Genomic DNA, 69,488 nt, shown 5'->3' on the forward strand with positions numbered 1-69,488 from the left:
TTGATAAGAAATGTATGCAAAGTAAGTACCTGAAACCCTTCAAGAGGGGTGTCATAGTGATGTGGATGATTTACTCTCTCCTTAATGATGTCTCGAAGATGTTTTGCATAAACACTCATGAAATCGACTCGTGTAGGAGTCGTCTTGAGTAATGTAGACACCTTTGTTAGCCGGTTTGCATATTTCAACGCAGCTTTGTTGCAAATTTCTTCAACCTCTGACGACGTTAGTCCTCCTTTCTTTGTAAAGAATTTTAGACCATTCCGTGTGTATGGCAAGTGAGACGCTGTCATCTAATTCCAATTAATGTAAGTTAAATATTTTTTTTTTCTTTTTAAATGGGAAAGAATAAATATGGTAGAACTCTTTCTTATTTTTGTATTGACATAAAAGTTAATATGACCCTCAAAATTATTGGTAGTTTATATGCAAAGATAAAAACAAAATTTAAATATTCAGGAATTACAATTTAATTTATTTTATAATAGAAATTTTTGCAGGAGGTGAAGATATTGTCATATGGCATTATTTGAAATTGTTTATTAATTTTGTGTATTACATGAGTTGATAAATATGATGTTATATAATTAGTAATTAGTAATAAAAAAGTTAGGTTTTAAAAAAATATATGCATTGCATGACTGAATATAAATGTGTATTATACAAAGAGAATAATATATGTATTTTAAAAACAATAAATATCCTACACGTATCAAAATTTATCATACACATACACTACACATATCGAAATTTATCATACATTTTATCTTACACACATCGAAAATTGTCATTCACCATAAATTAGGTTGTCTTGAAAAAGTATATTTTAAAAATGAATTACAAATTTAATTAATTAGCTAATTAAAGAGAATACAAAAATTATTAAAATTGTAAATTTGCATGTATCTCATTACTATGCATAACATTAAATACATATATTAATAGATTATTTCTATTGATTTAAAACTTATATTTTTTATTCTTACAAAAAAATTATTCTCATAACTCTCCACAGTTTATATTTTTAAATTTGTAGATAAATATAAATATAATTAAGAATAAACTGAAATTTATTTGGATTTTAGAGTCAAAGTTAAAATGATATTACTATATATTATTACTATATATTATTATTACTATTACTATATATTATTATATATATTATATATTATATATTTGTATTTATATATTTGTATATTTATATATTTATATATTTATAAACGAAACGAAATGAATAGTAATTTTAATGTTATAATAATATATTATTTTTTTAATACTTTTATTATTTTATTTTAATATTATAATTATAAGATTATAAACGAAATGAAATGAATAGTAATTTTAATGTTATAATAATATATAGTTTTTTTAATACTTTTATTATTTTAATATTATAAGAATAGTTGTTTTCTTTACATTTTAATTTTAATCTTTTTTTTATATCAGGGGTTGGGATAAGCTTGGTGTCAACCAGTATCGAACAAGTACTGGTATCGAAAATACCGGGACGGTCCTGTTCGGTATCAGTTCATGAAGGTAAAAGCGGCACTAATACAAAAAACGCCAAAAGTTGGTGCCGAATTGATATTGAAAATCTTTTGGTTCGGGAAATTCAGTGCTACTACCTGATACCATTTGTTCATCCCTTATCACGGTTACCGTACGAACAACGGTGTCGTACAACTTTTTTTTGTTGGTTTTCTTCAACTTTTAATTTTTTCTTTTTTTAGTTTCAGGGGTAGGGATGAGCTCGGTGCCAACCGATACAGAATCGGTACAGATACCGAAAATACCGGTTACGGTACCGGTATATGAAGGTAAAAAATGGTAATGAACCGGTACCAGGAACGCCAAAAGTCGGTTTCGAATTGGTACTTAAGATCTTTCGATTTGGCAAATTTGGAACCGGTACCCAGAACAATTTGCTCATCTCTGACCATGTATTTCATACGAACAACATCGTTACCATACAACTTTTTTGGTTGATTTTCTTTCGATTATCTTTTGGTGTTTTTTTCTAAATGTTCTTTTTATTCTTGTCAGCAGTTCCGTTCGCAACACGCTCGTAGGGATTTAAAAACACATGTAAACACAGACTGAATGACAAAAGAAATTCGCCGCAACGCGGCAAACTTCTAAACCTAGTTTATTTAAATTTTAGAACACATGTAAATAATATTCTAAATTTTGTACTGAATGTATATTAAATTTAAAAAATTATAACAAGGGAATATTGAAATTCTACTCAATAGTTTACATAGAAACAAAAATTACGTTTTACAATAACATATATGATATTGAAAGCAATGAACAACGTCCGACCTTTTAAAAAAGGTACTATTTATTCATAACGACTATATTTCACTTATTTTCGTAAACGAATTTATTTACAAAAAGTATGAAATTCAATATCTTCTAATATAGTATTCCATTAATTATTTTTACATGCAAAACTCTTATTAAAAAAAAAAAAAAACAATTCTTTCTCACGGATATTAAAGGGAACACACGTACCATTATGGAAGCATCGTATGAAAATAGTGGCAACACTGTGCTCATGAAACATGCTGGTGTAGTCGCTAGTCCCATATCATAAGTTATACAGCCAGCCCGACCCAAACCCGAAAATATTGCCACACTCAACGACCCACCCGATATCCTCGGGTCCCGCCCAAGTGAAACGCGGACATCTTCGGATGGTCTTCCTTTCTCCTTAACCAATCCATCTCTCACCCACTCTCCAAAACTCTCGGCTATAGCTTCCACCGCAGGTGGCGTAAGGTTCACCTTCCGTCCGGGTTCCCCTTCCACAGCCACGCCTCGAACATCTGACCCGTTTTGAAGCCTTTTGATTTGGCCCATTTCCTCATCCAACCCGAGTTCATTGTAGTTTGTAGTGGTGGAAGATTTGGGTGAAATGAGAGTTAGTTTTGATGGGATAGAGAATGGAAAGTTGAGTGTTTTGAGGAGGGTTCTAGGTTTAGGTGATGATGGAAAGTTGTGATTAATGGGAGTATTGTTATTTAGGGAAGTTGAGGGGGATAAAGTGGAAGACATTGTATTTTGTTTATATGAAGAAAGTGGTAGTTAGGGTTGCTAGCTTTCAAGATTTTTGGAAGAGATGAAGCTTAGACCAGTCAAGAAATAAGGGAAGATAAGATATTTTAAACTCAATATACACCATAACCTTGTTTCATAATATCCTTGCAACAACAAAAATATCTCTAAACAAAATTCCAAATTCATCTAAAGGGTTTTGTCCTAATTTGATTTCGCATGGTGTATGTAGGAGAAAAAAATCGTTCAAAGCTTTAGGAACTCAAAGGGCTTGTAGCTGAGTGGTATTAAGTTATGTGGAAAAGGTGCCCCTCCTTTAGATTGACGGTTTGAGTCCTACGATTGACACATTTGTAAATTATAAGTAAAATTAGTGGTGTGTGAATTAGTCGTTAAAAAACCTGCCTATAAGAGCCATTCAGGTTCTCTCAAAACTCAACATTGCTAGTCTTCGACATTTTGGTTATACCCTTGATATTTCTAATAAAAAGAACCTTTGAAATGAATTACAAAATGTACGATTTTGTTTGATTTGTTATTTTCTATTTCTATTAATTATGATATCTCATCTGAAAAATCAAATTCGGAAATCCAAGTAAATCTTTTTATCTCACTAATATAAAGTATTATTTTATGAAAAAATGAAATAACCAACGAGCTAGCATCGATGACGATAAAAGAAGAGGAAAGAAAGCCATATAGATATTGTGTTGGTTAATTTGTGTGGCTAGAATAGAGGATGGAAATAAGACATGGATCAGGGTGGCAGGGTGGGATCAACCCTACGCCACAAGGTGATGAAGCCCTCAAATTGCAAAACCAAATACGTACAAATGTAAAACACGAGTAAAGTTTAGATTTTCTTGTTTTTTTTTCTTTTATTTTCAGGTTTCCACATTGTTGCTATATGGATCCGCCGAGAGGCCCGAGATGGAGATCTATTCCTAGATCGAATATAACTACTATAAAGACAAAAACTTTGTTTCTCTTGAAGGTTCTGGGTTTGAATCCAGGTAAGGGGGAATTTTAATACTAACTTGGTGATATTAACATACTAACTACTAACCCGATTAGCGACATCCTAACCATACGCCTAGCTGTTAAAAAAAACAAAGTATTTTAATTATAGCGGTGATTAACGTATAAAACGGTTAGGGAACCGGTATAAAAGACATCATTGTTTAAAATACCAATCTTTTTAAACCAGTTCCATGACTGTTTTTAGGGATGACAATGGGTCAGGTTTGGAACGGGTTTAGGTAATCCTAAACCTAAACCCGGTTAGATAAGCTTTGTTGGAAAAATGGGTGAAAATGTGAGTATTTTCATCTAGTGTAAATATGTATTTTCCCAAACATTGAACAAATATAGAATTAGACTATACCTTGGTTAATATAAGTACTATTTTGTGGGTTTGTTATCTATGTTGTAAGAGCTTTACAACGAGCCAAATCGCATCCAAATCGGAGTTAGGATGAATGAGATATCGATGCTCAAAGTTGGCATGACGCGTATTGATGTATGTCGTTGAGGACATGCAAAAACCAACTAAACCACGTAGGTAGGGTAAGTTGGATATCGAACCAGATGAGGATTGTGGAAAGTGTTATGATGCTAAGTTCTAATTAACTAATACTAAAAAATAAAATTCAATTGATGGTTTGATTGTTTAGGAGAATTGTCTAAATTAACAAATAAAAATTAAGATTTAAATCAATAGGAAGGAAGATGGTTCCTCCAGATTTCAGGTTTTGCAGTTAACTTCAACTATGTGTTTAATCGTGACCTACATAGACATAGGTGTTAAACTTGATTAATTAATTGTGATAACCAACGACTAAGTACTCCGGTCAATACATAACGGGAGGTTATCGAATGATTATCAATTACAATTTACAAACCCTAACCCCACGTCAAATATATCCCAATTACTAGAACTCTCGGGAACTGACTGCTTAGAAAGTAAGGTTTAAATAAACGTAAATGTTTACAACCAATAAATCAAATCCATGGTGAAAAGCATCGAATGCTTAGATCACCAGGTTAAACGATTGTATCAAACACATAATATTCATTAACTTATAAAACCCTCCATCCGGAGGAAACCACAAAAAGTTTAGCCGCTCATCTTGGTTGGTTGACTGGGGAAAGCTTCAATAATGATTAACATCATCTCTTTGTAATAATAATATAACAATTGATGATAACATTAATCAAACTCCAATCTCAATCTCCAAGCCACGTGAATTAGTAATTGATTCAATTGTGTGATGTTGGATGATGTGTGCGGCTCCACTAAAGTCAATGTTGATGATGATTCGTTGAAAGGTGATGATGATGGATTTGATGTTGTGATTGATGGTTCCCAAGTCCAACTCCCTCCAAACCTAAAGCTGCCGTCAAAAGAAGATATGTGTGTATTCCTCAAACTCGTCGGCCCCCAAGAGATCCCCAAAGAAATTCTCGGTCCAATAAACTCTTCACGTGAGTTTGGCTTTTGTCTTGTGCCTCCCCAACTCCAACTTGTTGTTGATAATTTCCAAATGTCAAAACCCCAAAAGAACTTTAGTCTGCGTGATGTATGATGATTATGTAATTGACTTTTTAAAACCTTGTAATCGGCCCAATCCTAAAAAACGAAGACTAAAAGTCTCCTTCAAAGTCTGCCCCACTCTCAAGTCTTGCATGTTAAAGGATAATGATAAAATTGATGTGATGTTATTTGTGTTCCGGTTTTCAAGTTTTACCCGACCCGACCACCACTGCATGATGTTGACGTCGTTCCGTGGCTCACGGTTCCACACCGTGGGTCAAGGTCTACCTTTGTTGCGCTAACAGAGGTTCTGAACTGAGGACCACGGTTCCCAACTGTAGGTCACGGTGTAATGTTGCTGTGCACCACAGGGACCTTGAATTGGGGGTCACGGTGTATGCTGGGGGTCACAGTGTAGTGTTGCTGATGAACAGATGTCCTGAACTGTGGGTCACGGTGTACACTGTGGCCTATGGTATAGTGTTTCTGTGCATATTAAGGCACAAAGCAACTTCCAATTAAGTACCGAATGGTCCCTGAACTTTGTTCTTGCATACTCCTTCCACTCGTGAGCCTTCATATCACCCGAACAAACTTCAATATTCATCCTCAAGCTACAATATCCCATCCTATGCTCACAACTTCATCTTTAACCATCGTAAATACACCGATTTACGTGTTTTACCTGCAAAACACCAAATTCTCGTAGTCACTTCATTCCAAGCAAATAAACACATCAAATACACATAAATCATTATATTTAGACACTCTAAAGCTCGGGTTTCACCCTCTCCATCACATTCCCACACTTGCCTTTGCTTGTCCCCAAGCAAACCAACTAGAACTAGTCACCATAGCAACACCACCTTTAAACCTCTTAACGGATTCAACATGTTCAGTCCCAAGTCATACCTATCCCATAGACTGACACAATCGAGATTGACAGTCTGACAAGCAAATGATGCAATTTTAAAAACTTAAGACTTGTCTATCTAAAACTAACATGTTTACAATTAACACATGCTACACACCCCTCACAATGTACTCTCCTCTCTGGTTAATATCTGGACTAGCGTGTAATGTGCTAGCATATAAACACTCAATAAGCAAACATGAAATCCTGCAATCATATGCTTGTATGACAATCACACCTCCACTGTATCATCTAACATGGCACACATCAAAAGGACTTTTCGGGTTTTGGGTTAAAGGTAAAGGTAGGGATATATTTTTGGACTTTTATATTTATTTGGCGAACACAAAAGAATACCAAACCATAACAACTTTATTCACAATAACTACTAACACTTTGGGTTATTCTCGACCCAATTATTGAACACAGACATAACAACGATTTTTTTTTTCTTTTTTTATTTTTTTTTCTTTTTTCATTTTTTTCATAACAATATCATCACGGTCAGTTTTTCACAATAAACAGTGGGCGAACAAACGAAAGGTAGTTAGGCTCAACAGGGCTACTAAGGGAAATTGGTGAATAACACGGAAGAAACACAAACACAAAAGGGTGTAACAGGAAAATTCTAATGCCTTTATCATATACATGCACATGTCAAATCCACAATCTCAGCATGCATCGAATCACACAAGTTCTAACACAGAATAACATGTAGCCTACACTCAACAAATGAATTCATCATATAATGTATCCTATCCGTCTACAGGCTCAAGATCTCACCAAGAAAAGGTAAAAAGGTTGACGACATGTAGCATATGCAATTAAAACATGTTACCCCTAGATAGACATCTCTTTTCAACTCGTTTCCTATAAAACACTTGTCAAACCTACTCTCATGAAACTTAAAGGGACAACCATGACAAGGGACTAATCTAGTCTACTGCCGGTAAGAAGCCTATTAGTGATTGAAACTTCAGGTTTTCGTATCCAATTAGCTTGTTTAAGGCAATGAAAAATTTTTAAAATTTTCAATTTTTTTCATTTTCATCGATTTCAACCACTTCTCAATCTCTTCAAAGCTTTATCCACAAATCCCTTCTCGGGCTCCCACATCCCCACACTTGGGATACATTGTCCCCAATGTATGGTGCTTTTAAAATATAGCCCGGGAAAACAAACCAACAATCCTAAATGAGCGGCTGACTTATCATAAAACAAACCAAATGCATCCCCTAAACAAAACAAAGGTTCACACCACCAAAAACAACAAAACACACCAAAAACAAAGTAAGATAGATAAACACATGCACCTGATCATGTGTCTGTAGTGATGTGGCTGTTGTGCTTTAACCGGAATAGATGCATTCCATATATTCTTTGATATCTCACCGGGGATGTTGCAAAACATCCCCACACTTGAATTGTTGCATCCGTGATGATTGAATCAAGAACCTGTCAAAACACAACCACACCAAAACGAAACAAACCAAAGTACAATACTCTACATCCTCGAGCTGCCTCCCGAGAGCGCTAAGTTTTAGGTCTTCAGCCAGACCGTACCTGACATTCAGGGTGGTTCAGCTGCACGTTGCCCCTCCCATGTCTCTTCGTACATATCCATCCAGGCTTTCGGGAGAATCATAGCCTCACTTTGGTTGGGGTTTCGCTCAACTTGGTCACCCCATCTAAACCCACCATCAGGTGGTTCCCTCTTCTCAGCTTTCTTTCTCACACTTGTCTTATCCACCTGATTTCTACCATTTGTTAACTTCGACTTGCAAAAATTACCTCCACTCGAACCAATCTCATTAGTAGCACACGTGGGACTCACATCATTCAGAAGATCATAAGCAATAGATTTTAAAAAAAAACATTGAAATACAGTTTACAATTATTGTAACTTAAAATTACCATCCCATTCCTACAGTCGAATAAAACAAACCAAATGCATCCCCTAAACAAAACAAAGGTTCACACCACCAAAAACAACAAAACACACCAAAAACAAAGTAAGATAGATAAACACATGCACCTGATCATGTGTCTGTAGTGATGTGGCTGTTGTGCTTTAACCGGAATAGATGCATTCCATAGATTCTTTGATATCTCACCGGGGATGTTGCAAAACATCCCCACACTTGAATTGTTGCATCCGTGATGATTGAATCAAGAACCTGTCAAAACACAACCACACCAAAACGAAACAAACCAAAGTACAATACTCTACATCCTCGAGCTGCCTCCCGAGAGCGCTAAGTTTTAGGTCTTCAGCCAGACCGTACCTGACATTCAGGGTGGTTCAGCTGCACGTTTCCCCTCCCATGTCTCTTCGTACATATCCATCCAGGCTTTCGGGAGAATCATAGCCTCACTTTGGTTGGGGTTTCGCTCAACTTGGTCACCCCATCTAAACCCACCATCAGGTGGTTCCCTCTTCTCAGCTTTCTTTCTCACACTTGTCTTATCCACCTGATTTCTACCATTTGTTAACTTCGACCTGCAAAAATTACCTCCACTCGAACCAATCTCATTAGTAGCACACGTGGGACTCACATCATTCAGAAGATCATAAGCAATAGATTTAAAAAAAACATTGAAATACAGTTTACGATTCTTGTAACTTAAAATTACCATCCCATTCCTGCAGTCGATTTGTGCATTTGCTGTATACAGAAACGGGCGACCCAAAATTACCTTCGGTTGTGCGTAGGTCGGTGCGAGTGCATAATCAACCACCATAAAATCGACCGAGTAGTAGAACTCGCCGAGCTGAATTACCACATCCTTTACAACCCCTCGAGGTTGCTTAAAACTCGCATCCGCAAACATGGCCATACTATCACAAGCTTGTAGGGGACCAAAATCGTACTGGTCGTACAAGCTACCGGGAAGAACACTCATCCCAGCTCCATAATCCAACAACGTCTTGTGGATTTTTAGCTTTCCAACTCGAATCGGGACGACCGGCTCTCCTGTATCACACCCATCTCCATCCTCATTTGCTCCACTTAACCCTGCAATCACATGGGAAACAGAAGAAGTTAAAAATTTATCATTCAAATTGTTTTTAGGAACGAAACTTACCCCGCTGACTTGTATATTCTTCCCGTGCTTGGGGTTCGTTTGAGTGTCACTGGGAAGCTTCCCGTTTTGTTGTTTCAACTCCTTCACATCGGTTGCAAGTTGGGCCATTTGTGTGGTTAATGATTGAACGGCCTTATCTCGCATCTCATCCTTTTGAGCACGGTTTTGCAGCTCAAGCCTTTGATTTTGTAATTCAAGCTGAATTGATTTCAACATCTCCATCATATCGTTACCCCCCGAAGTGTTAGAAGACCCGGCTTGTCCTCTTTGATCGTTTTGGTAGCCACCCTGAAAGTTACCTTGAAATTGGTTCTTGATGTGCGTTAGGTGTAATATAATTTAGATGTATATTTATGCCCTTTTTACACTTTTAGCCAAGTTTTAAATTTATAAAACACGATATTTACTAACACTAAACACACATATGGGCAAGTGCACCCATCGTGGACGTAGTATAGTGTTGGTAAGATACCGAGGTCGTCCAAGGACACAAGAGCTTTTAGTACCGGTTTATCCTCAACGTCTAATCAAATCAAAAAGTTAGAAAAGGTTTTAAACTAAGAAAATAAAAACTAACTAAATGCTGAAAAATAAAATAAAAATAAAAACAGATAGACAAGATGAATCACTTGGATCCGACTCGTGTATTAGTATAACCTTTGATTATTTTCGCACTTTTGCACTTGTTTAAGAGATTATCTTAGTTATTGTAGTAGGCCTCTCTTTTGAAGGCGACGTTACCCTCAACCCAGTAGTTTGAGTCAGCAAGGATACAATCCCAAAGGGTTGGATTATTGGAAGATAATGAATTAAGTTATTAATGCAAATTATGGTAGGCCCCGCTTTTGGCGGTGACGTTACCCTCGGCTAAGTAGTCTGAGTCAGCTGGGATACAGTCCTAAATAGCCGGGTTATAGTATTAATAGTAGTTAACTTATGAGGGGGTCAAAGTGTCACACCCTGGCTTTGCGGAAGCGTGGTTAATTTGGTGTGACTTCTTAATACCATAGCTTAATTATAACAAAGCTATATGAAATAAAATCATGCAAGATCATCCATTCGATTACGTTTTAAAAACCAAATACAACAACATTGTTTTAACGGAACATACCCTAACAACATAAACATTGTTCAACAAACATCAACATAACACTAACACAGTTTAAGGACTGTGACTTGTCCAGGAAAGAGTCACATTCCCTAAACCCGGATGACCTCGTACTAGTGCAGCGGGAAAACGTGCCATACCGTGCCAGATCTTTTAATTCCCTGAAATACATGTAAGTTGAAAAATCAACAATAATATTGAGCGAGTTCATGTGTAAGTGAGCAAATAAACCTTTGTTTGTATAAAAATCCTGGTATGTAGCAAATAAGGAAAAAGAGATCACCAATGGTTTGCAAGGCCATTGACATGTGTGAAATGCAAGTAGGAAGGCTCAAACATAGCAGACTTATGCGTTGGGTACAAAGTCACCCCGAGGTCCGTTATGCTGGGCCTGGGGTTGGGCTCGCTACACCCAAGTAGATCTACCGCTCCTGCCCCTCGGTCCTATCTTGAGGATTAATGACCTCAAGTTTCCGCCTACCCATTCACATGATCTAAATAGTAACCCTCCTTACGCTAACCATACCATGTAATAAGTATTCGTAATCAAAGTAACATGTATTTCACCCCCGCAGTTTAGAAAAACTGAAAACAGTTAAGAGAAAAGGGGGACATGAACTCACAGCGGTGCGTCTCTACCAAGTAATACTCCAAGTCAAGCAGCTGTGCAACGACCTACATGTACTAACTCTATTAGACGGACGGCCGTGCCTTAGCTTTATGGTTTAAGTTTTGGGAAATAGTTAGACAACTATTTCGTGTTTACATTCTGTGCATACTTGGTAATTATTCTCCTTCCCAAGGATGGGGGATTTAATACATGTGTGTTCGTAATATATTATTAAGTCTCACTTAATATATATTTATTTCTAACTCCAAAATATAAATATTTTTCTCAAAAACATTATATTTTTACTTCACAAAATTCTCCCAAAATAATACTTTGTCAAATATATGCGTTTGATGTGCGTGTAGTGTAATATATTTTTAATGTATATTTAAGCCCTTTTTACACTTTTAGCCAAGTTTTAAATTTATAAAACACGATATTCACTAACACTAAACACACATATGGGCAAGTGCACCCATCGTGGACGTAGTATAGTGTTGGTAAGATACCGAGGTCGTCCAAGGACACAAGAGCTTTTAGTACCAGTTTATCCTCAACGTCTAATCAAATCAAAAAGGTTAGAAAAGGTTTTTAAACTAGAAAAATAAAAACTAACTAAATGCTGAAAAATAAAAATAAAAACAGATAGACAAGATGAATCACTTGGATCCGAATCGTGTATTAGTATAACCTTTGATTATTTTTGCACTTTTGCACTTGTTTAAGAGATTATCTTAGTTATTGTAGTAGGCCCCTCTTTTGAAGGCGACGTTACCCTCAACCCAGTAGTTTGAGTCAGCAAGGATACAATCCTAAAGGGTTGGATTATTGGAAGATAATGAATTAAGTTATTAATGCAAATTGTGGTAGGCCCCGCTTTTGGCGGTGACGTTACCCTCGGCTAAGTAGTCTGAGTCAGCAGGGATACAGTCCTAAATAGCCGGGTTATAGTATTAATAGTAGTTAACTTATGAGGGGGTCAAAGAGTTTGGATCCCCGCCATCCAATACCTATGGGCATTGAAGGAGATCCTACTAAATTTGACCCAGGTCCCTTGCAGGACCTCTAAACGCTGAACAAGGGCAAGACCCTTACCAAACCGTTCCCTTAACCCCCGACCAGGTAGCCAACATACCTCCATATAGACCGTGGAGATATGAATGGTGAAAATCTTTTATTTTATATAGACAGTAAAATAATGCCAAGACACCACGGACAAACGATCTGGAAAGATTACCTTCAACATAAGTAACTAGTTATTAAAGTCATTAATACAAAACCAAATAAAAAGTGCAAAAGACTAAAAATAAAAAGTATTATACTAAACACTTGTCTTCACCAAGTGATGTAAGAGACTTAGGCAAACATGGCCTTGATTGTCAAGAACTCTTACTATTAATCTTGGATCCCGAGACGACTCACACACTCTACGATGGACAATGGATGATGGTGGTGGATGATGGTGTTATGGTGGTGGTGGGTGGTGGATGAAGTGTGAGAGAGGTGGTGTGCCAAGGGATGAGTTGAAATGGCTCCAAGCACTCCTATTTATAGGTTGAACAGAACCCTGGGCACGGCCCCGTGTCCGCTGGACACGCCCCCGTGCCCGTCTGACACTCTCTCTCTTCATTAGTTGTAATTCGCAGTTACAATTAATGCGACTGCTGTACTTTCGCCACGCCCCCCTGCTCACTGGACACGGCCCTGTGGTGGGCAATAGAAGCTTCTACAGGTTTGTCTTTTCTGCTGCTTCTTGGGCACGGCCCCGTGCTGGCTGAGCACGGGGCGTGTTCAGTCTTCTGTTTTCTCTTCTTTGCTTGGGAGGATGCCGTTGAGGGTTCGGGCAATCTACTTTTGTTCCTTTTCTTGTATTTATGCTAGAATTAGCTGTCTTTTTGCTTCTTTTGTGTATTTGAGCTCATTTCATCCTGAAAATACAAAAGGAAGACAAAAACACTCTTTTTCCAACATTAGTACTTAAAAAGGGTTAGTTTTATGCCTCATTTGATGTAATTTATATGTTGCATTTTACACACATCAGCGTTCATAAGTATTTCTTTAAATTGCGTAAGTTACGTTTTAACGATCGAGTGGTAATAGTAATTACCGGTGTAACTTATATGACTATCGTGAAAGCGTTCGTATTATTTTGGATTCGTTAACGTCTGATAATATTATTTTTACCCAAAAAAAATAATATTTATACACTTCACAAAATAATTGACAAGTGACATTGTGAAAAATATATTTACTAAATATATATTTATCACGTTTAATTTTGTGAAAATCCCACCTCCGATATTTGTAAATAAAGTCGTGGTGAAACTTATATTTTGAAAACATGTCGAAAAGTATTTCTAACACTTATAGTGAAAATAATCCTAAGTGTTAGGTTTTTGGAAAAATTTCGCCAGAGTTTCCTCTGTAACTGCAGGTGGCCACGCTTTCAAGCGTATCATTTTCTTTTACAAATTAGTTCAACAATTTTCTTATTCAGTCAAAACAACATCCAACACAACAAACTAGTTAATATATATGTAAATCGCATAAATCACATGAACTTGTAGTTCTCTAAAATTATGATGTAAATCCCATTACTTTTAGCGGATCTTTATATAAATTAGTCCGGTTTCGTAAAAACCTTGCTTTTAAAGAAATCCTGTCTTTACATCTTCTTGTCATCTTTTACAAAAATTGTTATTTTGTCGAAACTTTGTGCTACACAAGTGTTTACACACTTATGTGTTCTAAAAATCATTCTAGTTAACGTAAGATCCTTCTTTAGAAAACATAATTTCCTTGACACTCGGTCCTTTGAAAATACCACTTGTAGATATGTAGATCTGCTAGTTTTAAACACTATTTCACAAGTAAAAATGCTTTTACACAAGTTCATGATTCGTGTGTGGTAGAGTTTCACCCTTTAACCCTTGTTACATTCAAAACATTCTTATGTCATGATCCATGACCATGACCAACCCGGGTTAAATGATGATCCGAGCTACCACAACATAGATCGGGTCCAAATAACCACACAAAATAAATACTACAAGTTTTACACAACTTATAAGCTTTTAACCATCTTTTTAAGTGTTTTTAGTAAACTTTAATGCATCATCATGTAAGTTTACAAGTTTCAACCGTTACAAATCCTTTTAACCACTTTAAATTAGTTCGAGAAGGTGTTTTAAGTAACTTACCACTAGCTCGAGGCTAGGGAAGAATCTAAGTGCAAATAGGGTGGATAAAAGCAAGAGAGTGAGGTCCTTCGCCTTCCGTTTGCACCGAGCCTTCTTATACGGGATCCTTATCACTTGTGTGGACTTGGAATGCGAAGATCAAACTCCAAAAATATGATGGATGGATAGGAGATGTTCGGCCGAAAGCCTTGAGGGAGAGAGGAGAGTGTTGTGAGTTAAGTTGTGAAGTGTAAATGTTCTTATGTGTAAGGCTTGATACTTATAGACAATCTTTAGGGCTATGGACCAAGGGATCTTGTGTCTTGTAGATATTAAACATCAAGGAATTAAATAATCAAAATTGTACAATGGTGTCCCCAAGGGGGACCGAATTCGGCTCAAGGGGGGCTGGTTAGCTAGTTCATTTTCAACTATTAGTTGGTTACTAGTTAGGTTAGTTAAGTTAGTTAAGTTAGTTAAGTGCTTAACCTAGTTAGTAGTGTGTTGTGTTTTATGGCGGGTGTTAGGGTATTCAGGGACCCTAACTGGCTCAGAAAAAAAAAACAAATAGTGTTAATGGCAATATTCTCATGTTCCGGGTATAGTCCGGTTGTTCGGTTGGATAGTAATCCGTTAAAACGCTTAACAAAGCTTTAGAGTGTCGTTAATACCATTTTTAGTGACACAACTTATTCCCGACACTTTGGAAAGTGTCTAGTAATATTTTTCTCATGTTTTGGCACTTTATTAGTTAACCAAAAGCTGAATTTTTGTTCAATGTGCTGAATTTTGTGCTTAGTGTACGTTTTAGGCACATCCAGTCATTGTAACTTATTCCAAGAGACGCAGTTCTACAACCCTTGTATCCCTACACTCACTATGGGTGTAGTGAAATATTTCTGGCTCATACAGGCCTTAGAGGCAATATCTGCCTGATGCTGACTTTATCAGCATGTTCAATAGGTTATCCGCTCATAGTGCTACTGTGCTTTTGTGCATCATGTTTGTCACTAAGGTTCAGCGTGTAAATAATGTAGTGATGGTAATTAAAGTATGATGCAGGTATGTACAAGTATCGGAAATCAAGTAGCAGTTCATCAGTAATTTCAAGCAAGCACAGTAATTAAGCAGTAATTAATTATTAATTAAACCGTACGGATACCTGATTTAGTGAGGGTTGTCACATTCTCCCCCCGTTAGAAAAATTTCGTCCCGAAATTTTAAGTTCTGCTTCTAGTCGCAGGGTTCTTGGGAAATAAGTGGGGGTATTTCTCTTTCATCCGGTCCTCACGTTCCCAGGTGTATTCAGGACCATGTCTGGCATTCCAACGAACCTTGACGAGCTTGACACTGCTCCGGCGGGTCTTGTTCACTTTCCAATCCGTAACCTCAACAGGTTCTTCAACGAAGTGGAGCGTGTCGTCAACATGAATTTCGTCGGTAGGAATGACAACGGTATCTTGCGTTGGACTCTTCTTCAGATTGGATACATGAAATGTATCGTGAACTCCATTCAGTTCAGCAGGTAAGTCCAGCTTGTATGCTACGAGTCCAATTCTTTACAAGATTCTGAACGGACCAATATACCGCGGATTTAGCTTTCCACGCTTCCCGAAGTGTGCCACACCCTTCCAGGGTGATACTTTCAACAAAACCATATCTCCTACCTCAAATTCCAGAGGCTTCCTTTTTCGATCCGCGTAGGCTTTCTGACGGTCACGAGCCGCACTGATGCGATCTCGGATCTGTGCAATCTTATTTGTGGTTTCCTGGACCACATCAGGACCAACCAACTGTCTATCACCTGCGTCAGACCAACAGAGCGGTGATCTGCACTTGCGGCCATATAGAGCTTCGAATGGCGCGGCACCAATACTGGTGTGGTAGCTGTTGTTGTATGAAAATTCGACCAAGGGCAAATGCTTATCCCAGCTACCGCCCAAATCCATAACACACGCTCTCAGCATGTCTTCCAAAGTCTGAATAGTCCGTTCGCTTTGCCTGTCGGTCTGTGGGTGAAACGCGGTGCTCATATTCAGTTGCGAGCAAAAAGCTTCTTGGAAGGATTGCCAAATCCTTGATACGAATCTTCCGTCTCTATCAGAGATGATTGAGAGAGGTACTCCATGGCGTGTAACAATTTCTCTCATGTAAATTTCGGCCAACTGGCTCGTATTATCCTTCTCTCTGATAGGTAAGAAGTGTGCTGACTTCGTTAAGCGATCCACTATTACCCAAATAGTGTCATGGCCTTTTGGCGTTCTTGGCAACTTCGTAATAAAATCCATGGAGATTTGTTCCCACTTCCACTTGGGAATTTCCGGTTGTTGCAGAAGTCCCGAAGGCTTCTAGTATTCCGCTTTAACCTTAGCGCATGTTAGACACTTGCTCACATAAACAGCAACATCGCCTTTCATCCTAGGCCACCAATAATAATCCTTAATGTCCTGGTACATCTTATCCGCTCCAGGGTGGATAGAGTACCGAGATTTGTGAGCTTCATCGAAAATAACCTTCCTTAAACCTCCAAACAAAGGAACCCAAATCCTTTTCTCAAAACATAACGTTCCTTCCTCGTTTGGTACCAATAGCTTCTCCATCCCACGGAGATATTCTTCTTCAAGGTTCTCTTCCTTGAGAGCTTCTTTCTGCGCGGCACGAATGCGCAAGGAAAGATCGGTCTGAATAATCATTTCTAAAGCCCTAACCCTTATGGGCTTGATCCTCTCCTTTCGACTTAGGGCATCGGCGACCACATTTGCCTTCCCTGGATGATACTTTATCTCGCAGTCGTAGTCGTTCAACAACTCGACCCATCGTCTCTGCCTCATATTCAACTCCTTCTGGTTGAATATATGTTGTAGACTCTTGTGATCTGTGAAAATTGTACACTTCGTACCATAAAGGTAGTGTCTCCAGATCTTTAAAGCAAAAATTACTGCGCCAAGCTCCAAGTCATGTGTGGTATAGTTCTTTTCATGTACCTTCAGCTGACGTGACGCGTAAGCGATAACCTTTTGGCGTTGCATCAACACGCAACCCAATCCTTGACGTGAGGCGTCACAGTATACCACAAAATCATCTGTACCTTCCGGTAGTGCTAAGATTGGCGCGTTGCAGAGCTTTTCCTTCAATATCTGGAACGCTTCTTCCTGTTTGATTCCCCAATCAAACTTCTTATCTTTCTGCGTGAGAAGCGTCAATGGTTGAGCGATCTTTGAAAAATTCTCAATGAATCTTCGGTAATAGCCAGCCAAACCCAAGAATTGCCGAATCTCGGTTGGCATCTTTGGCGTTTCCCAATTTTTGATCGCTTCGATCTTTGTGGGATCAACATGAATTCCATCTCCATTCACCACGTGTCCAAGGAACTGGACTTCTCGTAGCCAAAACTCGCACTTAGAGAACTTGGCATACAGCTGTTCCTTCTTCAGCAGCTCCAAAATAGCTCTTAGGTGTTGTTCGTGCTCGGCCTTCGTCCTTGAATAAATCAAGATATCATCGATGAACACTATCACGAACTTATCCAAATACGGCTTGCAAACTCTATTCATCAAATCCATGAACAATGCAGGTGCGTTTGTCAACCCAAACGGCATGACTAGAAACTCGTAGTGTCCATATCGAGTTCTGAAGGCTGTCTTCGGGATACTCTCCTCTTGTATCCTTAACTGATGGTATCCAGATCGAAGATCGATCTTTGAATAAAAGCTTGAACCTTGCAGTTGATCAAACATATCATCAATCCTTGGCAGAGGGTATCTATTCTTGATCGTCAACTTGGTCGGATAAATCCCTTGTCTAACAACTCCTGAAGTTGTGTCGACAGTTCTTGCATCTCAGAAGGAGCAAGTCTGTAAGGTGCCTTAGCCACAGGCGCGACGCCTAGAACTAAGTCAATGCGAAACTCTACTTGCCTCTGAGGCGGCAGTCCAGGCAAGTATTCTGGGAAGACTTCTGGATATTCCCTCACGACAGGGATGTCTTCGATCTTCGGTTCTTCAACTTTCTTATCTACAATGTGTGCCAGAAAGGCAGCACATCCCTTCTGTAAACATTTTCGCGCTTTGAGGCAGCTGATAATTCTTAACGGCGTATCACGCTTCTCTCCGTGAACCACGATGGTCTCACCATCCTCAGTTGGGATACGAACTACCTTTTCATGACAAACTATCTCAGCCTTGTTGCCTGATAACCAATCCATTCCTACCACCACGTCGAAGCTTCCCAACTGGACTGGTAGTAGATCCAGAGCAAACTCACGCTCTCCCAATTCGATCACACAACCTCTGATAACTTCGTTGACTTCTACCAACTTTCCATTCGCCAATTCGATCGAGTACGGAATATCTAATTTACTAGCGGCTAAACCAAGCATATTCTTAAACTCTAACGACACGAAGCTATAATCGGCGCCAGTATCAAATAAAACGGATGCATAGCGTTGGTTTACAGGGAACGTACCAGTAACGACATTGGGATCCTGGCGCGCTTCCCTTGCTTCAATATTAAACACTCTTCCACGGGCTTGGTTCAACTCTGGGCAGTTCCTCTTGTAGTGCCCAAGATCACCACAGTTGAAGCATCCGGATCTTTGCCCATTTCCACCAGCTTGATTATTCCTCTGATTACGATTCACAGCGCCCGCTTGATTAGCATTGTTAACTCGATTTCCATCACCTCCATTGTTCACTTGTGGGCGATTTCCATTTCCGCCCCGGTTGGTGTTTCTGTTTCCGAATCCTCCCTGGCCTCTCGGGCCAGCTATGGCCCAACAAGAATCCTTCAAGTGGCCAGTCTTTCCACAAGCTTCACAAACTTTCAAACCACAACGGCCAGAATGGTGGCGCTGGCAGGTATTACACTTGGGCTGGGTGCCCATGTATCCTTTTCCTTTCTTCCCACTACCAGCTGTAACCTGAGCTGGCGTGCTTGATTCCCCTTTCTTAACCACACCGCTAATGCCTTGCTTGAAGTTCGAAAACTTCCGCTTGTTACCTCCTGATGACTCCACATGAGTCTCTTTCTTCTTTGGCTCAGCTTCATCAAACTTGTTCAGGCGAATAGCCTCCTCTGTGAGAGCCATGCTCAAATCAATCGCCTCAGTAATAGTCGCAGGCTTGGAGGAGATCACCATGCTTATGATTTGAGGAGCTAATCCCCAAATAAAACGTTCAATCCTTTTGAACTCTGGAGTGACCATGTAGGGTACCACATGCGATAAGTCATGAAACCTCTGAACGTATTCTGCGATCTTTCGACCTTCCATCTTTAAATGACAGAGCTCTGTTTCCAATCTTTGGATTTCAGCGTGGGAACAGTACTTTTTGCGCATAAGTTCCTTCTGTTTGGTCCAGGTTAGCGCGTAGGCAGTAGGTTCACCAAGTGTCTGTACTTGCAAATTCCACCAAGATAGGGCTCCATCCAAGAATAGCCCAGAGATATAGGTGACTTGCTGATCTAGTGCGCATTTGCTCATGCGAAGAACAGATTCAGTTTTCTCAGCCCAACGAACAAAGGCGACAGCACCTCCTGTGCCATCAAAGTTGACTGGCTAGCAGTCCAGAAACTGCTTATAGGTGCACCCTGCACGTATAGTGTAACATGTGAACGGCATTAGCATCTTTGCTAAAGATATCCAATTAGGTCATGGTATGTCTAAATGACTTAGTATTACCATGAGGTGGGTTGTTGTTGTTGCCAGTGTTGCCTGAGTTGCTTCCACTAGTCCCTCCTTGAGAGGCGGCGTATTGCGCGATGGCAGCAGCGATGATTTGCTGGAGTTCTGCCTGATTGGTAGGCATTTGCGGTTGTTGACGTCTCGGCGGCATCTTCTAAAGATGTGTTTACGTCGGTCAGGCCATAGTAAAGCGCACGTATATAATAATAGTAATAGTACATAACATCTCATGTTATCAATACATCATTCACATATCATCACTTGTCACAAATATCATTCACACAACATCCCATGTCATAAAAACATAAATAATCAATCAAGCATCAAATATGATGAGAATACTGCGATTGCCATATATCGAGACCACATAGTAAGTGTATCAGTTCATCACGGTGTCATACAACATCAATCGACTAGGGGCTACATCACCCCTGTCCAAAAACTATATCAAATCAGTGTCACTACATCCCATGTACAAAATCAACAAAATTCATAATCAGAAAGTAGTCTCCAAAAATGTTGTGCAGTCAAAAGCAATCGCCGTCTTCTCACCAACGTCTACCCAAACGGCACTGATGAGCTCTATACGGATGGCGGTAGAGGAGGGGGAAAGTGAGTGTAAAACAAACGACGCAACTGGAGCCAGTCCTCCTCCATGGCTCTCTGAGTACGAAGGAAAGAAGCAACCTGCTGCTCTAGTGCAAAGAGGTGTGCAGCATAATCTGGGGGTACAGGTCGAGAAGGCTGCAAAGGAGAGTGGGTCTGACCCTGGCACTGACACGGCGGCGGCTGAGCTCTCTCCAGCTCCTGAATGCGCTGTGTGTGTGCCTCGTGCTGAAAAATAAAAGACATCAAAACGTCCTCAATAGTGTGCCCCATGTGGAAGGGATGGTAGGGGTCGGTCGGTGGCATGACAGGTGGTGACGACCAAAGGAAGGGCTCACTGGTGGGATCAAAAGGTGCCACATGAAATGGAGAAACAGGGGGTAAAACAGGTGGAAACTGTGACATGAAGGGAACAGACGTCGGCACATGCCCAAAGGGATGGGCCGAAGAACCCTCTCCAGGTCGCGTTGGAGGTGTAAACTGAGGGAATGAAAACGAGGTATCAACATGACGAGTATCAGTGATCTGAGGGGGAATAGGTGGAACCTCATCATCAGCAGGAATCCACCCGTGCTGTGCGTGCTCATCTCGTGGGTCCATGTGGGTCGCGAACAGTGCATGCTCGGGCTCTAGTGGAATGGGATCAGGTGGGGGAGCAACAAGAGGGTGAACGGGTGCATCAGCAATAAGTGGGTGATCAACATGATCAGCAGCAATGACATGACTGCCCTCCAACAACGGAGCATCCACAGGGTGATCATCAGCAGGTGGGTCAGCAATCACAGGCTCAATAGGCATGCCAACATGAACGGGGTCATGCTCAAGCACAGGGTCTAGAGCGGCTGCCTGCTCAGGGGCGATGGCAGGCTCGGGATCATCAAAAGCCATCTCAAAGTCAAACTCAGGGTCGATGGGATCCACTGGGTCAGCTGGGTCGACTGGATCCTCCATAGGCTGATCCATAGGTATAAACTCTATATCCTGATCCGGGTCGAATCCTGGGGGAAAGATAGGATCGGAATCCTCCACATCCTCGTGGTCGAAAGCAAAGCTAGGTATAGGGGCAACAGAGGATGCCTGGTCAGGATCTGAACCATGTGAAAAGTGATGTGCGCTCAGAGTGTGGGAAGGTGCGGAGGCCACAGACTCGAAGGAGTCTGGAGCAGGTGAGTGTGCAGGTGACTCCGCAGCTGGAGCATCTGCCAGTAGTAAAAGTCCTCCGTCGGCTATGAGGGCCTCGCCCTCCTCATCGTCCTCTAGGAGATCATCGTCAAACAGATCAATATCGCCATCAGCCCCGGCGTCAAGAAGTAAATCGTAGGCAGGGTAAACAGCTAAGGGTATGGGAGCAGGGATCTCCACTAACGGTAGGTACTCAACAAGAGGGCCATCGGCGAGCTCATCAGCCTCGTCAGGTAGCGCGAAGGGCTGGAAGTCGTCCTCGTCCGTGCTAGAAACGTCCGACGTGTGCACCTCGTGCTCTGAAGATGCTAGGTCATCAGATACTATAGGTCTAGGTCCTGTGGTGTCTGAGTCGCCAGTACCGGGCGAGTCCATGTGTCTGTAACATAAACACAAATATGCACAAATAATCAGTCATACAATCAGGTAAACACATTAGTCACCAAGTAAGAAATCACATAATTCTCCTAGTCCCACTAGCCTCCCAGTCTCCTAGACTGACACTCCTAGTCCCACTAGCCAAATTCCTCCCAGTCTCTAAGACTGCTCTATCATCTACCTCGACCTCCTAGATCGAGCCTCGGCCTCCAAGACCGAGCCTCAGCCTCCAAGACTGGGCCTATTCTTCCTAGTCTTACTAGCCATCTACCTCGATCTCTTAGATCGAGCCTCGGTCTCCAAGACCGAGCCTCAGCCTCCAAGACTGAGCCTACTCTTCCTAGTCTCACTAGCCATCTGCCTCGATCTCCTAGATCGAGCCTCGGCCTCCAAGACCGAGCCTCAGCCTCCAAGACTGAGCCTAAAAATAAATAAATAAAATGTGCTCAACATTTGTTTGTAAAAACGTTTTGGATCTGGACTTAAGTGGTATGCAGTAAAAATATTTTCGTGAGAGCCCTAGTGATCATAGTCTAGACTCGAGAAGGAATCCTAATTCGCTATGATCAGAGCTCTGATACCAAGCTGTCACACCCTGGCTTTGCGGAAGCGTGGTTAATTTGGTGTGACTTCTTAACACCATAGCTTAATCATAACAAAGCTATATGAAATAAAATCATGCAAGATCATCCATTCGATTACGTTTTAAAAACCAAATACAACAACATTGTTTTAACGGAACATACCCTAACAACATAAACATTGTTCAACAAACATCAACATAACACAAACACAGTTTAAGGACTGTGACTTGTCCAGGAAAGAGTCACATTCCCTAAACCCGGATGACCTCGTACTAGTGCAGCGGGAAAACGTGCCATACCGTGCCAGATCTTTTAATTCCCTGAAATACATGTAAGTTGAAAAATCAACAATAATGTTGAGCGAGTTCATGTGTAAGTGAGCAAATAAACCTTTGTTTGTATAAAAATCCTCGTATGTAGCAAATAAGGAAAAAGAGATCACCAATGGTTTGCAAGGCCATTGACATGTGTGAAATGCAAGTAGGAAGGCTCAAACCTAGCAGACTTATGCGTTGGGTACAAAGTCACCCCGAGGTCCGTTATGCTGGGCCTGGGGTTGGGCTCGCTACACCCAAGTAGATCTACCGCTCCTGCCCCTCGGTCCTATCTTGAGGATTAATGACCTCAAGTTTCCGCCTACCCATTCACATGATCTAAGTAGTAACCCTCCTTACGCTAACAATACCATGTAATAAGTATTCGTAATCAAAGTAACATGTATTTCACCCCCGCAGTTTAGAAAAACTGAAAACAGTTAAGAGAAAAGGGAGACATGAACTCACAGCGGTGCGTCTCTACCAAGTAATACTCCAAGTCAAGCAGCTGTGCAACGACCTACATGTACTAACTCTATTAGACGGACGGTCGTGCCTTAGCTTTATGGTTTAAGTTTTGGGAAATAGTTAGACAACTATTTCGTGTTTACATTCTGTGCATACTTGGTAATTATTCTCCTTCCCAAGGATGGGGGATTTAATACATGTGTGTTCGTAATATATTATTAAGTCTCACTTAATATATATGTATTTCTAACTCCAAAATATAAATATTTTTCTCAAAAACATTATATTTTTACTTCACAAAATTCTCCCAAAATAATACTTTGTCAAATATACGCGTTCATAATTATTTCTTTAAATTGCGTAAGTTACGTTTTAACGATCGAGTGGTAATAGTAATTACCGGTGTAACTTATATGACTATCGTGAAAGCGTTCGTATTATTTTGGATTCGTTAACGTCTGATAATATTATTTTTACCCAAAAAAATAATATTTATACACTTCACAAAATAATTGACAAGTGACGTTGTGAAAAATATATTTACTAAATATATATTTATCACGTTTAATTTTGTGAAAATCCCACCTCTGATATTTGTAAATAAAGTCGTGGCGAAACTTATATTTTGAAAACATGTCGAAAAGTATTTCTAACACTTATAGTGAAAATAATTCTAAGTGTTAGGTTTTTGGAAAAATTTCGCCAGAGTTTCCTCTGTAACTGGAGGTGGCCACGCTTTCAAGCGTACCATTTTCTTTTACAAATTAATTCAACAATTTTCTTATTCAGTCAAAACAACGTCCAACACAAGAAAGTAGTTAATATATATGTAAATCCCATAAATCACATGAACTTGTAGTTCTCTAAAATTATGATGTAAATCCCATTACTTTTAGCGGATCTTTATATAAATTAGTCCGGTTTCGTAAAAACCTTGCTTTTAAAGAAATCCTGTCTTTACATTTTCTTGTCATCTTTTACAAAAATTGTTATTTTGTCGAAACTTTGTGCTACACAAGTGTTTACACACTTGTGTGTTCTAAAAATCATTCTAGTTAACGTAAGATCCGTCTTTAGAAAACATAATTTCCTTGACACTCGGTCCTTTGAAAATACCACTTGTAGATATGTAGATCTGCTAGTTTTAAACACTATTTCACAAGTAAAAATGCTTTTACACAAGTTCATGATTCGTGTGTGGTAGAGTTTCACCCTTTAACCCTTGTTACATTCAAAACATTGTTATGTCATGATCCATGACCATGACCAACCCGGGTTAAATGATGATCCGAGCTACCACAACATAGATCGGGTCCAAATAACCACACAAAATAAATACTACAAGTTTTACACAACTTATAAGCTTTTAACCATCTTTTTAAGTGTTTTTAGTAAACTTTAATGCATCATCATGTAAGTTTACAAGTTTCAACCGTTAAAAATCCTTTTAACCACTTTAAATTAGTTCGAGAAGGTGTTTTAAGTAACTTACCACTAGCTCGAGGCTAGGGAAGAATCTAAGCGCAAATAGGGTGGATAAAAGCAAGAGAGTGAGGTCCTTCGCCTTCCGTTTGCACGGAGCCTTCTTATACGTGATCCTTAACACTTGTGTGGACTTGGAATACGAAGATCAAACTCGAAAAATATGATGGATGGATAGGGGATGTTCGGCCGAAAGCCTTGAGGGAGAGAGGAGAGTGTTGTGAGTTGAGTTGTGAAGTGTAAATGTTCTTATGTGTAAGGCTTGATACTTATAGACAATCTTTAGGGCTATGGACCAAGGGATCTTGTGTCTTGTAGATATTAAACATCAAGGAATTAAATAATCAAAATTGTACAATGGTGTCCCCAAGGGGGACCGAATTCGGCTCAAGGGGGGCTGGTTAGCTAGTTCATTTTCAACTATTAGTTGGTTACTAGTTAGGTTAGTTAAGTTAGTTAAGTTAGTTAAGTGCTTAACCCAGTTAGTATTGTGTTGTGTTTTATGGCGGGTGTTAGGGTATTCAGGGACCCTAACTGGCTCAGAAAAAAAAACAAATAGTGTTAATGGCAATATTCTCATGTTCCGGGTATAGTCCGGTTGTTCGTTTGGATAGTAATCCGTTAAAACGCTTAACAAAGCTTTAGAGTGTCGTTAATACCATTTTTAGTGACACAACTTATTCCCGACACTTTGAAAAGTGTCTAGTAATATTTTTCTCATGTTTTGGCACTTTATTAGTTAACCAAAAGCTGAATTTTTGTTTAATGTGCTGAATTTTGTGCTTAGTGTACGTTTTAGGCACATCCAGTCATTGTAACTTATTCCAAGAGACGCAGTTCTACAACCCTTGTATCCCTACACTCACTGTGGGTGTAGTGAAATATTTCTGGCTCATACAGGCCTTAGAGGGAATATCTGCCTGATGCTGACTTTATCAGCATGTTCAATAGGTTATCCGCTCATAGTGCTACTGTGCTTTTGTGCATCATGTTTGTCACTAAGGTTCAGCGTGTAAATAATGTAGTGACGGTAATTAAAGTATGATGCAGGTATGTACAAGTATCGGAAATCAAGTAGCAGTTCATCAGTAATTTCAAGCAAGCACAGTAATTAAGCAGTAATTAATTATTAATTAAATCGTACGGATACCTGATTTAGTGAGGGTTGTCACACAAAGAGTTTGGATCCCCGCCATCCAATACCTATGGGCATTGAAGGAGATCCTACTAAATTTGACCCAGGTCCCTTGCAGGACCTCTAAACGCTGAACAAGGGCAAGACCTTTACCAAACCGTTCCCTTAACCCCCGACCAGGTAGCCAACATACCTCCATATAGACCGTGGAGGTATGAATGGTGAAAATCTTTTATTTTATATAGACAGTAAAATAATGCCAAGACACCACGGACAAACGATAAGGAAAGATCACCTTCAACATAAGCAACTAGTTATTAAAGTCATTAATACAAAACCAAATAAAAAGTGCAAAAGATTAAAAATAAAAGGTATTATACTAAACACTTGTCTTCACCAAGTGATGTAAGAGACTTAGGGAAACATGGCCTTGATTGTCAAGAACTCTTACGATCAATCTTGGATCCCGAGACGACTCACACACTCTATGATGGACAATGGATGATGGTGGTGGATGATGGTGTTGTGATGGTGGTGGGTGGTGGATGAAGTGTGAGAGAGGTAGTGTGCCAAGGGATGAGTTGAAATGAAACCAAGCAATCCTATTTATAGGCTGAACAGAAGGCTGGGCACGGCCCCGTGTCCGCTGGACACGCCCCCGTGTCTGTCTGACACTCTCTCTCTTCATTAATTGTAATTCACAATTACAATTAATGCGCCTGCTATACTTTCGCCACGCCCCCGTGTTCACTGGACACGGCCCCGTGGTAGGCAATAGAAGCTTCTATAGGTTTGTCTTTTCTGCTGCTTCTTGGGCACGGCCCCGTGCTGGCTGAGCACGGGGCGTGTTCAGTCTTCTGCCTTCTCTATTTTGCTTGGGAGGATGCCATTGAGGGGTCGGGCAGTCCACTTATGTTCCATTTCTTGTATTTATGTTAGATTTAGCTGTCTTTTTGCTTCTTTTGTGAATTTGAGCTCATTTCATCCTGAAAATACAAAAGGAAGACAAAAAACACTCTTTTTCCAACATTAGTACTTAAAAAGGGTTAGTTTTATGCTTCATTTGATGTGATTTATATGTTGCATTTTACACACATCAAATACCCCCACACTTGAACTTTTGCTTGTCCTCAAGCAAAACTCTTTAATATGTGGCTTACACTCCCAAACGGAATGGGTAGAAGAGAAGGTTTTGGCTTGTCATAGAGTGTTGGGAATCCAAGATCTTTTTGGGTTTTATTTTTATTTATTTACAATCCTATTCGTCATGATTTGTTTGGAACGTTTCATAGGAGAAATTACTTATTTGGGCATAACATGCCTTTTTAAAATTCTATTTATATACAAGTCCACATACCTCACGGGAGAAATCACTCACACTCGGCCGAAGGTGTATTTTTAGTGAATCACTCGAGAGCGGCATGGAACTTATTCCTACCATAAGCTTGCCAAGCAATCAATCCTCCTCCTTTTTAACTTGTTACCTTTGTAAATATCAAGAGGACTTTTTTGGGTAAAGGCTTGGGCAAAGGTGGGTGAATGGGTTAGTAGAAAAGGGCGAAAAGCGTAAAAAGCGTCGGTTTTCGTAAGTGACTTTTTATTTCGAAGTATTTCTTCAAACAAGCTTTTGTTTTAAGAGCTTTGTTTGTTTATTTCTAACTTCATCATCAAAAATTTTTTTTTTTAGTAACACGAAAAACCGAGCTTGTTACTAAAATAAAAGGTAAAAATAAAAAGGGTTTTTGGTGGGTAAAAGGGTTTTAGGGTAAAGAAATGAAAGGTTTAGGCTCAAAGGGGTTAACTAGGGGGATTTTGGGTAGGTGGTAAAAAAAATTGATAAATAATGGTGTAGAAAGAAAAATGGTTAGTCCTAATGCCTCCATCATTTACTTACTTGGGTTTAAGTTGGTAAGGACCGGGAATGAATCGTCGTGGCAAGTTCTAGAGTCGTAAGAACCAAGCGGCTATTCACACAAGAAACGAAAAATGAGCATTTAGTCTAAAGATGTAAATTTGTATGCTCAATAAAGGCTCAAAACTCACTTTTTATGGGAATGGGTTCTTCTATGTGATCAAGTATATATAATCAAATTTTAACTAAGCTTGTCATGCCTTTTCATAATTTTCTTATGTTGGTTCTTGTTATCACGACGCTCTTGGTTGTAAATTTGTAAAAATATAACCTTATTAATCTTAGATTCCTAACTTAACTTTAGACAAGTAAAAAAATGAAAATTTTTGAAAAATTAAAAAATTGGGGTGTTTCGCGGTTCCAATAGAGTTTTGTGTAAGGCTTGTTATTAGGATTTGCAAAATTTCAAGGTTTTAGCTTCCCCCCACCCCCCCACACTTAAATTACACATTGTCCTCAATGTGCCCCAAAAATAAATTTTTAGGTTGATTAGATGTGTAATATGGTGTTAAAAGCAAAAATTTATGTTACTGGCAGTCTGGACACGGCCCCGTGGGGACCGGACACGGCCCCGTGTTCAGGTGCCAGTAACGAAAATTAAAGAAAAGAAACAGAAGCCTGGACACGGGGGCGTGTCTGGTGAACACGGCCCGTGTCCAGTTACCTGAACTGGGTATTTTTCTGCAGGGAGTTCAGCACGGGGCCGTGTTGGTTGGACACGGCCCGTGTTGAACCTTTTGTATTGGAGAAATTGATGTCGGGCTGCCTTATTCTTGTGCATGGGGTAGTTTTTCTCATTCCCCTTTTTCATCCTTTACCACCACGAGTGTGTTTTATTTCTGCAAATTAAAACTAAAAGATTAAACTAAACTAAGGATAGTTCCGCGGAATGCCTCCGTGGTGCGCCACGTTTATAAGGGTCCTTGGCTAGACCCAATGTGAGGTTATATATTTTCCGAGTGGGATGTTTGGCATCCCATGTTGCACCGTCGGAGAGCAGCATCCAAACTCGAATCAATAACCTTCATGTAGTTGACCGGGTCGTCGTCCTCTATTCTCTTCCCAACCCCGAATTTTACTTCATCATCCCCGTACCTTAGGGTGAGTGTTCCGTCATTCATGTCTACCACTGCTTGTGCGGTGGCGAGAAATGGTCTCCCTAGTGTGAGGGGGACCTCGGTGTCTTCTTCCATATCGAGTATGACAAAATCGGCCGGATAGACGAATTTGTTTACCTTTACTAGGACATTTTCGATGACACCTTGCGGGAATTTGACGGATCGATCAGCAAGTTGTGTGCTCATTTTTGTAGGACTCGTTGTTCCTAGGCCGAGTCTTTTAAACATTGATGAGGGCATGAGGTTAATGCTAGCCCCAAGGTCGGCTAATGCATTACGAACGGGGGAGTCCCCGATTGAGCAAGGAATCGTGAAGCTTCCAGGGTCGATTTTCTTTTCGGGAAGTTTGTTGAGTACGAGGGCAGAGCATTCTTCGCCTAAGTTAACTAATTGCAAAGTTTCAATTTTCTTTTTATGAGTGAGGAAGTCTCTCATGAACTTAGAGTATTTGGGCATTTGGGTTAAAACATCAATAAAAGGAATATTGACATGCAATTGTTTTAATAGACTTTCGAATTTTGCGAATTGCTCATTGGTCTTTTGACGAATTAACCTACCGGGGTACGGAACTCGAGGAGCCTTGGTAGGCTCTGATGATGGAGGGGAGTTCTTCTCCTGCAGAGGCGGGGGTATAGTCTCTTCTGTCGATGGTGGTGCTTCTGCATGCCCCACGGTGCGGTTTCGCAACGTGATGAGATGAACTTGCGCTTTTGGGTTTGTTTCGGTATTGCTTGGTAATGCACCTTGTGGTCTCTCTGAAAAATTTTGAGCTAGTTGATTTAATTGTTTTTCTATGTTTTGAATACTAGCTTGTTGATTTCTAAAATTTTATTCTAATTGTAGAAACCTTTCCGAGTTTTTCTTTTCAGTGTCGGAGATGAGGCGAGATACAGTATCTTCCAGCCTTTCTCGTCCACCTTGTTGTTGAGTGAAATTTTGTGACTCATTTCTTGGTTGTTGAAAGTTTGTTCGCTGGGTTTGTTGGTTACTACTATTACCGGGCTCTCTCCAACCACGGTTTGGGTGGTTTCGCCATCCTTGGTTGTAAGTGCCCGTTGGAGGACCCGACGGCCTAGGTCTATTATCCATGTAGCTTACCGACTCTTGTTGATCGTCTGTTTGTTTCATACAACTCCAATTTTCATGTGGCCCACCACACCCTTCACAAGCCATAACCGAGACTGTTTTTGTCATTTCCAATTTTTTTATTTTTGAAGAAAGGGACTCGATTTGGGCTTGTAAAGAAGTGCTTTCATTAACCTTATGGGCGCCCGGGGCAATAGATTTATTGCCTCGAGCGGTGTGCCACTGAAAATTGGTTTGAGCAATTTCCTCAATTTGATTATATATTTCATGCGGGCGGCGATTACCTAAAAGTCCCCCGGAGCTAGAGTCAAGTGCCTGCCTTGTGTGTGGCAACAACCCATTATAGAAAGTGGATACTTGTTGCCATATTGCAAGGCCATGATGTGGACACTTTCGCAATAGTTCCTTGAACCTTTCCCAAGTTTCATATAAGGATTCCCCGTCCTCTTGTGAATATGTATTAATTTCAGTCATTAATTTAGCCGTTTTAGCGGGAGGGAAATACTTATATAGAAATTTTTGGGCTAGTTCATCCCAGGTGTTTACCGATCCAGCTGGGAGGGCGTTGAGCCAAGCTTTTGCTCGGTCTTTTAGTGAGAAAGGAAACATTCGAAGGCGGATGGCGTCATTTGATGCTCCATTGATCCGAAAGGTATCACATATTTCTAAGAAATTAGTAATATGTAGATGGGGATCCTCGTCCGCAAGCCCATGGAAGGTTGCGGAGTTTTGGAGCATTTGTATCAAATGCGGCCGAAGTTCGAAGTTATTGGCTTCAACATTCGGTGCATTGATAGCGGCGCCTAGGTTACCTACGGTGGGCCGTAGATAATCCATGAGAGTACGTTGGTCCGCCATTGGAGGAGGATTTCCCGAAACTTTCTCTTGGTGTTTGGCTTTTAGTCTTTTTCTGAGAAAGCGTTCGGGTTCTTCTAGAGGTTCTTTTATGTCCTTATTAGAACTGGAACTCATACACTGTGTAGGATAGCGTCTGGTTCCAAGTCCTGCAATAAAAACAGAAAAGAATGCTGGTCAGAAGGTTCACCACGGCCCCGTGCTCAGTGAACACGGCCCGTGGTCGTAGTTACAGTGATTGTTTTCCAGATCCCAGTTACTGGAGAGTTGGACATGGCCCCGTGTTGCACCGACACGGCCCCGTGGTCAGCCTTCTGTAACTTGGAAAACTAAAAACTGCCAGTGACTACGCTGGGCACGGCCCGTGTCCGACCAGGCACGGCCCGTGCTGAGCTCTGCAGAAGCTGAAAAACTAAGAAAATCCTAAAAAAAATTAAAAAGAAAGCTAAAAATATGATTAGGCCGTCGATTCCTAACTTTCTTAAAATCCTTGTGTCCCCGGCAGCGGCGCCAAAAACTTGATGTGCGTTAGGTGTAATATAATTTAGATGTATATTTAAGCCCTTTTTACACTTTTAGCCAAGTTTTAAATTTATAAAACAGGATATTTACTAACACTAAACACACATATGGGCAAGTGCACCCATCGTGGACGTAGTATAGTGTTGGTAAGATACCGAGGCCGTCCAAGGACACAAGAGCTTTTAGTACCGGTTTATCCTCAACGTCTAATCAAATCAAAAAGTTAGAAAAGGTTTTGAACTAAGAAAATAAAAACTAACTAAATACTGAAAAATAAAATAAAAATAAAAACAGATAGACAAGATGAATCACTTGGATCCGTCTCGTGTATTAGTATAACCTTTGATTATTTTCGCACTTTTGCACTTGTTTAAGAGATTATCTTAGTTATTGTAGTAGGCCCCTCTTTTGAAGGCGACGTTACCCTCAACCCAGTAGTTTGAGTCTGCAAGGATACAATCCTAAATGGTTGGATTATTGGAAGATAATCAATTAAGTTATTAATGCAAATTATGGTAGGCCCCGCTTTTGGCGGTGACGTTACCCTCGGCTAAGTAGTCTGAATCAGCAGGGATACAGTCCTAAATAGTCGGGTTATAGTATTAATAGTAGTTAACTTATGAGGGGGTCAAAGAGTTTGGATCCCCGCCATCCAATACCTATGGGCATTGAAGGAGATCCTACTAAATTTGACCCAGGTCCCTTGCAGGACCTCTAAACGCTGAACAAGGGCAAGACCTTTACCAAACCATTCCCTTAACCCCCGACCAGGTAGCCAACATACCTCCATATAGACCGTGGAGGTATAAATGGTGAAAATCTTTTATTTTATATAGACAGTAAAATAATGCCAAAACACCACGGACAAACGATAAGGAAAGATCACCTTCAACATAAGCAACTAGTTATTAAAGTCATTAATACAAAACCAAATAAAAAGTGTAAAAGATTAAAAATAAAAAGTATTATACTAAACACTTGTCTTCACCAAGTGATGTAAGAGACTTAGGCAAACATGGCCTTGATTGTCAAGAACTCTTACGATCAATCTTGGATCCCGAGACGACTCACACACTCTATGATGGACAATGGATGATGGTGGTGGATGATGGTGTTGTGATGGTGGTGGGTGGTGGATGAAGTGTGAGAGAGGTGGTGTGCCAAGGGATGAGTTGAAATGAAACCAAGCACTCCTATTTATAGACTGAACAGAAGGCTGGGCACGGCCCCGTGTCCGCTGGACACGCCCCCGTGTCTGTCTGACACTCTCTCTCTTCATTAATTGTAATTCGCAATTACAATTAATGCGCCTGCTGTACTTTCGCCACGCCCCCGTGTTCACTGGACACGGCCCAGTGGTGGGCAATAGAAGCTTCTATAGGTATGTCTTTTCTGCTGCTTCTTGGGCACGGCCCCGTGCTGGCTAAGCACGGGGTGTGTTCAGTCTTCTGCCTTCTCTATTTTGCTTGGGAGGATGCCATTGAGGGGTCGGGCAGTCCACTTATGTTCCATTTCTTGTATTTATGTTAGATTTAGCTGTCTTTTTGCTTCTTTTGTGAATTTGAGCTTATTTCATCCTGAAAATACAAAAGGAAGACAAAAACACTCTTTTTCCAACATTAGTACTTAAAAAGGGTTAGTTTTATGCTTCATTTGATGTGATTTATATGTTGCATTTTACACACATCAAATACCCCCACACTTGAACTTTTGCTTGTCCTCAAGCAAAACTCTTTAATATGTGGCTTACACTCCAAAACGGAATGGGTAGAAGAGAAGGTTTTGGCTTGTCATAGAGTGTTGGGAATCCAAGATCTTTTTGGGTTTTATTTTTATTTATTTACAATCCTATTCGTTATGATTTGTTTAGAACGTTTCATAGGAGAAATTACTTATTTGGGCATAACATGCCTTTTTAAAATTCTGTTTATATACAAGTCCACATACCTCACGGGAGAAATCACTCACACTCGGCCGAAGGTGTATTTTTAGTGAATCACTCGAGAGCGGCATGGAACTTATTCCTACCATAAGCTTGCCAAGCAATCAATCCTCCTCCTTTTTAACTTGTTACCTTTGTAAATATTAAGAGGACTTTTTTGGGTAAAGGCTTGGGCAAAGGTGGGTGAATGGGTTAGTAGAAAAGGGCGAAAAGCGTAAAAAGCGTCGGTTTTCGTAAGTGACTTTTTATTTCGAAGTATTTCTTCAAACAAGCTTTTGTTTTAAGAGCTTTGTTTGTTTATTTCTAACTTCATCATCAAAATTTTTTTTTTTTAGTCACACGAAAAACCGAGCTTGTTACTAAAATAAAAGGTAAAAATAAAAAGGGTTTTTGGTGGGTAAAAGGGTTTTAGGGTAAAGAAATGAAAGGTTGAGGCTCAAAGGGGTTAACTAGGGGGATTTTGGGTAGGTGGTAAAAAAAACTGAAAAATAATGGTGTAGAAAGAAAAATGGTTAGTCCTAATGCCTCCATCATTTACTTACTTGGGTTTAAGTTGGTAAGGACCGGGAATGAATCGTCGTGGCAAGTTCTAGAGTCGTAAGAACCAAGCGGCTATTCACACAAGAAACGAAAAATGAGCATTTAGTCTAAAGATGTAAATTTGTATGCTCAATAAAGGCTCAAAAGTCACTTTTTGTGGGAATGGGTTTTTCTATGTGATCAAGTATATATAATCAAATTTTAACTAAGCTTGTCATGCCTTTTCATAATTTTCTTATGTTGGTTTTTGTTATCACGACGCTCTTGGTTGTATATTTGTAAAAATATAACCTTATTAATCTTAGATTCCTAACTTAACTTTAGACAAGTAAAAAAATGAAAATTTTTCAAAAATTAAAAAATTGGGGTGTTTAGCGGTTCCAATAGAGTTTTGTGTAAGGCTTTTATTAGGACTTGCAAAATTTCAAGGTTTTAGCTTCCCCCCCCCCCCCACACTTAAATTACACATTGTCCTCAATGTGTCCCAAAAATAAATTTTTAGGTTGATTAGATGTGTAATATGGTGTTAAAAGCAAAAAATTTATGTTACTGGCAGTCTGGACACGGCCCCGTGGGGACCGGACACGGCCCCGTGTTCAGGTGCCAGTAACGAAAATTAAAGAAAAGAAACAGAAGCCTGGACACGGGGGCGTGTCTGGTGAACACGGCCCGTGTCCAGTTACCTGAACTGGGCATTTCTCTGCAGGGGGTTCAGCACGGGGCCGCGTTGGTTGGACACGGCCCGTGTTGAACCTTTTGTAATGGAGAAATTGATGTCGGGCTGCCTTGTTCTTGTGCATGGGGTCATTTTTCTCATTCCCTTTTTCATCCTTTACCACCACGAGTGTGTTTTATTCCTGCAAATTAAAACTAAAAGATTAAACTAAACTAAGGATAGTTCCGCGGAATGCCTCCGTGGTGCGCCACGTTTATAAGGGTCCTTGGCTAGACCCAATGTGAGGTTATATATTTTCCGAGTGGGATGTTTGGCATCCCATGTTGCACCGTCGGAGAGCAGCATCCAAACTCGAATCAATAACCTTCATGTAGTTGATCGGGTCGTCGTCCTCTATTCTCTTTCCAACCCCGAATTTTACTTCATCATCCCCGTACCTTAGGGTGAGTGTTCCGTCATTCATGTCTACCACTGCTTGTGCGGTGGCGAGAAATGGTCTCCCTAGTATGAGGGGGACCTTGGTGTCTTCTTCCATATCGAGTATGATAAAATCGGCCGGATAGATGAATTTGTTTACCTTTACTAGGACATTTTCGATGACACCTTGCGGGAATTTGACGGATCGATCAGCAAGTTGTATGCTCATTTTTGTAGGACTCGTTGTTCCTAGGCCGAGTCTTTTAAACATTGATGAGGGCATGAGGTTAATGCTAGCCCCAAGGTCGACTAATGCATTACGAACGGGGGAGTCCCCGATTGAGCAAGGAATCATGAAGCTTCCAGGGTCGATTTTCTTTTGGGGAAGTTTGTTGAGTACGAGGGCAGAGCATTCTTCGCCTAAGTTAACTAATTGCAAAGTTTCAATTTTCTTTTTATGAGTGAGGAAGTCCCTCATGAACTTAGAGTATTTGGGCATTTGGGTTAAAACATCAATAAAAGGAATATTGACATGCAATTGTTTTAATAGACTTTCGAATTTTGCGAATTGCTCATTGGTCTTTTGACGAATTAACCTACCGGGGTACGGAACTCGAGGAGCCTTGGTAGGCTCTGATGATGGAGGGGAGATCTTCTCCTGCAGAGGCGGGGGTATAGTCTCTTCTGTCGATAGTGGTGCTTCTGCAGGCCCCACGGTGCGGTTTCGCAACGTGATGAGATGAACTTGCGCTTTTGGGTTTGTTTCGGTATTGCTTGGTAATGCACCTTGTGGTCTCTCGGAAAAATTTTGAGCTAGTTGATTTAATTGTTTTTCTATGTTTTGAATACTAGCTTGTTGATTTCTAAAATTTGATTCTAATTGTAGAAACCTTTCCGAGTTTTTCTTTTCAGTGTCTGAGATGAGGCGAGATACAGTATCTTCCAGCCTTTCTCGTCCACCTTGTTGTTGAGTGAAATTTTGTGACTCATTTCTTGGTTGTTGAAAGTTTGTTCGCTGGGTTTGTTGGTTACTACTATTGCCAGGCTCTCTCCAACCAAGGTTTGGGTGGTTTCGCCATCCTTGGTTGTAAGTGCCCGTTGGAGGACCCGACGGCCTAGGTCTATTATCCATGTAGCTTACCGACTCTTGTTGATCGTCTGTTTCTTTCATATAACTCCAATTTTCATGTGGCCCACCACACCCTTCACAAGCCATAACCGAGACTGTTTTTGTCATTTCCAATTTTTTTTTATTTTTGAAGAAAGGGCCTCGATTTGGGGATGTAAAGAAGTGCTTTCATTAACCTTATGGGCGCCCGGGGCAATAGATTTATTGCCTCGGGGGGTGTGCCACTGAAAATTGGTTTGAGCAATTTCCTCAATTTGATTATATATTTCATGCAGGCGGCGATTACCTAAAAGTCCCCCGGAGCAGAGTCAAGTGTCTGCCTTGTGTGTGGCAACAACCCATTATAGAAAGTGGATACTTGTTGCCATATTGCAAGGCCATGATGTGGGGACCGGACACGGCCCCGTGTTCAGGTGCCAGTAACGAAAATTAAAGAAAAGAAACAGAAGCCTGGACACGGGGGCGTGTCTGGTGAACATGGCCCGTGTCCAGTTACCTGAACTGGGCATTTTTCTGCAGGGGGTTCAGCACGGGGCCGTGTTGGTTGGACACGGCCCGTGTTGAACCTTTTGTAATGGAGAAATTGATGTCGGGCTGCCTTGTTCTTGTGCATGGGGTCATTTTTCTCATTCCCCTTTTCATCCTTTACCACCACGAGTGTGTTTTATTCCTGCAAATTAAAACTAAAAGATTAAACTAAACTAAGGATAGTTCCGCGAAATGCCTCCGTGGTGCGCCACGTTTATAAGGGTCCTTGGCTAGACCCAATGTGAGGTTATATATTTTCTGAGTGGGATGTTTGGCATCCCATGTTGCACCGTCGGAGAGCAGCATCCAAACTCGAATCAATAACCTTCATGTAGTTGACCGGGTCGTCGTCCTCTATTCTCTTCCCAACCCCGAATTTTACTTCATCATCCCCGTACCTTAGGGTGAGTGTTCCGTCATTCATGTCTACCACTGCTTGTGCGGTGGTGAGAAATGGTCTCCCTAGTATGAGGGGGACCTCGGTGTCTTCTTCCATATCGAGTATGACAAAATCGGCCGGTTAGACGAATTTGTTTACCTTTACTAGGACATTTTCGATGACACCTTGCGGGAATTTGACGGATCGATCAGCAAGTTGTATGCTCATTTTTGTAGGACTCGTTGTTCCTAGGCCGAGTCTTTTAAACATTGATGAGGGCATGAGGTTAATGCTAGCCCCAAGGTCAGCTAATGCATTACGAACGGGGGAGTCCCCGATTGAGCAAGGAATCGTGAAGCTTCCAGGGTCGATTTTCTTTTGGGGAAGTTTGTTGAGGTTGTGAAGTTGCGGGTTGTTTCTCCGGTGTTGCTAAGTTCTCCATTGCTTTAGATGTTGGTATAGGTGATTGTAGAATCTTGTTCTCACGATGTAGTACACGTTTTGTATGCTTTACGGTTCTCTCAATCTCTGGGTTGAACACTAATGGTGATGACTTCCCGGAATTTCGAGTATGATGCATACATTTACTAGATCACCTGCACAAACAAAAACAAGAAAACTCGTGTAAATCCGAACAAAACAGAACAAACTAAAAAAACACTATTTTTGGATTTTTTGTATATTTAACTAAAACTAGAACTTAACACTAAGCACTTTGCGCACGCCTCCCCGGCAACGGCGCCATTTTGATGTCTGTCGTTGAGGACATGCAAAAACCAACTAAACCACGTAGGTAGGGTAAGTCGGATATCGAACCAGAGGAGGATTGTGGAAAGTGTTATGATGCTAAGTTCTAATTAACTAATACTAAAAAGTAAAATTCAATTGATGGTTTGATTGTTTAGGAGAATTGTCTAAATTAACAAATAAAAATTGAGATTTAAATCAATAGGAAGGAAGATGGTTCCTCCAGAATTCAGGTTTTGCAGTTAACTTCAACTATGTGTTTAATCGTGACCTACATAGACATAGGTGTTAAACTTGATTAATTAATTGTGATAACCAACGCCTAAGTACTCGGGTCAATACATAACGGGAGGTTATCGAATGATTATCAATTACAATTTACAAACCCTAACCCTACGTCAAATATATCCCAATTACTAGAACTCTCGGGAACTGAATGCTTAGAAATTAAGGTTTAAATAAACGTAACTGTTTACAACTAATAAATCAAATCCATGGTGAAAAGCATCGAATGCTTAGATCACCAGGTTAAACGATTGTATCAAACACATAATATTCATTAACTTACAAAACCCTCCATCCGGAGGAAACCACAAAAAATTTAGCCGCTCATCTTGGTTGGTTGACTGGGGAAAGCTTCAATAATGATTAACATCATCTCTTTGTAATAATAATATAACAATTGATGATAATATTAATCAAACTCCAATCTCAATCTCCAAGCCACGTGAATTAGTAATTGATTCAATTGTGTGATGTTGGATGATGTGTGTGGCGGCTCCACTAAAGTCAATGTTGATGATGATTCGTTGAAAGGTGATGATGATGGATTTGATGTTGTGATTGATGGTTCCCAAGTCCAACTCCCTCCAAACCTAAAGCTGCCGTCAAAATAAGATATGTGTGTATTCCTCAAACTCGTGGGCCCCCAAGAGATCCCCAAAGAAATTCTCGGTCCAATAAACTCTTCACGTGAGTTTGGCTTTTGTCTTGTGCCTCCCCAAGTCCAACTTGTTGTTGATAATTTCCAAATGTCAAAACCCCAAAAGAACTTTAGTCTGCGTGATGTATGATGATTATGTAATTGACTTTTTAAAACCTTGTAATCGGCCCAATCCTAAAAAACGAAGACTAAAAGTCTCCTCCAAATTCTGCCCCACTCTCAAGTCTTGCATGTTAAAGGATAATGATAGAATTGATGTGATGTTATTTGTGTTCCGGTTTTCAAGTTTTACCCGACCCGACCACCACTGCATGATGTTGACGTCGTTCCGTGGCTCACGGTTCCACACCGTGGGTCAAGGTCTACCTTTGCTGCGCTAACAGAGGTTCTGAACTGGGGGCTACGGTTCCTAACTGTAGGTCACAGTGTAATGTTGCTGTGCACCACAGGGACCTTGAATTGGGGGTCACGGTGTATGCTGGGGGTCACAGTGTAGTGTTGCTGATGAACAGATGTCCTGAACTGTGGGTCACGGTGTACACTGTGGCCTATGGTATAGTGTTTCTGTGCATATTAAGGCACAAAGCAACTTCCAATTAAGTACCGAATGGTCCCTGAACTTTGTTCTTGCATACTCCTTCCACTCGTGAGCCTTCATATCACCCGAACAAACTCCAATATTCATCCTCAAGCTGCAATATCCTATCCTATGCTCACAACTTCATCTTTAACCATCGTAAATACACTGATTTACGTGTTTTACCTGCAAAACACCAAATTCTCATAGTCACTTCATTCCAAGCAAATAAACACATCAAATACACATAAATCATTATATTTAGACACTCTAAAGCTCGGGTTTCACCCTCTCCATCACGTATGTATTGCAGATGACGTGGCGCATGTGAGGCGCGCGCAACTTTTCAGCAGATTCCAATGTACAACAGCATATCAGTTTCAAGTCTGGTGTAAGAACGAGTCAAATAATTACGAATCAGAATATAAAAACGCAATAAATAGCATTGAAGGCGTCCAATAGCATTTATTTTTCCGGCTTTATTTCTGTGGACTGTTTCGACTCAGCTTACACTATAAAACCAAGGTGAGGCTTGGTTTGAAACACACCTGTAACATCTGAATACACTTCAAAAACTCTCCAACTTTCTCTGCATCTTTTCTTCTCGCATTCAAGGTATACCTTCAGGTTTACGTTTTCCCTGACAGTTGCAACTGCTCCGGCTGTTGTACCCAGGGTAACAAAATGAGTTCTCCTGGGAGACATGGAATTTGTTTTAAGGAACCCGTGTTCAACAAGATCCTCAACCAAAACACATTCTATTTTCTACATTTTTGTTTTGTAATTTCTTTATTTCAGTTGTAACCAATACATGTAATTTACCGCTTTCCTTTACTTTCTTGTATTGTATTGATTAATAAAATTGTTTTACTTTATTTTGCGTGAATGGTTCCTACAATCTTAAAACAAATTTTTAAACCACCGTTCATGTAAATCATAAAACATTTCTACGGTAATTTCAAACCAGTTTTGTTTTCACGCAGATTGTGTTTAAAACAGTTTAATTTTGTTTTCTGTTTTATTTAGAGCATACCTTGTCAAAACAAATTATGTCTTCCTTCCTTTCTGTAGTAAAAACCATCTGTTTTGACCTCAAAGTTGGACATAGAGGCCTTACTTTTGGTTTTTTTTTTCTTAGAATTCTTCTAACACGCCTTGGTTCGTTTGCATTAATACTAACCTTTGGTTTTCTCTGATTGAAGTAATAATTAGTTTGCAGAAACTTGTAGGCGTTTCAGTTCTATTGGACATTAATAGTTAATAGACTAATAAAATAACAATTTCATTGAACAAAATATTAACTTGGATGTTTAACAGTTTGAGAAAAATGTCGGCAGGAAACAATGATAAGGTCAACAACAACGTTGTGGGAACCCCTTTGAACACCAACAAAGTGGGAGCGTCCCCTATGGCCAATCATGCTGAAAACCCCAAGAACTTCTCATGTTTGAACTTTAAAAAGTGGCAACAAAAAATGTTTTTCTACTTGACCACTATGAACCTTGCGAGGTTCTTGACTAAAACCACCCCCCAAATTGCAGAAGGGGAGACTGACGCTTATGCTTTGAGCGCGGTAGATGCTACCACACACGTGTGGATTCCTGAAGGGTGCGAAGCACCCTAACTCACACTCGCACACGCTTGAGAGCTGTCTTTGTATTTTTTTACCACGTGTGTGTGGTCCAGTACAAAGGTGGTGAGGACCAAGTGGTTGGACAAGTGTTCGGGGGTGATGTGGCATGGCGCGTGAGTGGTGCACGACCAGGTGGCGTCCTGGTCTGCATGGCAAATCATGTGTACAACAACAGATCAGTTTCAAGTCTGGTGTAGTAGCGAGTAAAACAGTTACAAATCAGAATATAAAAACGCAATACATAACATCGAAGACGGTCAAGAACATTTATTTGACCGGTTTTAGTTATGTGGACTATTTCGACTCAGCTTACACTATAAAACCAAGGTAAGGCCTTGATTTAAGACACAACTGAAACATCTAAATACACTGCAAAAACTCTCCAACTTTTTCTGCATCTTTTCTTCTTTACGTTCAAGGTATACCTTCAGGTTTACGTTTTCCCCGGCTATAGTAACTGCTCTGGCTTTTGTACCCTGGAAAATAAAACGAGTTCTCCTGGGAGACTTGGAATTTGTTTTAAGGGACAGGTGTTCAACACAATCCTCAGCCAAAACACGTTCTGTTTTTTACATTTTTTGTTTTGTAATTTCTTTATTTCAATTGTAACCATTACAGTAATTTATTGTTTTCCTTTACTTTCTTATACTGTATTGATTAATAAAACTGCTTTATTTTGTTTTCCGCAAATGGTTCCTACAAGTATGTCCCAAACCCGTCCCAAAATCCATCAAGTTTCTATCGGGTAAATACATGTCGGGTATTGGGTATACCCGTGGGTTTCGGGTAAACCCGTTAATCTAAAAATAGAGTAAATTACCAAACTCGTACTTTATGTTTGTACCGGATTGCAAAGTGTATCCTTTGCCTTCAATAATTACAAAAAACGTACTTGATGTTTGCAAACCCTTACATGTCACGTCCTTTGACCATAACCCAGTTAATTTTTTCCATTTAATCATGTCACATGGACCCTATGCGAGGGTTTTATTATCTTTTCATATCCTAATACAATAATATTTTATATTTAGAAAACAAATAAAACCCACCCACTCCACCCTACCTTTATCTCTCTAAAAATACACAGTCTCTCTCTCTCTCTCTCTCTCTCTCTCTCTCTCTCTCTCTCTCTCTCTCTCTCTAAAGACTCCGTCTCTCCTAGCCACCACCACCCCTAACAATTTTGACTTATTCTTAACTCTTGCCAACGACATCCATAATTAGGAGCTTTCACAAGGCGCCACCCCTAATACGAACCCTAATTTTGGAAAAGTACCAAATTCGGCCAATCCACTGCCAAAACTAGTGGTGGATAAACCTAATCAAGCCCAATTCCCATGTTCATACTCAAAAGGGAACCCCCTGATGAATTCTTTGAAATCCCAACAACTTGTTCATTCATATCCTAGTATTGCTTTTCCACTTATGCCCGTATTGGGTGTTCTTCAAGGCTCAGACAAGTACCCCAAAAATGCTTCAAAAGCGCATAGAGGCAAGGGTCAAAAAACTGGATCTGAAAAAGGATATGGTGAATCCGGGATGATGAAGGGTTGCAATGGTTCTTGCGAGGGTTTTCGTAGAGTGAATTTCTTAAGAGTTTACAGATGACGAAGAGGGTGGAATTGATGGGTTCTTGCGGTGGTTGTCGGAATGTTGTTGCGATGGGTTCTTGTGGTGTGGTGGTTGTCTGATTTGGTGGTGTTGTTGATGGTGATGAAGAGAGTGGTGCGGTGATTGTCGGATTTGATTGTGGTGGGCCGTGGTTTTGGTGGTGGTTGGAGAGGAAAGAAATTAGAGAGAGAGAGAAAGAAGAAGAAGAAAAAGAAGAAGAAGAAGGCTGAGTGGTTTATGTTATCTAAATTTAATTTTTTTTAAATCGTTTTATGTATTATTTTTTATGTTTATTAATTTGAGTAAATAAGGTAAGATGACAAAAATACCCTCATATTGTCAGATTTAACATTAAAAACAAACGGGGTTAGGGCCAAAGGACGTGACCTGCAAGGGTTTGCAAACATGAAGTAAGTTTTCAGTCATTATTGAAGACAAGGGACATACTTTGCAATCCGATACAGACATAAAGAACGAGTTTTGTAATTTACTCCTAAAAATGACCCATCGGATATACATGACCCTCACCCATCAGGTATCTATCAGGTAACTAATAATCAATTATATTTGACATTATCACTATAAAAATATATTAAATAAGTACAATGTATAAAAAATACTCGAATGCGTAGATCACAAAATTAGTGTATGCCAATTTTTGGCGATAGTTAGTACAATATAACAAATTGACATCTAGATGTTTCGTAATAGTTACACCAAAAGACTACAAAAAGAGCGTGTATGCCATTCGGTGACTTTTAGTTAACTTAATAAAAAAAATGGATATATCATATATATACATATTTAAAAAAATAAAACAAATTATATTTGGTATATAATCAGGTTAACGGGTACACTTGTCGGGTAATCGGGTCGGGTAAACGGGTATATCATCAAATCCCAAACTCACGAAAGAAAAAAAAACTAATCTCAAACCCGTCCCAGACCAGATTACCCACCCCAAACCCGTCCCAAATATGTCGGGTTTCGGGTTTACCTATCGGGATCGGATTCGATTGCCATCCCTAACCGTTTTGGAAAACATGGTTAGTCACGGTTGAATGTCTAAAAATAGCGGTCCGTCAATAGTTGTAATTGGTAATCCTCCAAACATAATTTCTATTAGACAAAATTACACAAATCAACCTTTATGTTATACCTAAACTGCACTTCATACTTTTCACTATGAAATCGGCAAAACTCAACCTTTATGTTCATGTTTTGTTACGTTCTATAACCTTTACAACTAATGTCGTCCAAAAACTCAGTTAAATTACCTCACATGCTTTGCATGTGAGGGTATCATGGTCTTTTCACCAACCTTTCATAACATAAAGGTTGATTTGTGAAATTTTGTCTTATTTTTATTATTAACTCTTATTATTATTATTATTATTATTATTATTATTATTATTATTATTATTATTTGTTTTTATAAAATGTTGTCTTTAAGAAATTGTTATTTTAATTTTTTAGAGAAGGCATTTACTTTTTATTTTTAAAGAATGCTTTTTAAACAGTTTTTTTAGTTTTTGGATAGTGGATAAAACAAAGCCAAACCACACCACATTTCTGTTCAATGTTTTGTTTTTTTTTAATTTAACATAAATAACTATTTCAGATTAAATGGGTTATGTTCGTGTTTACCGCAAATATGTTTGTCAAATGGATTCATTTGCCTAACACGGTTTTTGGCTTTATATCATGTTCAGGTTCGTGTTACTTAGCGTGACTATTTGAATGACTTAAATAATTATCCAATTGAATTTTATAGCAAAAAATACTTAACCGTTTGATTATTTAAAGATTTTAGGAAATTATTTTATTTAAACTAATTAATAAAATATATGTAATCATTGTTTTTTTATAACAAGTCTACAACTTAATAAAGTAGAAAACAAAATGCATGTATAAACAGAATATATGGCTATATGCCTATTTATTTGATTTGAGGTTTTATTGTTTATGAGTAGGATTACTATTTTTATATAATAGAAATTATATTCAAGAAATAAATGGTTGTGTTAAATTTGCATAATTTCCAGACTAGCATATATGTCTAAAAAATACGAACGGGGTTTTATAAAAGGGAAAAGCGAATACTTTGAACAAGGATTTGATTGTTTTATAAAAATAAGAATTAAGGGTTTTCTAAAAACGTTTTTTTTTAATGTTGCATTGTAAATTTGTAACTAATAAATAATAACATTTTTTATTACTTGTTGGACAAGGATCCGGTTATTTTGTAAAATAAGAATTAAGGATGTTTTGAAAACGTTTTAATGTAATTAATAAATATAACATATTTATTATTTAAAAAAAAATTCTAAAAACAATTAATAGTATTTTTACATACAATTTCTGAAAGTTATTTTTATGATAATAGTAATAATAATTATAATAGTTAATAATGATGACAGAATTTCACAAATCAACCTTTATGTTATGAAAGACTGGTGAAAAGTCCATGATACTATCACACACAAAGCATGAACATAAAGGTTGATTTTGGTTGATTTCATATTGAAATGTATAAAATATAGTTTAGATATGATATAAAGGTTAATTTGTGCAATTTAGTATTTCTCTGTTATTTTAATATAAATACACACACATCGTTGTATAAAACCGGTTTAAATAGGTTTTAATAAAAGAAAAAATATACTATTTTTTATAATAAAAATAAAATATTATTAAATTTACCTGCAACCTATTAATTATTTGGAGCAACCGACTATAAATGAACCAATTAGGTAAAAACCAAATATTTTAATTTTCAAATACTTTACATTTAATTTTTATATACAAAATATTTACATTTACAAATATGTCTCCATTTTTTGTATGATCATTTTTTTTTTGTTTCTACATGCATAACTAATAATATATTCTCTTTCAAATGCAACCTAAAAAACAAATATTTCAATGTAAATATATCTCTTAGACGTAAATATAACATATTTATGCATGGTAGAACACTAAATATTGTGAGAACACTCAAAATAAAATGAATCATCTATTTTTTTCAATCCTAAAAACTTATAAAGTAAACAAAAATGTTACAAATATAAGATTTATTGTTTCTCACACCAGAATTCAAAATAAAATATGGAAAATTTTCAGTTTGTAACCTACACATATATATATAGGTTATGTGTAGGTTAAATTATCTAAATGTATATATGTAGGCTATGGGAAGTTAAAAACATATGTTTTTTTATGTATATATAATACACATTTGAATTTGAATGTAAGAATCATAAAATTTAAAAAAAAATATGAACCTTAAATCCTAAAGTTTAGTAATTTAAACTTGTTCTTTTTGTTCTCGCAATTATTAGTGTTACGTAATTATCCTTATCCTCTATGCATATCTATTTACAAGTATATATATATATATAGAAAGTATAATGTACTTCAAGGCTTAACCTACATTAACATACATGACAAAAAATATAACGTGCGTTATTATCATAGAACACGTGCGTGATTATAGTCCCATGCGTGATTATGTGGTCCCATGCGTGATTATGTGGTCCCATGCGTGATTATACCCCTGATCTAACGGTTACCATTGTCTCCTACGTGATGTATGATAAGGCTTTTTGTATGTTAACCTTACTCTATATATATATATATATATTATAATGCATTTGAAAAGAATACCAACAAAATCTGAGTAATTACAACATTTTCTGCATACAACAATTTTATGAAGTTAGTAAGGGACAAAATTGTCTTTTGATTTTGGATATTTAAAGAGTACTTACGCTTTTGATCCCTCATCTTATCCAAGTTTTGGTGTTGGTTAGTAAGAAGAAAAAATTGTCTTTTGGTTTTTCATTATTTTAGTAAAATATGGTATAACGTTTCATAAAATTTCAATCATATCCTTGTTAGGTGCGTATTCATTATCTATGATTAGATATAAGTTTAATTCCAACAACGTCAAATATGGTTGGTTTTTTGTTATTTATTGGGACGAACCCATCTGATACCATTCAAACAACATCGATATAGGTGCATTTTTTTTTCTTATGGTTTTCTCACAGTGTCGCAAATAGAGTTTTTTTTTTTTTTGTACCGGAAGCTATAACAAATGTTAGTAACCGAACCAGTACCAACTATAGTGCGTGTGTGGTTCAATGTTTAGACGTCTATTTTCTTTGTTTAATGGCCTCGTCGGAACACGCGGGTCTTAAGTCGACTTGGTTATTCTTTTTAATGTTTTAGGTCTCAATCTAATTTTTGTGCGTTAGCATGCCGCAACGGGCCTCAGTGGTTGAGCGTTTTTTCGTCTGCTTTTCGTTTAACGTAACTGTCTCGCCATAAAGCGTAGGTCCAACTCTCCGTTCATCACACAAGTCTAATAAAACATTTTAATATTACTTTTGTTATGCCGTAACGCGAGGGCTTAATAATTTAAAAAAGAAAATCTATACATATAATAAAAGAAACCACTTTCATGACACTTGTCATCATATTAGGTCATGTCTTATGGATAATTATAATTTTAATTTAATCTCTTCTAATTAATTATAGATAATCCTCCTACTAAATATTATTTAGTTTAATTATTACTTTTATATTTATCTATTTACTTCAAATTCAAAGTTAGTTTTACCCTTTTAGCTCAAAAAGAACTTTTTTAACATCTGAGCTCTCAACGTCTTCTTTTTTTTAACCCTTTTGGACCCCCAACGTCTTTTTTCTAACCCTTTTGGACCCCAACATATTTTTTTCTAACCCTTTTGGTAGGGGTCGGGGTTAGAAAAAAAGACGTGGGCTCAGATGTTAAAAGATTCGTTTTTTGGCTAAAATGATAAAAGTGATATCACCACAGGGGCTAAAATCATAATTTACTCTTGATATTAACTACATATTTGAAAGTTTTGCTTAGTTTGTTATCAAATAGATTTTACGAAACTTAAAATAAAATTAATTAATCTTATTTATCATTTCTACATTTACAAGTTTTAAATAAATGGTTAAATTTATTGAGACTTCGTTACATTTACAAGTTTTAAATAAAGGGTTAAATTTATTGAGAATTTGTTAACGAATTTTACTACAATATAATAATCTATTTATATCAGTATAAATATATATTTATACTATGCTACATAATAAAACATTAATGTGTAACACCTATCATTCATTGTAAGCATTTATAAATCAATTTGTCGGAATTGATACAAACATTTTATCACTCAAATAGATGTTGATTTGCTTCTTGAATAACATATCTTCTTTTCAAGAACCACTTTCACAATCACCATATCCATCGCGTAGAGTATTATCCATTAGTATATATTGAAAGATATGACTTTTTTTATTATTGATATATAAAATTAGATTTATTAAACCCGTGTAATACACGTGGTTTTTTATAGATATACCTTTTTTTATTATTTACTATACAAAATTACATTTATTCGACCCGTGTAATAGATGAGGTTTTTTAAGATATAACTTTTTATTATTTGATATATAAAATTAGATTTATTCAATTCGTACAATACACGGGGTTTTTTTAAGGATATATATTTTTTATTATTTAGTAACGAAAATTACATTTATTCAACCCGTGTAATACACATATTTTTAAAGATGTAACTTTTTTATTATTTGGTATATAAAATTACATTTATTCAACCCGTGTAATAAATAAGGTTTCTTAAAGATGTATTATTTTATTATTTGGTAAACAATATTACATTTATTCAACTCGTGTAAAACAAGCGGTTTTAAAGATATAACGTTTTTATTTGGTATATAAAATTATATTTATTCAACCCGTACAATATGGTTCTTATAGATATAACTTTTTATTATTTAATATATTAAGTTATATTTATTCAACTCGTGCAATAAAAAAAGTTGTTAAAGATATATTGTTTTATTATTTAGTATATAAAATTTATTTATTCGACCCGTGTAATATACGGGGTTATAACCTACTATTAATAAATAAGTAAAAGAACACTAATTTTCAAACAACCGAACTTAATTGTTTAAGAAAATCAATTATTAAAAACCTAGAAATTGTTAAAAACCTTGAAATTGGCAACTGGTCCTTTAAGTATAGATTGAAGTAAATAGGTAAAAGACAATGATATGAATGAGAAAATTAAGTTGGATATACCACGTTGCACGTGAATACTATGAGGTTGTGACAACTATGAGAGAGACGAAGCGAACGTTATCAAATGTGTTACGAAAGAACCGGAACGGCAGATTTCATCCATTATATATATCACTCCAATCTTCATCAATCATCCAACATCTACTTTAGAATCTTCTCCAAAACCCCCGAGAAGATTCCACTCATTGACACCAAAAATCTTGTGTCACTAGTTCATGTTCTCATCCTTTTCCACCGCTTTATCCTTCGGATTTTGCAAGGAGTTCTGGATCCGCTCCGTTTTTTACATTGTTGTATAGCTGGAGAAACATTTAACTACCATGTTGCCGTGCAAGAGGATAAAGAATGTGGACATGAAAGACAGCAGCAAGCGAATTTTGATCATGATAAACGTTGTGGGAAGCGCGGGTCCGATTCGGTTTGTGGTCAGTGAAGAGGCTGCGGTGGCTGCAGTCATCGAGACCGCTCTTAAGTCCTATGCTCGTGAAAGCCGTCTTCCGGTTCTCGGTACCAAATGCACTGATTTCTTTCTTTACACTCCGATCGCCGGAACCGAAGGTACATTCTCACCATTTTCATATTTATTTAACTAAATAAATAAGTAACTGGTTGGGTGTTAAAGCTCACAGTTCTATTTAGTTAATTAAAAATTAATCATATCTTATTACAAAATATCGTTACATTATTACCTAAATATTTAACTTTTTCTATTTATCTAACTCATCTCATGTAATACACGGGTTTCTAACCTAGTTTAGTTTGAAAATCAAACCCTGGAACCACCACCGCTCTGGTACATGTGTTTTACCTCTCTCTTGGTCGTGTGAGTGGTCAGTGCGGGACACCCAAACAACATTTCTAAGCTAGTATGGATCATGCAGTGATAATTGTGTTTGGTTGAATTGTGATCATGCAGCTCTGAATCCGTGTGAGATGATCGGATCTTTTGGAGTGAGGAACTTCTTGTTATGCAAGAAAACAAAAGAGGTGGCGGAGATAACGAGGAAGAGCTCCGGCAGGTGGAAGTCATGGTTCAATAAATCGCTTACTCTGAAAGTTACTCCTCGTTGAGTTAACTGTAAAGGGTTAACTATTGGATCAATGGTTTTTGGATACATATGACGAATTGACGATGTGTTGTTTTTTAAATAAATTTGGCATGGTGGTATCCTAGCTAGTTAGTCTACATAGTTGTAGTCATGGGTGTTGATTTTAAAACGGCATATGTCAATTTGAATAAAGACGTCATCGGTGTTGATTTTAAAACGGCATGAGTATTGGATGGATCATGGATTAGCTTAAAATTATAAGATTAGATGAATTTATGAGCTCGAATAAAAACTACTATTTAATATATTTTTATATATTTTTATGCAACTCATATGATACACGGGTATTTAAGCTACTACACTTAGGGCAGACGGGGCAGTCAACTTTTAACACGTTAAATGGAGTAATGTAACGAGTTATAAAAAAACAACACCGCTGCCACTAGTGTTTATAACGCGTCAAAGTTAAAACGCTTTATTTTTTTAACGCGTGATGGGGTATTGGATGGTGAGGGAAATTATTGTGTGTGGCGGTGAGTGATGGGCATTTTCACTAAAATCCATTACTAGTGATGGAATAATGCTTGATAACATAGCAAAACTTGATTGGAAGTTGTGAGTGAGTGATGAGTAATGACCACCCCTACCCCTTATATCTATAATCTATAATACTATATAATAGATCTCCTATGTACAAAAAGGTAATTTCCTTAAAAATTTTAAGATGGCAATCCAACAGTCATGTCTTTTCCTCTAATTTTTCATCTATTTCTTCCAAAATTGCCCCTGAGTTCACTGTATTTTTCGGTTCTACAATTCTTTTTCTTGGCACTTTTATCACATTTAATTCAACCAAATTTAATGCGGAAACCGTAGAGCTCTCTATCAGTTTCAACCATTTCATTGCTATAACCCTAGACGACCAATCGTTCAATCACGCTCTTCGAAACAACGAAGAAATTCCACTGGTCACTGACGATTGTTCTTCCTTCACTCGATCGATCATCCTATTTTTTCTGCTACCACGAAACAGATCGGTCCCAGATGATGGTGGTCACCAAACTTCGACTTCGTTTCCTGCTAAAATTGATGGTTTTGACGGCCTCTGGTTGATTGGCGGTAGCCGGAGGGTCGATTTGAGCAGGTGATTTTAATTATTGTTAGATCGTATCCAATTGTTTTCATTCGTTCAGATAAATTGAAGTTCTACAGAGAAATTGTAGTTCTGCACACAAGGTGTTTGATTTAATGCTCGTATGAGTTTTACATATAAATTTGAAGCCAGTTTTGGTTTTGTTGATGCTATATATAGATTCCTATAAAATAAAACAATTACATTGTTTCAATGAACAGGTGGAGCCAGAATTTCGATTGATTATTCGTGTTCATGGGTGGCGGGCTGCATCAGGTAGAACACAACTTCTTTGACTTCTGATTTGAACTTTTATAATTCTCTGGGTTGCTTAACATTAGATAGTCAAGCATTAATGCATGACTTTTTTGGTCTTTTCCAATTGCAGCTTATGTTGGTTAATATCTTAGGTTCAAACAGAAAGAGAAGAGACTAAAACACAACATCACTGTTTTTAGACTTGGATTATCTTCATGTATTTTGTACGCTAGACCCTAAAATCAATGGTATAAGTTCTCTATAGAGATATGGGTTTAACAAATCCGAATGACACATGGGTGTTGCCATACCTTCAGGTTGTGTATATGATATTGATTCGTTTCTTAACTACTTTTAGTGGCTTGTGCAACCCATTAACACTTCATCTCTTTTGCAGTTTACTGTTGTAGAAATTCGGTTCCAATGTATGTTAAAGTCTCTGCAGTTCACGTCTTCATCTTTTTTGATTCGCCTGCAATTTAAGGTCAGAGATCTTCCTTATATATTTTGTATTGTACCTATTGTTTTGGAGTTATAGATTTAAGTGGTAATGCTTCACTTTATACTATTGTTGTATCTATATCTATACTATTATCTATACTATTATAAAAAGGAGAAGTGATGTACACACATGTAATTTTACATGGCGTCCATCATTTTATGCAATATGTACAACTAAACAATGCTTGTTTTGTGAGGGTAAAACTGGAATGAAGATGAAATTTTAAGACACTGGGAGGGTATAATAGTAATTCGACCGACCCATCACACTCACACATCCAAATTTCTTTCCTTCATTGCCCTTGAAAGAAACCTAACAGACTCTCACAATCAAACCAGGAGTGAATATAGCAAATGAAAGGGTCGAAACAATTATAGATGAAATTAATTCAATGAGGGAGAGAAAGAGAAGAATACAGAGAGAGGGGGGAGAAGGCCCAAGGCTCTCCGGCCATAGCGACATCGATGACGACAGCGGATTGAAGCTCGGATTTCCGATGGCAGCGCCCGATACTTGGATGGTGGTCGATCATCCGAAAAGACTGGTCGTTGGGCTGATCTGGTGGTGGTTAAAGATCAGGTGATGGATTAACCGAGGGTTGAATGGCACCATCATCCTCTTAAATCGATCAAGCTTGCAACCTGGTAAGACAATCTAAACCTTGTTAAATTGATCAATGTAGTTTTTGTCCGTGGTTGCCAGATTTCATTCGGGAACCCTTGGTGGCGGTGTCGCTGGCACATTTTTGAACTGTGATTTTGTGGAGGTTTGATCTGTCGGTGTTGATTCTATATTGATTTTGAAGTATTATAGAGTACACATTTGAAGAATTAGGGTTCTTACATAGTGTTTTTTAGGCCATAATGCTGAATCTTCCAACATCTGACATGATAGAATCATGCTCCATAGCAGGTCCTGGCTTTATAAACGTTAAGTTATCAACACAATGGATAGCCAAGGTATTTAATTATTATTATTATATTTATATTTGAAAATTTCTACTTAACATTAAAATTTTGTTTCCTGCAGAGAATCCAGAATATGCTATAACAGATGGCACTGACACATGGGCACCAAGGCTCTCTGTCAAAAGGGCGATAGTTGACTTTTCATCACCCAACATTGCAAAGGAAATGCATGTAGGTCATTTGAGGTCAACTATCATTGGAGACACGATAGCCCGTATGCTTGAGTATTCTAAAGTTGATGTGCTTCGCAGAAACCATGTTGGGCGTGGCCAGCCATGTGGAATTTAAAAAAAAAACTACAAACAAAATTAAAAAAACCTACATTGAACCAGCCAACCACAGCCTGCCATGTCAACCCCCCCCCCCCCAGGCAGAATCTCCACGCCAAGCGGCCAACGCTGATCAAAACGCCAACCCAGGGTGGAGCCCCCGGCTTTAAACGGCCAAAACCCAACAGTCAATGTGAAACATAAAACACTTTTATGCAGATTTTTCTGCACTGTACAGTGCACACTGCACAACTCTACAACATTGACTCTTTGCTGCAAGTAATACAGATTTAAAACAACAAGTTTAGTTTATTCAAGGTTCTAAAAATTTAATTTAAAATATAATAGTTTATCAATATTTTGGTTCTTTGAGGTTTATTAGTTCTATATATAGCTTATTTTTGGTTCTATAAAAACATAAAGCTTCTAGAATTGAATTATTGTTTTTTTTTTATCTTATTTTTTTTGTTTAAAGATTAATAACGTAGAAAATATTCTCTAAAATTATATATAGAGATTTTTAGTACCAAACGCCTCGTTTACGTGAAGCTCACGCCTAGCGCTTTGCGCCTTGGTTTTTAGGGCTGCAGCCATGGAGAATTATTATTTTGATAAATATTATTTGTCATTTAATATTAATTTATCAATGAATTTTTGAAAATGACAAAAACTCACAGATTTAACCACTTTGGTGGCAGCTCAGAGCGTTTCTAATCGAGTGTTATTTAGTCAAAAATGATTTTTTGAAAGTCTGCAAGTGTGGGTGTGGGGGTTGATTGCTGGAAGTGGGCTTTCGATACATCAGGTATGTTCACTGTTCGAAGTTTCAGGAATCATCTGCATCAGGCTAGGTTCTTGGACCTGGGAACGGGTTTTGTTGTAACAACTTGACGCCTATTAAGGTTAATTTCATGGACTGGAGAGTGTCACTAAATAGGGTCTCAATGAACCTGGAGGATGTTTTGTCCATGGTATGTCCTTTGATTCGTGCCAGCTGTACCGGAGACAGTGGATTATCAAATTTAATGATTATGTTCTGGGAGACTTCAATGGTGAAGCTGTGATAGGCCAGGTATACCATATAATGGCGCATATTATTCTATATCAATTCGGTGGGCAAATAAATAATCTTGCGTTATAATTTTCAACAAAATAAAGTTAGGTTATGCAACTGGAAGCCACTTACAGATTGTTTCTTTGTCTGTTTATCTACAGTTTCCCTTGTTATGATTGGGGGAGAAAGAGTTTGTTTACGAATGCTGCATAACTTCTACGGCTTCACCTGCATCGATAGAGGGTTCTTACATGTTTATCCCGGGCAGGCGTGTCGTGTTATGCTCATCATATCTTTTTTTAGCATTTGTATTAGATAAATTTGTAAATTGTGTGTAATCTGTTTGCAGATTGGCGGATCCACAACGAAGCCCCTTTGAGGTTGAAATTGCTAGATTTCCTTTGGTTTTGCCAGAGTACATCTTCTGATGCAACTATTCTGTTATCCATGGTCACTATCTTGGCTTAAAGCCGTTTGTTTGATTTCTGTCTCGACCCGTTAGTTATACTTGTTAGGTAACTGGCTCGGTCTTGGTCTTTTCGGGTTGGGTCTGTTCACAACTGAATATCGTTTTAAGGTTTGCTTTATATTCCCGTCTGTATTGTCGACTCCGCTGCAACGCGCGGGCTCCCCACTAGTATACTTCTATGTGCTACACGGTATTTAAGCTACTACACTTATATATATACTTCTATGTGATTAGATTTTTGTGTGATAGAATTTAAAAGTAATTCACAAACGCATCATAGTTTTATATAATTTGTATGAAATGTTTTAAATTGGATTGGTAATAACTGCCCTTTTAGGGCTAATACATTTATTTATAACTAGTGATTATGTGCGATGCGGTGCGGGTAAATTGTAAACGTGTGTTTTGACTTATCTGATTAAAACATAAGGTAATCGAATTTATATTATACAATCATAATGTATTTATATGTGGTCTGACTTATACATAGGAAACATATAAAAAAGCATAAAACGTGTATAAAGGTAAAATAGCACGTGTAATCAAAAGACAAGTCACACTAAGGGTTGAAATTTTAACCATAACACGTTGTGACGGAGGCGAAACATAGAGTAAGTCTAATTTATATCGTTCGAATGAATATATGAAAACTTTCAAAGTTGAGAGGATCGATGGGAAATCCCAAGGACATTGATATTTAAGATATATAATAATATATTAAATTATATTACGAAGAAAAAGTATAAGTATAAATAAATGTATTAGCGCTAAAATAATTTCTGTAAATTTATTGTTGGCTTACTTGCCCACTTGGCAGTTTACATTAAGACGGAACAGTGTAGGCAACGCCCCCAGCTGGATGCCTGCCTCCGACATTAGGGGCACTAATTGTGGCATCTGTTAAAAGGAATAGCGGGCATAAGTATGAAGATGGGGATGGGCCAATATTAGAAATTTTAATATAATGTCGTTTATTAAAATTTTAATCACGTAATAAAGCATAAACAATTAAGTTTTTATTCTTGAATGTGTAATCATGTGATAAGTATAGTTGAAATAACATCAGTTATAACAAATCATATTGAATGTGTAATCACGTAATGACAATTCAAAATCACGTAGTCATGTGCTGGGTATTTAAAAACACGTAATGGACAAATTGATATTCAAAATCCTGTAATTTTTTTAAGAAAACTACAGGAATAGGCTGCTCGAATTAAAGAGAATGAAATGCTCATTAATACGATGTAATTTATTTTAAAAACATTAACATATGAAAAATTTACAGTCGTTAGAAAATCAAGATGGAAAATATTCACCTGGGAAATGCCCAAATTACCCTTTATGCCAATGACACTTGTCCTCATATCCTTCTCACGTATGTTTCATACATGAAAACTGTCTTGCACATGATCCAAGCATCTAAGACTATGGGGTGTGGAGGAGGGTAGTCCTCAAAGGATGATCCGCCACGTAACCGTCCACGTAAGCGGGTGTGGGAAATGAGCCTAAAGGGATGGGCCTAGGGTGGTGTGGGGGATGAACCCCTTTATATATACATATGTATGTATGTATGTATGTATGTATGTATGTATGTATGTATGTATGTATGTATGTATGTATGTATGTATGTATGTATGTATGTATGTATGTATGTATGTATGTATGTATGTATGTATGTATGTATGTATTATGTATGTATGTATGTATGTATGTATGTATGTATGTATGTATGTATGTATGTATGTATGTATGTATGTATGTATGTATGTATGTATGTATGTATGTATGTATGTATGTATGTATGTATGTATGTATGTATGTATGTATGTATGTATGTATGTATGTATGTATGTATGTATGTATGTATGTATGTATGTATGTATGTATGTATGTATGTATGTATGTATGTATGTATGTATGTATGTATGTATGTATGTATGTATGTAATGTATGTATGTATGTATGTATGTATGTATGTATGTATGTATGTATGTATGTATGTATGTATGTATGTATGTATGTATGTATGTATGTATGTATGTATGTATGTATGTATGTATGTATGTATGTATGTATGTATGTATGTATGTATGTATGTATGTATGTATGTATGTATGTATGTATGTATGTATGTATGTATGTATGTATGTATGTATGTATGTATGTATGTATGTATGTATGTATGTATGTATGTATGTATGTATGTATGTATGTATGTATGTATGTATGTATGTATGTATGTATGTATGTGTGTGTTGGATAAAGAAGTGAGGGCCGGCTTCAACGTCTATGGGAGGACATAGACGACGGGGATGACCCGGGGGTGGTGTACAGGCCCGTCGCCGCTCCTCGACACCCCGGGGACGAGCCCCACGCCGAATAGCCTAATTTATAATCGCACAAAAGTTTGCATGTCTTACTATAGAAATAATAAGAAATTAAACGATTATACGAAGAGGTCTATGATTTTTAAGGGAGAGGATCAAATAGGAAGCTTAGTCTGGCTAGGAAGTGTAGGAAGCATTAATAGAGTGACATATGACAGACTAGAAAAAACAAAGAAAGGGCATTTTAGTTCATAACACATTAATCTTATGACTCCAGATTTAAAATCTCCAGCACATTTTTACACTTTAATCCCATCACCACTGCCACTCCACCAACCACCTCCACCACCACTCCCATTCACGCCGACTGCCCACCGCCATTACAGCCGTCACCGCACACCCGCCACCACCAACTTCGTTTGTTCACTGTGGTGCTGAGTTTGCTGGAGGAATGAATACGACGACTTTGAAGTGTCTGACGACTACGACGACGATCTGGATCGAGGGTTTTTCACAAATGATGAAGTGGTTGCAAGGAGATAACAACGGCTAAGTGGGAGATCGCAAATCCGGCGACATAGGATTCTAAGTGAGTAAACCTTCTTTATATCTCAACCTGCAACTATTTAGGTAATCGATTTATCAAATTCCTACTTCATCCATCATGTATTTAGTTGATGAAATTGTGTTTATTAGAGTTGCAAACCTTTTTGGGAAACATGTTCGTAAAACGCAATTGGTGGAGTAAAAGGAGTTTTGACTTTTATGATAAAACGCAACTGGTGGAGTAAAACAATGAGAAAACTCATCTTTTTATGTTTTTAATTCATTGTGTTTAAAAAACATATTTTTTGTGTTTTTAATCTATTGTATTTTACAAAAAAACACTTTTTTATGTGTTTTTAGTCCATTGCGTTTTAGAAAAAACACATTTCTTTGTGTTTTTGGTCTATTGCGTTTTATAAATAAGACATTTCTTTGTGGTTTTGGTGCATTGCGTTTTAGGTAAAACACATTTTTATGTGTTTTCAGTCCATTGCGTTTTACAAAACAGACATTTTAAGTGTTTTCTGGTCATTGCGTTTTAGAAATAAGACATGTATTTGTGTTTTTGGTGCATTGCGTTTTAGGTTAAACACATTTTTATGTGTTTTCAGTCCATTGCGTTTTAGAAACTACACTTTTTTTGAGTTTTTAGGCTATTGCGTTTTAGAAATAACACATTTCTTTGTGTTTTCTGGCCATTGCGTTTTACAAATAAGACATTTCTTTGTGTTTTTTGTGCATTGCGTTTTAGAAAAATGTCATTTTTTAGGTTTTTTTTTCCATTGCGTTTTACGCAACTGGGTTTTTTCCATTGCGTTTTACGCAACTGGGTTTTCAAAAAAAAATCGAAAATATAGCAATAGTATACTCCTTTTAAAGATAAAAAACGCTCTTTTTTGTGCAATTTTTGTAAAAAAATAATGTCGTGTGAAAGAGTTATTAACGTTTAAAAAATAGGGGGGAATTGGAGGAGAGAGAAACTATTGCCTTGGATTGACTAGAATGCCCCTAAACAAACTCACGCGCCTCTTTTCTTCCCTTTTAATTTCCATCATTTAATATTAGCCCTTGATTAACTGAATGGATGATCAAGATCACTTCCTAGCCTTCTTAGCGAAATAAACTTCTTATTGCATCTCCACCCTGATTTTTAAATGACATTATATTATAAAAATTTTAATATCTGAAACTTGTTGGTCATTTTGATGGCGTTTTGTTCATAAATCAAAAGAATACAAGTGAATACGAGTTAAGAAGTGCGTACAACAACAATTCCTTTGTCCACATCATCATTTCCATCTCATCAATTCAGGTCTAGGTGCCTAATCGGATTATCTAGTTTGCCAGCATTTCACTAAGAGCAAGCGGGGTGGTCCGTGATACCACCCCATCACGCGTTAATCGACCACAGAACACCGCCGCCGCACACCCCATCACGCGTTCTTTTTGTAACGCGTTGATTGTATAACGCGTTGAAATTGGATAAGGCTCTGCATGTTACATGTGGGCATCTCTCACTCAAATGACACGTGTACATATTCATAAATATGGAAGAAAATGGTGACGAAGACTATGGGTGTTCGTGACGAAGACTATGTTGCAGCTTTTAATTTTAAAATAAAAATTATAAAAATTTGGGAGTGATAAAATTCTATCACTAGTGACTACCCCCACTACATTTCTATCACTAGTGATAGAATATCAGGTGATGACATGGCACGAGTTGATTGGATAGTGAAAGTGATAGAATTCTATCACTAGTAACCACCCCACCAACCAAAAAATCCACACCATACTCCTTGTAATCGGCCCAAGCACCATCCACTTAATAAAATTTATAAAAATCTTGACTACATGTACACACAACCAAATAAGAAGTTATTTAAATATAAATTCTCACCTAATGATCACATGCCATTTTGTTCAAGTACATACTTTAAATTTTTGTTTACCTTTAGAATACACATGCTTAAATGTATTTTTGTAAACATAATTATTTATCCAGAGTATATAACTTTTGCTTAAATTTGACTTTTTTTGAATTAAGAGCAGGTAATCGAGAGACTTTATTGCAAAGGTGGCTCTTGCAAAAAGAGACATGAGCACAGAGGCGACTTAGGTGAAGCCGAGGGTGGGCAGACATACCCTTTGAAAAAAATTAGTGTATTTTTTTGACAAAAAACCCGACCACACCCCCTGAAAATTGTTGTTTAATATGTGGAGGTGAGCCTAGAGGTGTACAAATCGTTTTTTTTTTCAATAACCGGTCCGGTTTTTAATTGAACCGGTTTTTTTCATCAAAATCAAAACCCGGTTTTTTTATAACCGGTTTCGGTTACTAACCGGGTTTTTTTTTCTCAAAACAATAACCGGTCCAACTGGTTAGGGTCGGTTTTTAACCGGTTTATGCAAAAAAAAAAAAAAAACGGTTTTCACCGGTTTTTATAACCGGTTTCGGTTTTAAAACTAGTTTCAAAGATTAAGATCCATAACCGGTCTACAACCGCCAGTTCGGTTCGCTTCTAAAACCAGTTATAAAAAACCGGTTAAAAATACCGGTTTTGGTTTTTTTCCGGTTTCGCTTCTAAAACCGGTTTTTTTTACACCTCTAGGTGAGCCTGAATCATCGGATCATCTATTAATAAGGTGTAGCTTGCACAGCCGGTTTGGTCTCATATAAGTTCTTGGTGCAAAATATTGCCCCCATCTCTACACAAAATATTGGATGATATAAAAGCGCAAGCATATCTTTGGATCGGTAGTAGAGCAAAGTTAATAGGGCTAAATTGGGCATCGTGTAATTTTAATGGTTTTTTTAATTATTCTATGTATTATGTAGTTCCTTGGGTGTTTCTTATACCTTTTGCTAAACTTATATATTGATATAAATCTTGTGTTAATGTAAGTACCTTGTTTATAAAACGCAAACAATGAAACTAAACAAAACAAAACAGAAAACTACCATTCAAACGCAAACAATGAAACTAAATAAAACAAAACAAAAAACTACCATTCAGAGTCAGACTTCCGAGCCGGCCCAATAGCAAGGAAGAAAAAACATGGGTTTTAGCCTAAACAATTGGGCGCCATTCTATCAAAAAAGTTAAAATTTAATGCATTGGGCTGTTGAGCTTATGAAAACTTGAAAAGAAATAGAGCCGGCCCAATAGCAAGGAAGAATTCGGCGCCATTCTATCAAAAAAGTTAAAATTTAATGCATTGGGCTGTTGAGCTTATGAAAACTTGAAAAGAAATAGAGCCGGCCCAATAGCAAGGAAGAAAAAACATGGGTTTTAGCCCAAACAATTGGGCCCCATTCTATCAAAAAAAATTAAAATTTAATGCATTGGGTTGTTGAGCTTATGAAAACTTGAAAAGAAATAGAGCCGGCCCAATAGCAAGGAAGAAAAAACATGGGTTTTAGCCCAAACAATTGGGCGCCATTCTATCAAAAAAGTTAATTTTAATGCATTAGGCTGTTGAGCTTATGAAAGCTTGAAAAGAAATAGAGTAAAATGTCAAAATGGTCCCTGCCATTTAGTTGAAAACTCAAACATTTTGAATCTGGGTCCCTGTGGTTATAATTTTGTTGTCATTTTCATTCAAAATCAAAATCTGGTCAGATTTTTCAGTTAATATCTAGTTTTTTTTTTTTTTGTCTTTTTCCTCTCTTTTAATAAAGGGCAAAATGGTCTTTTAACGTTTTATTATTACAAATAAAAAAAAATTGACCATTTTGCACTTCATTAAAAGAGAGAAAAAAGACAAAAAACTAGATGTTAATTGAAAAATCTGACCAGATTTTAATTTTGGATGAAATGACAAAAAAATTGAAACTACGAGGACTCAAATTCAAATGGTTTAAGTTTTGAAGTAAATTGGTAAAAGTAACTCAGGACCAATGTGGCAGTTTACTCAAAGAACTAAGGGTGAAGGGAGTGGTGCGGTGAAGTAATCGGCAAACCGGTTTGCCGAGGGGCAACACCGGCGCCGTCCCGTTTTCCCGCGCGGCAAAGTTGTGAAGGCGGCTAACCATCACCGATCGACAAAGATGAAAAGTGATGATGCTGATAATGATTGAAGAAGGTGATGGGTATTTGTGGAGGGTAGGAAAAAAAGAATAAAAAAAGTTTGCCACTTTCAAGTGTCTAAACCACTCCCAACACTTTTAACCCAAGTTTAAACTCTTCACACTTGCTGACATGGCACACTCTGATTGGTCCATTTTAAAGTTTGCCACATTCACCTGTTTAACCACTCCCTTCACCCTAAGCCTGGAGACTGGAGTTCAACCGTGGTGACTGGTGACAGACATCTGATCGAAGCACTTGAGGATGTCAATTGGTCTCCTCTTTAAGAACTCAATTCAGATTCAACAATTCAAAGTTAGTTTCATTTTGTATATGATTATTATTCTATTCGAGCAAGTCTTGGTACGGCTGAATGCAGATCAAGAAATGCCTGAAAGAAAATGTATTTCGATATTACCTATTTTTTCTTCGTCTGAGTCACGCTTCAACAGTCTTGTTTATAAAAAGCTGCCCCAAAAAAAGCCATCTTTGGCCTCATGTCTTCAAATTCAGGCATGTTCTATATTTTATGCCCCCACGTGTCCAAATTCAAGATTATTTTTACTATATATTTCAGACACCCAAAGAGTAAATGACAGGTACATTCTTTTGTTCCTATATTACCGCTATTCTTTTAGTGATTTAGGTATTTTAATGTTGTGATTGTCTTTTTTAAAATATTACCCAAAACCAGGCTTCTATATTTGCAATGTCCCTGCTCATGTTACTACAAAGATTGTTGCACCTGAGGATTAGGGATGGCTATACTATAACTTTTGTGACTGATTCTTTGCTAATCATGAACCTTTGATAAACTTTTTAATTCCGTCAACTATAGATTTTTAGTTTATTATTGTTGGTCCCGTGCCCAAACAAAGAAATAGGATTTATGACAATGTAAATTGAAAAAGGCCCCAAATTTCTGTTTCTCTTTAGGAAAGAACATCATCATCATCATCATACTTAGTAAATCCCACCAATAGCAAAGCTAAGGTAGGGTCTGAGGAGGGTAAGATGTAGACAGCCTTGCCTCTACTCTGTAAGAATAGAGAGCCTGCTTCCAGTGAGACCCCCAGCTCGATGGTAGTTTTGCATCAAGACTTGGACATAAGGCACATAACACTCAGCAATCAGGACAAACACTGATTAGTGCATGTACCCTTTAGGAAAGAACAATGACATCAAACTAAACTTTATGTAATAACACCTATATTATCAAATTACAATTGTATTGTCATAGACACACCATCAAAGTATTTGGAAACCCAAGATACTACTTAAAATATCTTTTAAGTAACTATTTATAATAATGAATAGTTTTTGTTATGTAAAATCAATTATAAAGAATGAAAAACTGCAAGTGATGTGTGAAAACTTCTAAATAGACTAGTGTAGCAAGAGAAAAGAACATAAATTATATGCAAGGCATTACTCATTAGTAATGTATAAGTTTGTTTATAACTCCAAGAGGTTTATCTAAATATAACTTGATGTCTATGCTAAAACAAATGAACATCTGAAGAGATTTATGAAGCTTTGATAGTTGATACTGCCTCGGCTGGCAAGGATGGAGGAGGCGTTTGTTGGTTCAGTTCTGTTTGTGCATGAAGGAAAACATATAAATCATACCTGTCACAGCAGATAGTGCAGAGGAGAATCCTGTGAGAGAGTTCGACATGCCTGTCATCTTGATTTGGTTCCTCCTTAGGGTGCTGACTGATGATGGTGCTAAGAAAACCGAAAAGGGATATCGGCTTTGGAGAGGAGGCCGAAAATAATGATGTTATGATCTAATGGGGTGTGAATTGTGAAAACTGAGTAACCCTTAAACCTCCACATAATTCTCCTTATATAAGCACTCAGGAGGAAACCTAATTAGTTACTAAGGGTAATATGGTCCATCAACAATTACCAACTAATTAATAATAGGTTCTAATATATTTTGATCTCTATAATGTAAATGATTAAGATGGCTATAGATTAAATATTAAACATAATATATTTAATCTTACATTCTCCCACTTAGCCGAGTAATCATTTACTATGAGTATTAGATAAGCCTGATCAGGAGTTAACACTCATTTTAGCCTTAAACAAGTACTATAGCAGAGAAATACAGCCGTTGAATCATTATGCGACTCAGGACCCCCATTAATCATACTATAGCCTTAATTTAAAACCTAACCATCATGATCAAAATACACGTAAGCCCTTTGTTTGATTTGTAATTTTTTATTTGTCTATATGCCATTATACCGGTTGAACATATTCTAATAGACATACAAAATCAAACTTGAGGAAATTTCATTAAACATAAAACATAAGCTAGTACAATATGCTCAAATAAGGTCTTTACATAATCCCATATTCCGAACATGTTCTTCATAAACCTTAGGAGGGAGACCTTTAGTCATCGGATCCGCAAGCATATCCTTAGTACTAATATACTCGATACAAAGATTATTTTCCTCAACACGTTCACGTACAAATAGATATTTCGTATCGAGATATAAACCAGCTCCAGTCGAACTGTTACTGTTCGAGAAACTAACGGCAGCTGAATTATCACAGTAAAGCTTCAATGGTCTAGAAATGGAATTAACAATTTTGAGTCCAGTGACCAGGTTTCTAATCAACATTCCATGACAGGTTGCGTTATAAACAGCAATGTATTCTGCCATCATTGTGGAAGTTGTGGTCAACTGTTGTTTATGACTCTTCCAAGAGATAGGGCCGCCTGCTAACATAAAGATATAGCCCAAAGTGGATTTCTTGTCATCTTTGCATTTGGCAAAGTCAGAATCAGAATAGCCCACCACTTCTAAATGATCACTTCTTCTATAAGTCAGCTTATAGTCTTTCGTCCCTTGCAGATATCGAAGTACCTTCTTAGCTGCTTTCCAATGATCTAAGCCAGGATTAGTCTGATAACGGCCTAGCATTCCAGCAATATAAGCGATATCTGGACGAGTACAGACTTGAGCATACATCAAGCTCCCGACTACTGATGCATAAGGTATCTGGCTCATTTGCTCCTTCTCAACCTCTGTTGTCGGACACTGAAACGAACCGAAAACATCTCCCTTAACTACTGGAGCGATGGAGGGTTTGCACTGTTGCATGTTATACCGTGTAAGAACACGATCTATGTAGGCCCTTTGGGACAATCCTAAGATCCCTTTGTTTCTATCTCGGTGAATTTCGATGCCAATGACGTAAGACGCATCTCCGAGATCCTTCATGTCGAAGTTATGCGAGAGTAACCGCTTCGACTCATGCAACATGTCTAAACTATTACTTGCCAATAGAATGTCGTCAACGTAAAGGACAAGTATAGTAAAGTTGCTCCCACTCATCTTGAGGTAGGTGCATTGATCCACTTGATTCTTCATAAAACCTTGCTTCTTCATGACTTCATCAAACTTGAGGTACCACTGACGTGATGCTTGTTTTAACCCGTAAATGGATTTCTTCAGCTTACAGACTAGATGCTCCTGACCTTCAGGCTCAAAGCCTTCAGGTTGCTTCATGTAAACATCTTCGTCCAAGTCTCCGTTAAGGAAAGCGGTTTTAACGTCCATCTGATGCAGCTCTAAGTCGAAATGAGCTACTAGGGCCATGACGATCCTTAATGAATCTTTACGAGAGACAGGTGAAAACGTCTCTTGATAATCAATTCCCTCTTTCTGAGTGTAGCCCTTTGCGACCAATCTCGCTTTGTAGCGTTCAACGTTACCATTCGGATCCAGTTTTGTTTTGAACACCCATTTGCATCCTACGGGTTTGACTCCGTTGGGTAATTCTACCAAATCCCAAACGTCATTTTTCTTCATGGAATCAAGCTCATCAATCATTGCTTTATTCCATTCAGGAGACTGATCACTGCTAATGGCTTCATTGTAAGAGATAGGATCATTGAGCTTTCCGGGATCCATTTCAGTCAGGTAGGTAACATAATCATCCCAATTAGGAGGCCTTCTTTGCCTGGATGACCTCCTGAGTAGATTATCGGGTTCAGCGTTGTCTTGGTTTTGAGCGTTTGATGTGCCTTCGTCATGAGGTATAATTGGTTCTGATTGTAGAGGTGAAATTGGAGTTGGTGCAGTAGCTTCAGGTGCAATAATTGCATTGGGTACAAGAGGAGTAATCGGAGTAATGGGAAGCGACGAGTCTCTCCCCCCCGCGTCTTGTACTTCTTGCAATTCTTCGTAAGGGTTGGTACTGCTCCCACTGACCTTGAAATCCTCCAGGAACGCGGCACGCTTGGTTTCAACAATACGGGTGACATGGGAAGGACAATAGAAACGATAACCCTTAGAGTTCTCAGGATACCCGATAAAGAAACAGGTAACTGTCTTAGGGTCAAGTTTCCTTAGGAAAGGATTGTAAAGTTTTGCTTCAGCAATGCAGCCCCATACTTTCATATATTTAAGACTCGGTTTCCTTCCTGTCCAAAGTTCATAAGGAGTTTTAGGGACAGACTTAGAAGGAACTCTATTGAGTATATGAACAGCTGCTTTTAACGCTTCAGTCCAGAGGAATAATGGTAAGTTAGTGTTGGCTAACATACTGCGCACCATGTTCATAAGGGTACGATTTCTTCTTTCAGCGACACCGTTCTGCTGAGGTGTACCAGGCATGGTGTATTGGTTCACAATCCCCTGGCCCTTACAAAACTCATAAAATGGACCAGGAGCTTGACCCACATCAGTATGTCTTCCATAATACTCACCGCCTCTATCTGATCTCACAACTTTAATCTGACGATCTAATTGCTTTTCAACTTCAGCCTTATAATCTTTAAAAGTTGTTAGAGATTCAGATTTCTCCTTAATAAGATACAAGTACATGTAACGAGAATAATCATCAATAAAAGTGATAAATGAAGTATGTCCTGTTATGCCAGCGATTTGGTAGGGACCACTAATGTCAGTGTGAATGAGTTCTAATAAATTAGAACTCCTAGTGGCACCTTTCTTATTCGCTAATGTCATTTTACCTTTAAGACATTTGACACATGTTCCAAAGTCAGAGAAATCGAGAGGAGGTAAGACTTCGTCCTTTATGAGACGATTTAATCGCTCTTTTGAAATGTGGCCTAAACGCTGATGCCACAACATGGATGAAGTCTCTAAGTCTCGTTTCTCTTCCATCTTTGTGAGTGATTCATTAATGTTATATGACAACAAAGATTTGGAAAAACCATCATCTAGTTCTAATCTATAGAGACCTCCATCCAGAACACCAGTACCATAAAGAACAGAATCATAATGGATAGAGAGTTGGCGATGACCATGGGAAACAATAAAACCGTCCATGACTAACTTTGGTCCTGATACAAGGTTCCGAGTTACCTCAGGAACATATAAGGTATCATAAAGTTTAATACATAAACCAGTTTTCATAACTAATTGTAATGTTCCAATGGCCTTCACTTCTAATTCTCGATCATCCCCAACCTTAAGCGTTCTTTGGTTTCTTTCCAGCTTCCGGATTGAAAGGAATCCCTGAGTAGAATTGGTAACATGAACCATAGAACCAGAATCAAACCACCAAGAATTAGCAGGAACACTTAAATTATAGGACTCAAGTATCATAAAATAATCGTTACCTTTCTTAGCCAGCCACTCCTTAAAGTCAGGGCATTCCTTCTGCATATGTCCTGTCTTTTTACAGAACTTGCAGCGGATACTGCCTAAGGAGTTCTTAGAGCTGGAAGGTGCACTTGCATTAGTGTTAGGATTAGACTTATGGACTTTAGAAGCATCCTTCCTCTGATAATTGTGCTTCCTTTTCTTAGGATTGGAGGTAGTGAAATTTGCAACATCAGTATGGCGATCCATCCTCATACGCTCCTCCTCCTGTACGCACATGGCGACCAGCTCACTCATCGTCCATTTTTCCTTCTGAGTGTTGTAGTTGATCTTGAATGCTTCAAAAGAAGAAGGAAGCGAAGTAATGATGAAATGAACAAGGAAACCATCACTGATTTCCATTTCCAGCCCCTTCAGCTTATTGGCCATGTCATTCATCATCATGATGTGCTCGCGAATGCCGCTCCTCCCATCATACTTAGTCGTCACCAGCTTAAGAATAAGAGTACTAGCATGCGCCTTAGACGTCCCTTTGAACTGAGCCTCCACATGTTCCAAGTAGGTTTTAGCATCTTCAGAATCAGGAATAGCTCCCCTGATTGCATTGCTTATGGATTGCTTCATAAACATGAGAGACATGCGGTTACACCTAGTCCACTTTTCATGAGTTAACTGCTCAGCAGCAGTACTTTGAGTGGTAAGGTCCGCTGGTTTTTTCTCTCTTAGAGCATAATCGAAATCAAGCAATCCGAGAGTAAGCATGAGAGCATCCTTCCATGCAGCAAAGTTATCACCAGTCAAAGGTGGAATCCCGCAATTGGGTGCTGATAGTGGAAATAAGATGAGCAAGTTATGATACTAAGGAAGAAAAACTAATGTGATCTATGGGCAAGTTAAACTAAGGCAGGCAAAATAATGACCATTTTACATAATGAAGCTGTGATAATGTCTATTACTAACATCAAAATAATAGACTTAACTAAAAAATTCTACTTAAACGAAAACAAAACAGCTTTGGCCAGAAGTGTAATCATTTAAGCATATGTGCAAAGTGGTTGTAACAAATCAGCTTTGGCCAGAAATTGAAACAATCACTTTAGTTATGCACTTGCTAAGTATGCCATCTGTGAAAGAATTAAATCAGCTTTGGCCAGATATTAAAACATTCATGCTTATGATGCACACTTAGCATAGCTTTCGTAATACTTGAATGATAAATAGATGTATCAAGTCAGCTTTGGCCAGAAATGATATATCAAAAGCTCATTCAAGTTAAGCTATTTCTGGTTTTGCAAAACATTACATTATCTGATTCTGATTAATTAACTAAGTAAATTACAAAACCATTTATTTAATAGCAAACCACCCGTTAGCGCGGATCGAACTACGGTTTCGACTAATGACGTTATGGTTGCGAGTCGCAACTACGGTTTCGACTAATCACGTTATGGTTGCGAGTCGCAACCTCATGGTTGCGAGTGATGACATTCTGGTTGCGAGTAGCAACCTCATGATTGCGAGTCATGACGTTATGGTTGCGAGTAGCAACCTCATGGTCTCGACTAATGACGTTATGGTTGCGAGTAGCAACCTCATGGTTGCGAGTTGTAGACCTTTTGCTCTCGAGTAGCAACCTCATGGTTGCGAGTAGCAACCTCATGGTTGCGAGTAGCAATCTCATGGTCTCGAGTAGCAATCTCGTTAACAGCTGTTAATTTGATATCATAACCGAAAATTCGAAATCTAAGGGATTAAAAGATATCCTTTCCTGTTTAAGCTGATCTAATTTTGTTAACAGATTTCGAAATTTCAATCTCTTTATCTTTTAACAGTTTTCTAAAAAATTTAGAGGACAAAATTAGATCAAAACCAGAAAAAACACTTAATAATCCAAATCATATTCCAAAACATAACAGAATATTCGAATTTTCACATAAACATGATGAACCCTAATCATAAAAAATAAAATTCTGGAACCCGAAACCTGAATTTTAATAATTTTACTAAACAGATTTCGGCTAAAATTATAATCCAGTTAATTCGGTGAACAAACAATTTATCTTTTTCAACGAAAATCAGAGATCTCGAGTCGCAACATGATGAACTCGAAATCGGCTGTTATGTTTTTAAAGGTTTCAAAATTCCGTTTTCCAAGTTTCAATCCCAGAATT

General features: G+C 38.1%; 2 protein-coding genes, 1 long non-coding RNA gene and 1 other non-coding gene across 7 annotated transcripts in view; 3 read left to right on the forward strand and 1 right to left on the reverse strand.

The window, feature by feature from the left end:
- Positions 1 to 3,167, reverse strand: part of LOC110926551 (phosphomannomutase/phosphoglucomutase) — a 6,727-nt gene extending 3,560 nt beyond the window's left edge. Inside the window, exons 1-2 of the mRNA XM_022170333.2 lie at positions 2,515 to 3,167; positions 30 to 293 (exon numbers count right to left, since the gene is read on the reverse strand). Coding sequence (XP_022026025.1) covers positions 30 to 293; positions 2,515 to 3,057 — 807 coding nt within the window. The 5' untranslated portion in view covers positions 3,058 to 3,167. The remainder of the gene's footprint in view (positions 1 to 29; positions 294 to 2,514) is intronic.
- A 27,638-nt stretch (positions 3,168 to 30,805) lies between these two features.
- On the forward strand, positions 30,806 to 30,912 carry LOC118485169. Its single transcript, XR_004875474.1, has one exon. It is a non-coding gene; the product is annotated as a small nucleolar RNA R71 (small nucleolar RNA).
- Positions 30,913 to 49,227: 18,315 nt separating this feature from the next.
- LOC110922255 lies at positions 49,228 to 50,342 on the forward strand. The gene is made up of 2 exons (XM_022166559.2): positions 49,228 to 49,634; positions 49,993 to 50,342. Exons 1-2 carry the CDS (start codon positions 49,397 to 49,399, stop codon positions 50,145 to 50,147), a joined length of 393 nt encoding a protein of 130 aa, XP_022022251.1. The 5' UTR covers positions 49,228 to 49,396; the 3' UTR covers positions 50,148 to 50,342.
- A 593-nt stretch (positions 50,343 to 50,935) lies between these two features.
- LOC110922457 lies at positions 50,936 to 54,907 on the forward strand. 4 transcript variants are annotated; one of them, XR_002583175.2, is made up of 9 exons: positions 50,936 to 51,269; positions 51,479 to 51,533; positions 51,646 to 51,832; positions 51,913 to 51,999; positions 52,356 to 52,661; positions 52,875 to 52,976; positions 53,047 to 54,326; positions 54,470 to 54,578; positions 54,658 to 54,907. It is a non-coding gene; the product is annotated as an uncharacterized LOC110922457 (long non-coding RNA). The 4 variants fall into 4 exon arrangements; XR_004875320.1 differs by having other exon boundaries at positions 50,936 to 51,361; positions 54,470 to 54,907; XR_002583174.2 differs by having other exon boundaries at positions 54,470 to 54,907.
- The last annotated feature ends 14,581 nt before the right edge of the window (positions 54,908 to 69,488 follow it).

This window comes from Helianthus annuus, chromosome 12 (assembly GCF_002127325.2).
Source record: "Helianthus annuus cultivar XRQ/B chromosome 12, HanXRQr2.0-SUNRISE, whole genome shotgun sequence".
In the NCBI taxonomy this organism is placed as follows: domain Eukaryota; kingdom Viridiplantae; phylum Streptophyta; class Magnoliopsida; order Asterales; family Asteraceae; genus Helianthus; species Helianthus annuus.

Excerpts from the sequence above, each read along its gene's own strand:
- LOC110922255 (XM_022166559.2), top strand. The coding sequence starts at position 49,397 with ATGTTGCCGTGCAAGAGGATAAAGAATGTGGACATGAAAGACAGCAGC. Across the intron at positions 49,635-49,992 it reads TCCGATCGCCGGAACCGAAG|CTCTGAATCCGTGTGAGATG; the intron begins GTACATTCTCAC and ends GTGATCATGCAG.